Below are 71,338 nucleotides of genomic sequence, written 5' to 3' on the forward strand. Positions count from 1 at the left end.
ATTATGAATGGAAACTCTGGGCCTCCCAGTGGGGCTGTGGCTAGGGAGGGTGGGGGTCTAGGATGTCTCTGAGAAAATTCAATTTCAGAAAGAATGAGGACTCTTAAAATAGACACCTTTTCAGGGGGGAGCTGGGCCTGGGGTACAGGTGACTTCAGGACAGAAGCATTCTGTGAGAGGAGTCCAGTGAGGGCTGAGATGAAGACAAGAGGCAGCCTGGTGAGCTGTAAGACCTCTGATAACCTGGCAAGCTGTGACGTCTCAGACAGCTTTCTGTGCTATGAAGCCTCAATATTCGAGCTGTATATGGGACCAGGATCAGTCCAAGGCTGCCAAGACTTATTTCAGAGACTGTCACATTCCCACAGTCAAATCAGTGAAGTATCTTAAAATCTGAAGCATGAAATCAGTCATATAACCATCATTCCCAGTTTGAAGGAAAGCAACAACAACAATAATGACTCACATTTACAAAGTGCTTTAGGAAGACGATTCAGTTAGAAAATCATAGAATATTAGATGTGGAAATAATCTCACAGTTTTATTCCAGTCCATACCTGATAGGAAATCTCCTCTACATTGTCCCCCAAAAGTGGGCAGACAGCTTCCACCTGAACATCTGCAGTGATGGAGGATTGGCTAGCTCCTAACATGAATCATTCCCTTGTTGGACAGCTCCATGTGGTCTTCATGAACCTGTGTTGGCTCTTAGTGATCACCATTTCCCTGTCGGAATGCCCATAAACCCTCCCTTTCCCAACCTGTCCTAGAATTTCCCCAGGAATTAAATTTACTTTAACCAGCCTATTGTTTGAGGAACTTACCTACTCCTTTTTTGATATTTAGGACATTTGGCCATCTCTGATCCCAAGGCAATGTCCCCATTCTTTGTGACTTTTTAAAAACCTACCAATTCAAACTGTCCTAGGATCTACTTCATCCTAACTTATTGAGGGCATCTGGCTCCTTTCTTGCCACCTTATCTTAGGGTTTAATTTCCTGTTCTCCTTTTTTTTTCCTACCCTTACCAATCTGAAAATCGTTGTCCCAAGGGGCATCATGGTGTATTAGATGGATTGGTGGATTGGGAGTCAGGGAGACCTGGGCTCTCATTCTATCTCTGACACTAGCTCTGTGACCCTAGGCAAGTCACTTTATGGGGGAGGGGATAGAGGGGGAATGAAGAGAGACAAACAGACAAACACAGACAGAGACACAGAGATAGAGACAGAGACAGAAACAGAGAGATAGACAGCCAGACAGAGACACAGAGAGAGACAGAGACACAGAGACAGAGACACAGACACACAGAGACAAAGACAGAGAAACAGAAAGAGTATTTATTAAGCATTTACTTTGTACCAGACACTGTGCTAAGAACTGAGACTACAAATCTAAACAAAAAAGATAGTCCCTACCCTCAAGGATGTTTTCCCCATTCTAATGGAGAAAGACAACATACAAAAAAGGAGTAGAAAAACTGAGGGGAATGTGGGAAAAGGGTATCTGCCTGGGGGCAAGGCTACCAGGAGGAGTTGGAGAAGTCTGGAGCTGTGTGACCTGTGTGGGTGGGGTTTCTGTGGGGTGGTGACAGCACCACATGTAGCCAATATCTTTCCTAGGCTTAATTTGTAAAGATAATAGCTCAGTGATTCAGTGGTGTCTGACTCTTCAGGACCCCATGAACTATACTGTCCATGAGGTTTTGTTGGCAGAGATACTGGAGTGATTTGCCATTTCCTTTTCCAGTGGATTAAGGCAAACAGAGGTTAAGTCACTTGCCCAGGGTCACACAGCTAGTGAGTGTCTAAAGCTGGATTTGCACTCAGGTCTCTCCTGACTACAGGCCTAGAGCTCTATCCACTGAGCCACCTAGCTGCCTCCTAATAATAATAGAGTCCATTTCTGTAGCAATTTAAGATTAAAAAAGCAGCAGCCTTACCAAGGGACAGGGCTCCAGCTTTAGAACCAGAGGATCTCCGTTGTAAACCTGGAACCTTGGCCAAGTTATTTTATCTTCAGTGCCTCAGTTTCCTCAGCTGGGAGATGGGAGTGGTCCCTCCAGCTTTAGGTCTATGCTCCTATGACCTAGTCGGTGCAGCTATTATTATCCGCATTTCTAGCTGAGGAAGCCCAGGGAGGTTAGGTCACTTCCACCCTGGAGCTCTCCAGCTCCTAAGTCACTAAAGTAACAGATCTGGGATCCACAGGTCTCTCCTGATTCCAAATCCAGCACCCTTATTTCCATTATGCTACCTGTGAGACAGCAAGAGGAACCCAAGTCAAGTAAGCCAGAGCCAGGTGGTGGCTGGTTCCAACAGGGAGGCTGCCCCTGCCCTGTCACCGAGAGAGAGAACAGGAATGGTCAGTGGCTCAGGGCAGGAGGTGGTTGTCCATGTCTAGAGCTCATTCTTCCTTAGGGAAAGCCAGTGGTCAGGGAAGGTCTGCAGAGAGCATGGAGGTGGGAGCAGGAACAACTAGGCAGAAGAGAAGAATTGTCCTCTATCTGAGAGAGGTCAGGTTCAGGTGTCCGGAGAGTCTGGACAAACAGGAGAAATACACTGAAGCAGGCTTTTGAACCAGAGATTTGAGGGGTTCAAATCTTGATTCTCCCATTTGTCAGTGTGACTGTGAGCAAGTCCCTTTCCCATCTTTGCAAGTTTCAGTTTTCTCATTTGTGAAATGATCTTTAAAATCCCTTCGAGCTCTGAATCCTGCGATTCGATGGATTGGGGTAAAGAGGGGAGGGGTAGAACATGGGAGGAATGTGTGGACCCAGCCGAGGGGCTGCCTGGAGATGGGATCCTGAGCCCCGCAGTGGATCCCCACCTCCAGAGGCTCCAAGGCAACCCTTGCCTGGGCACAGGGAGCTGGGTGAGAGCGTGAAAAGCTGCAGGACAGCTAGCTCCCAGGTCCTCCTCAGGGACTAAGCCAGCAGGCAGGCTCTCCGTCAATGGGAGATCCTTTAAATACCTCTCAGGGCTGGGCTCTGCCTTCTCGGCAGCCTGGAGAAAAGTGACACCTCCCTATTTTGTAAACTGTTTCTCACAGCTTGTTTGTTCTGGGTTAGAGCTCCAACGGGCTCCGTATGGAAGTGTGACTCATTGTTTAATGTGTCAGCTCATTAGCAAAGCTTGTTGCTGCCTTCCATTCCTCTGCTCCCACTAATTGGAGAGCCCACTGTGGCCCCCACTCCCAGGTCGGAGCTCTGGGCACAGTCAGGGCACTGCCTGGCCCTGGCTTCCCTGCATGGCTACTGACCTCCACCCCTGCCTTGCCGGGTAAGGCTCCAAAAGGCAGGGCCCTGCCATGGCTGGACACTGCTTTTTCCCTGGGCTGTAGACTCACAGCTGTCACCCCCTAGACCCAATCAAGCTCACCCACCCGCATGGGCTCAGCGCCATGATAGTGGCCGCCAGGCTATCGCCTGCCTCAGGCATGCAAAAACTGAAGCACTCAGGAAATTCCATCCCAGAGTTGGCCATGTCATTAGGATATACCCATGTTCTTGCCTTGGGTGGAACATGAAGGATCATAGAGTTAGAGCCAGACGGGACCTCCAAGGCCATCCAGTCCAACCCCTTCCTTTAACAAATAAAGAAACTGAGACAGAGAGACAGAGACAGAGGCAGAGACAGAGAGAGAGAGACAGAGACAGACAGAGACAGACACAGAGACAGAGAGAGAGAGAGAGAATCACCCAGGTAGTAGGGGGCAGTTAGAATTTAAACTCAGGTCCTTTGATGACAAAGCCAGGGCATTCTCCATTCTGTCACCCTCCCACTCTCCTCAGGCTGTGTGGTATATACGACAAGGCACTGGAATCATGGAATTCATTGGGCTTTCAGTCCATTGGTCAGGATTGGGGAGGGAATCTCTCCCTTCCAGGGGGGAAGCCAAATGATAAGTCTGTGCTGGTAGGGTGGAAAGATGACAAGACTAGATATAGATGTCGTGGACCTCAGAATGTAGGGTTCCAGTGCTATCTCTGACATTCATTTATGTGACCTTGGGTTAAATCGTTTCCCTTCTTGAAGCCTCAGTTTCCCCATCTGTGAGGTGAGGATAATTACTTGTGCCTGATTCTATCACGATATAGTCCATTCCCAAACATAGGGTGAGATAGCTCATCTCTTGGGCATCCTCAAGGGATAAGCTTGTCCACACTAATAAATTTCCCAGGTAACTCAGGGTTTGCCCCTTCTAACATCCACTCATGTCTTCATGCATTCATTCCAAGAACACTGATGCAATCTCACAACATGCAAGACCCAGGGATCAGCACTAGGGATACTAAGATGGACAAAATGTAATTCCTATCTCCAAGGAGCTCATAGTCTAGATAGAATAAGAATAATATAATTAATAATATTATTTCTATAGTTCATTATTTTTATTAGATTTGTAATTTCATTGATGTAGGGAGCTCCTGGGGAGGAATTTTCTCCACCAATGCAGGGCAGCATCTTCTCTGCAATTTGTGGTCTTGGAGAGAGTTGTCTGGGGTCACTTAAGGATTAAGTGACTTGTCCAGGGTCACACAACCAGTATGTGGCAGACATAGGCCTCGAACTAGGTCTTCCTGGCTCAGACGCTAACTCAATTCAACTATGCCGCCCTCTCTCTCTGCTTTAGTTTCCTAAACACTCACAAGCCTCCAACCACCCTGTGAGGTAGGCAGTGCAAATATTATCATACCCATTTCATAAATGGGGAAACTAAGTCCAAGGGAATTAGCAATTTCCAAAGTACTTACTATGTCTCAGATACTATGCCAAGTACTTTTTACAAATATGATCTTCTTTGATCCTCACAACAACCCTGTGAGGCAGGTCTGTGATTATCTTCATTTTACAGTTGAGGAAACTGAGGCAAAATCAGGTTAAAGTAACTTGTCCATGGTCACATAGCTAGTATCTGAGGCCAGCTATGAACCTAGGTCTTCCTGACTCCAGGCCCAGCTACTTGAAAAGTGACTTGTCCAAGGTAACACAGCTCTTAAGTGTCACCACTGGGACTCAAACCCAGGTCATTTGACTCTTAAGTACAAGGCTCTTTCTACTATATCACACTGCCTCATGAGATAGAGACAGGTAACCACAACACAAATTAGAACATGAGAAGCACAGAAAGGTTATCCACTGCTACAAGATCAGCTGGAAAAGAAAGGTCACTCATTCTGGAAGAGTCATGGAAGGGAGGTGGCTGTTACAGAAATTAGGGAGATGTGGAAGTGGAGCTGTAGAAGGGAGGAAAGCTTGATGTAGTGGATAGAGGACTGGACTTTGGGTCCAGAGAGTCCAGAGAGACTTGAGTTCAAATCTCATCTCAGATGCTAACTAGCTATGTGACCTTAGGCAAGTTATTTAACCTCATAGCCTCAGTTTCTCCAACAGTAAAATGGGAAAAATAATAACATCTACTTCTTGGGGGTTGTTGAGAATGAAAAAATATATGTAGTGAGCTTTACAAAGGTTAAAGCACTATATAACTGTTAGCTATTATTGTCAATAAATGTCAGTTAAGTACTTATTATGTTCCACGTTGGGCAGTAGATAAGCGTGCCAGGCCAGGAGTCAGGAAGATTCAACTTTCTGAATTCAAATCTGGCCTCAAATGCTTACTAGCTGTGTGACCCTGAGCAAGTCACTTAACCTTGTTTTGACTCAGTTTCCTCATCTGTAAAATAAACTGGAGAAGGAAATGGCAAACCACTCCCAGTGCCTTTGCCAAGAAAATCCCAAATGGGGTCATGAAAAGTCAGCTATGACTGAAATGACTCAAAAACAACAACAACATATTCTATATACTGTACTGTTCTGGGGATACTGAAAGATGCAAAAGCATAATCCCTACCTTCGCAGAGCTCACATTTTGATGGGGAGGGCAAACTACAAATATCTATGTGTCCACAAGATAAATACAGAGCCAATAGAAGGGAATATCAGAGGTAAGGCACTGGCTGAAGGGGCTGGGGGTGAGGGGAGATTGCAGACGGTAGACTTTGATCTGAGACTAGAAAAAAAGCCAAGAAATCCAGAAGATGAAAGTGAGGGAGAGACAGCATTCCAGACATGGAATGCTCCAGACAGTCAGTGAAAAAGCCACAGAGGTGGTAGATGGAATGTCCCCTGTCACAGGAATCCCAAGCCCATTGGAGCTCACTGGGACATTGACAAGTGTGTCCTTACCAATACCTTCTCAAGTCTTCTCCATTCTCTTGGGCATGCCTGTGGCCAAGGTTGAGGTCACTTGGCAGTCACTGGTCAGGGGACCCTAACGATGGCATTTGTGCCAGACCTTGCAGGATGCATAGAATTTCAACTGGTAGAGATGTCAGGGGAGGGCCCCTAGGATATGAGGAATGACAGCCACAAAGACAAGGAGGCAAGAAAGGGCAGAGCTTGTTCTAAAAATGGCAAATTATCCAGCCTGGTGAAATATAGTTGAGCAAATGAAAAGAAATCTCGAAAGGTATATTGGGCTCAAACCACAGAGAACTATAAACATCAGACTGGAGAATTTGAACTATATCCTATATGTAATGAGAAGCCAAAGAAAGATTTTGATCAGGGGGGTGACACTGTCCTATTAGCCTAGCTGCACAGAAAGGATAGATTAGCGAGGAGAGACTGGAAGCAGGGAAACCAGTTATGAGTCTGTTATGACAGTGCAGGCAAAGGCTATTTGAGTTGGGAGGAGGTGATAAATACAGAGATATTTTGAAGGAAAAATACAATGGTTGGTTGGATTTGGGGCTGGGGAGGATTCAATTTAATTAAATTTAATAAACATTTGTTATGTGCCAGGCACTGTGCTAAGCACTAGGGATACAAAAAGAAGCAAAAGTCCCTGCCCTCAAGGAAGTTACAATCTAATGGGAGGGGGCGGAGACAATGTGCAAACAAATGTTCACAAAGCAAGCTATATACACAGGATAAATAAAAAATAATTAATAGAGGTAAAACACTAAAATTAAAAGGGCTTGGAGAAGGCTTCTTGTAGAAGGTGGGATTTTATATGGGACTTAAAGGAAATCAGGGAAGTTAGTAGTCTGAAGGAAGCATGTTCCAGGCATGGGAGAAGTCAAACAGAATGCCTGGAGTGGAGGAAAGGGAGGGTCTTGTTCATGGAACAGTCAGGAGGCCAGTGTCTCTGGATAAGTCCAAGGACAGCTCTGGGATTCTGAGTCTTGGTGACTGGAAGGGTGATGGGGTCACTGAGTCAGGAAGCTGAGAAGATTTTGAGGAACCTGGCAAGTTCAGGTTTGAAACTGTTGAATTTTAGTTTCTGATTGAGGCAGCCAGGTGGCATACTGGATAGGGCATTGGTCCTGGCATCAGGAAGACCTGAGTTCAAATTTCACCTCAAACACCTACTAGTTGTGTAATCCTGAGAAGTCTCTTAATTGCTTTCTGCCTCAGTTTCCTCATCTGTAAAGTGAGGATAATAATAGCACCTACCTCCCAGAGTTGTTATAAGACTCCAATAACACATTATTTATGAAGTACTTGGAAAACCTTAAAGTGCTATACAAATGCAAGCCACTATTATTTAGTTGGGCATCTGGGCAATATCTAAGAAGCAGTTACAACAACAATAACTACTACTACTGCTGGTGATGCTGCTGCTGCTGCCACTACTACTACTACCACCACCACCACCACTACTACTACTACTACTACTACTACCACCACCACTCACATTTCTAAAAACACTTTAAAGTTCATAAAATATGTTCTTGAAATCTCTCTAAGAATGAGAACTGATATTTCTGTAGCACTTTAAAGCTAGCAAAGGGCCCTATGTGCCTTATTTCCTTGGAGCCTCACAATAATGGTGGGCGGCATTGTCTTTGTTGTTTCTGTTGCTGTTGTTGCTCTGGACCTGTGATTTCATCAGTACATAAGCTTATCGATTCAATTCATCTCACTAACTACTGTTATTACCTCCATTTTACAGTGAGGAAACTAAGGTTCAGAGAGGCTAAATAACTTGCCCAGTATCACACAGCAAATGACAAAGGTCTTCCTGACTTCAAGACCTGCCCATGTACCTACAACGAAGTAAGTAGTGCAAGTATTATCCCCAATTTACAGATGAGGAAATTGAAGTTCAGAGTTATTAAATAACTTGTCTCAGGTTATGGAGCTTGCAAATGAGAGAATCTGAGAGCATCAAAGTTGGAAGTTCATCTAGTCTCACCTGCTCCTTTGACAAAGGTAAAATGACTTACCCAACGTGACAAGGCTAATTAATGACAGAGCTGGGACTCAAGCCCAGGTCTCCTTACTCCCAGTTCAGTGCTCTTCATTACTCCATTCTTTATGGGAGCTAGAACAAGAACTCTCCAGTGGAAAAGAAAAATCAGGACCATGGACAGAGATTTGGGAGTCACCCACTTGGGGAGGCCATTCTAGGCTTAGAGCTAGGATTCATCTAATCTAACCCTCTCCTTTTTTCAACTGAGGCTTGGGTTGACTTGCCCAAAGTTCCATAGGCAGTAATAGCAGAGCAAGGGGTTGAGCCCTGATCTTTTTTTAAAAAAAAAAAAGATTTCATTTCCTTTATTGTTTGTTAATTTTTTAACCATCATTTTGAGTGCCAAATTTTCTTTCTCCCTCTAGCCCCTCCCCCACTCATTGAGAAGGCAAGCAATATGTTACCCATTATGCATGTTAAGCCATGCAAAACATATTTCTATATTAGCCATGTTGCAAGAGAAAAAAAAGCAATAAAAATAAATTTTTTAAAATATGTTTCAATCTGTACTCGGAATTTATCAGTTGTCTCTCTGGAGGAGAATAATATTTTTCATCATGAGTCCTTTGGAATTGTTGTGGATTATTGTATTGATCAGAGTAGCTAAGTCACAGTTGATCCAATATTGTCACAATTCTGCTGTTACTGTGTACAATGTGATTCTGGTTCTGCTCACTTCACTTTACATCAGTTCATATGTCTTCTCAGGTTTTTCTGAAACCATCCTCCTCATCATTTCTTATAGCACAATAGTATTCCATCACAATCATATACCACAACTCCAATTCTTTGTCACCACGAAAAAGCTGCTATAAATATTTTTGCACATATAGGTCCTTTTCCTTTCTCTTCAGTCTCTTTGGGATGCAGATCTAGCAATGGTATTGCTGCATCAAAGACGATACATAGTTTCATAACTCTTTTAGAATGGTTAGACCATTTTACAGCTCCACTAATGATGCATTTGTGTGCCTGCTTTTCTGCATCCCCTCCAATATTTGTCATTTTCCCTTTCAGTCATTTTAACCATTCTGATAGGTGTGAGGTGGTACCTCAGAGTTGTTTTGATTTACATTTCTCTAATCCAGGGGTAGGGAACCTTCAGCCTCGAGGCTATATGTGGCCATCTAGGTCCTCAGGTGAGGCTCTTTGACTGAATCCAAACTTCACAGAACAAATATGAAGTTTGGATTCAGTTAAAAGGCCCCACTTGAAAACCTAGAAGGCCACATGTGGCCTCAAGGTTGCAGGTTCCCTACCTCTGCTCTAATCAATAGTGATTTAGAGCATTTTTTCATATGGCTATAGATAGCTTTGATTTCTTCTTCTGAAAACTGTCTGTTCCTAACCTTTGACCATTTATCAATATAGGAATGTGAACTCTGGTCTTGAGAGCCTTTGTGGTGAAGTGAATAGAGTCAGAGTTGGGCCTGAAGGCAGGAAGACGTGATTGTGGTGCCATGGAAAGAGAGTTGGCTTCCAAGCCAGAGGACCTGTGTTTGAATCCAAGCTTTGCCACTTTGGTTACCTGTGTGACTTCAGAGTGAGTCCCTTCACCCTGGTGTGGTGGTGAGAACAGAAAAGATCTGAGCTTGAATTGTACCTCTGGCACTAACAAACATTTCACTTGTTTGGGCCTCAGTGTCCTCATCTGTAAAATGAAAGAGATTGATATGGAGATTGTCCAAGCTCCCTTTTACCCCTAGATGCTGGAGGCAGCCCAGTGGTGGAGTGGATAGAATGCTAGACCTCGAGTCAGGAAAACCTGGGCTCAAATTCAGTTTCTAAACAAACAAACAAATGAATAGATAAATAGATAAATGAATGGATAGATGGATGAATAAATAAAAAACAAATTCAGCCTCAAACACTTACTGCCTGTGTGACCCTGGGCAAGTTACTTAACATCTCAGTCTCAGTTTCCTCATTTGTAAAATAAGGACAATAATAGCACCTAAAATAAGGACAATAATAGCACCTATCTTCAAAGGTAGTTTTGAGGTTAAAATGAAATAACATTCATAAAGCACTGTGCAAACCATAAAGTGTTATATGGATGCCAGCTATCACCATTATCCATAAAAAAGCCTAAGACTTACATCCATATCCTGATCCTGACACTTATTAGCTGTGTGGCCAAAAGCAAGTCACTTCACCTCTGTAAGACACAGTTTCCTCTTCCGTAAAATGGGAGTGCTAATAATTGTCTAGGACCTACCTCAGAGGGCTGCCGTAAAACTCAGATGATATAATGGATGTAAAGTATTTCATTCACTGAAAAATGCTACATAACAGCAGTTATTTTTATTGTGACTCTAAATCCAGAGCGCTGTCCCACTATGCAGGCTTCCAGAACCACTTTGGGGAGGATGGCAAAGTAGGGAAGATATCAAAGAGCAAGAGACTGGGGATGGAGCCTGGGGAGATGACTATATTAGAGTAGGAGGAGGGAGAGGAAGGAGAGAAAGAGATAGAGAGAGGGGAGGAGAAGAGGAAAGGAGGGAAGGGGGAGAAGAGAGAAAAAGAGAAGGGAGGAGAAAGGAAAGGAGGGGAGGGTGAGAAGAAAGAAAGGAGGGGAAAAGAAAGGAGGGGGGAGAAGAGAGGAAAAGGAAAGGAGAAGAAAGGAAAGGAAGGGAGAAAGAGAAGAAGGAGGAAGGAAGGGAAAGGAAAGGGAAGGGAAGAAGAGAGGAAGGAAAAAGGAGGAGAAGGAGAGGAGAAGGGGAAGGAGGGGAGGGGAGGAAGAATGAAAGAGAGGGAAAAGAAAGGAGGGGAGAGAAAGGAGGGGAAAGGAAAAAAGGAGGAGGGGGATGGGAGGGAAGATGAAAAATCAGTTAAGAAGCCAGAAGGGGAGTATTTGGAGAGAAGAGTGTTCAGAAAGTGAGGGTGGTCTGCAGTGGCAAGCACTGCAGAGAAATGAAGGAAGATGAGACCTAAGAAGCCATTGGATTGGGATAAGGAGCTCACAGATGCCCTTGGAGAAAGCAGTGTCAGTGTGGTACTTGGCATAGGAGCCCAACTTCAGGGGGAGGGGGAAGGAGAGCCAGAGGAAGGGAAGACAGGAGGAAGGAGCAGGACAGCTAATCTAATGCAACTTGGCCCAGACTGAGGGCCTTGGAGGAGAGAAGAGTCCGAGGGTTTCTCAGCCAAGAATGGAGGAGAGAGAACAACCGATGACAATGCCAGGTGGGTGATGGGGAGAACACTTCCAGACAATCAGAGAATGTCAGTGCTGGAAAGGACCCTTAGAGGCAGTAACAATAACAATAATAATAACTCCCGTGCCTATAGTGCTCTGAGGTTTACAAAGCAGCAACCCCGGACCATAGAATGAGCAAGTATTATCAGGCTCATCTTGTAGGTGTGGAAACTGAGGCTTAGAGAGATGAAGGCAATTATGCATACTCATAGTTAAGTGTTAGAACCCAGCATGCAACCCAGAACTCAGGCCCTCTGAGTCCAGACCTCTCTCTCCTGTCATGCTGTCTCTTGATGTTAGAGGCAGAGCTCAGTCATAAAGGCCTTGCTATCCCCAAGGGCTGATGCTAGAGAGCCAGCCATCCTTGGGAATTAAAAGAGATTGGAATATGAAAGCAAATCTCTGTGTCTAGCCATGGCAGGCTGGATTCAGTAACCAAGCTGAGTGCCCATAATTTACCTATGTGACAAAATCACTACATATGTTTAGTTTTATAGCGGTTTTACATTAGCCTTGTTCTATTTAATTTAATGGTTTTAAAATGAAGGGTATACCTCCTGTAAGAAATGTGTTAAGGTTGTAAAATTCAGGAGAACTACAAATAACAAAAGGCATCTATTCATTCATTAACATATTCTTCTTAAGCACCTACTGCGTGTGGGAGATCCTTTGCTAGACAATGGGGGAGATACGATGAAACAACATTCAGTCCCTGTCCCCAAGAAGTCTACAGTTTAGTAGCAGAGGTGAGCCAAAGATGTGTAAAGTACAAATTGAATATAAGTGTATGATTAATGCCTTGAGAACAAATAAGAGAGAGAAATCATTTCTAATTGGGAGATCATGGCTTCAACACTATATGAATTGGGCCTTGAAGGACAAATAATTTGTCAACATGCAGTGATGGAAGGGGAGAGGGATTACAGGAGCAAGGAAGAGTGTGAGCAAAGGCTTGCAAATGGGAATATCCGGGGTATGTTCCATGATGGGCCAGGTTGACTTTAGCATGGAGTTTGTGATGGGGGACAGTAGGATGTGAAAGTGCAAATGTTGGTTGGAGACAGATAGCTTGAATGTCAGGATAAACAGAATGATTTTCACAGAATCTCAGAGTTGGAAGGGGCCTTCAGAGGTCTGTGCCTCCATACCTGAGCAGGCATCCCCTCTATAGCATAAAGTACTTGAACATTTGCAAAGCATTTTCTTCACTGTAACCTTGTGAGGTAGGTCCTAGTCAGGTATAACTTTACAGATGAGGAAAATGAGCTGGGAAGTCAAGTGATTTTTCCCATGGTCATATAAGTGTCTAGGGAAAGGCTTGAACCCAGATCCTTTTGACTTAAGGGGCCATCTCCAGCGGTCCTGATCTATATCTGGTCAATGGACTCAGATGACTCTGGAGGAGAAAGTGAGGCTGGTAACTTTGCACAGCCCTGCCTCACTGTAATCCAATTCACTTGCAAGTCATGGCATCGCCTCCCTGACGTCATGGTCCTCTTCAAGAATCAAGGACAAATAACAATAGCACTCCCAACAAATGGGCATCAAGACTCTACTTGAAGCTCTCCAGTGAAGGGAAACCCATCACCTACCCCAAGACAACCTATCTAAAGCATTTTCTTCCTGCAAGCTCAAATCTGGCTCTCTATAGCTCCCACTCATTGGTCATATTTCTGCCTTTTACTGCCAGTTCAAAGGAGCCTAATCCTTCTCCCACATGATGGCCCCTCACTTACGTGAATACAGCTGTTACATCCCTCATAAGTCTTTTTTTCTGGGCAAAACAGACCCAGTTCCTCCAGCCATTCCTTCTATAGCATGGTCTACAGTCCTGTTCTCATCATCCCACCCACCCTCCTCTGGTCCTCTGGACCTGCTCCAATTTGTCGATATCTTTCCTAAAATGTTATACCCAGAACTGAAACAATAGTCCAAACAATTAAGACAAAGGGGTATGGGAATTGTGACTCCTCCCTCCCCATCCCCCATGAACTCTGTGCCTCCATCTTTTTTGGCCACCATATCATACTATTAACTCAGAATAACCTTGAAGTCCACCAAAATCTCCAGATCTTTTTTTATGCAAACTGTTATCTAAATATGTCTCCTCCACCATATGCTCATGTAGCTGATTTTTTAAACCCAAGAGTAAGACTTTGTATTATTCTCTATTAAACTGAATCTTAGGGGCAGCTAGGTGGTGCAGTGGATAGAGCTCCGGCCTTGGAGTCAGGAGGATCTGAGTTCAAATCTGACCTCAGACACTTGACACTTACTAGCCGTGTGACCCTGGGCAAGTCACTTAACCCCGACTGCTTCACCAAAAAAAAAAAACAAAAAAACAAAACTTGAATCTTGCTAGGTTTGGGGCTCATCTTCCTAGCATGTTGAGATCTTTTTAGATCCTGACTCTTATCCAATAAGTTATCACTCCCGGATTTAAGATTGGAGATTAGGTCACCCACGCCTTCATTTGAAACATGAATAGAAAAAATGAACAGTAGAGGCCAAGAATAAGAACTCTAAGGCACTCCAATGGATATTTCCCTTCTGGTTGATATTGAACCATTAATGACTTTCTCATTTCTCGTTTCCCATAGTCACTAAAGGCAGCTGGGTAGCACAGTAGATAGAGCACTGGTCTTGGAATCAGGAAGACTCATCTTCATGAGTTAAATCTAGCCTCAGATACTTACTAGCACTATGAGCCTGGGCAAGCTACTTCATCTTATTTGCCTCAGTTTCCTCATCTGTAAAATGAGCTGGAGAAGGAAATGGCGAGCCACTCCAGTATCTTTGCCAAGAAAATTCTAAATTGGGTCACAGAGTCGAACACGACTAAAGTGACTGAACAAAAAAAGTTACTAACCAATTCTAAATCCATCTAACTGTACTTTCATCTGACCCACATCTTCCCATATTTTCCATGAGGATATAATGACTTTGTCAAGTGTCTTTATTTGGTCAGCAGCAAGAGACTATCTGCAAAGACAATGTCTGGAATTCTCATTCCCCCTTACCTTGGTCCCTGTTGCGAAAGGGTAGATAGGTACCAGGAGACATCAGAGTCATAGCCAGCAATTTTGGTGCCTGAGGCAAATAACATGAAATGGGCTCTCAAATCAATTTTTCAAGACAAATTCAGTTGAGTGGGATGGAGAGGAGGGACAGATGCCAAAACTCACCTGGGGGTGTGGCTACGAAGAAGAGAAAGTGTGCTGTGCCATCTGGTAGTTTCCTACTTTAAATATTCTTATTTACTGAGTACTAAGCTTTCCAGTCTATGATGCTGAAGGAATACAAGTGCACCCTCCAAATGCTGATGCCTTGGGAATAAACTCTATTGTACCACCCTAGTTATGACACTATATGGCCAACAGAGAAAAGAGATCTGACCAGTAGCCTAAGGCTAGCCTTGGTTTGGAGAAACTAATTGCAATACCAGGCAGAGGAGACATGCAGAGCAATAAGTGTACTAAATATATCACCTTCTATACAAAGCCTTTCCTGATCCCTCCCCACCAACTGCTGGTGCCCTCCCTCCCAAACTACCTTGTATTTGTTGTGCATTTGTTCTGCATATGCTTTTAGACGCCAAAATCAACTCCCTCAATAAAATGAGAAGAGGCATTGTTTCCATTGTTGGATCTGCATCCCCACTGCCTAACACAGTGCCTAGCACATAGTAGGTACTTAATAAATGCTTGTTAATTAGTTGATTAAAGAAGAGCTAAAGGGGCAATTTTCACTTTTATTCCAGAGATCATATGAGAATAGAATGGGACAGAGAGGCTAAGGAGTTATGAAAAGAACCTGGGATGGACTGAGGGGGAAGTGGGGAGACCTGCAGAGGCACTCAGCAGAGCTTAGTACATACATACACATATACATATACCTATGTACCTACACACATATGTACACACACATATTACTCTATATTATATCCTATTATAGAGGCAGCTGGTGGTGCAGTAGATAGAGCATGGGGCTTGGAGTCAGGAATATCTGAGTTCAAATCTGACTTCACACTCTTCTTAGCTGTGTGACCCTAAAATGAGGATAATAATAGCCCCTACTTCCCAGAGTTGTTATAGGGAGAAAATAAGATAATATTTGTAAACTGCTTGGCAAACCTTAAAGTACTATATAAATGCCAGCCATAGTACATGTATATATAAATATATCTATACAAACACAAAAATATTATTTTATGTAAATACATATATCTGTGTATATACATATATACACAAACATATATGGAAAGATTGGGATATATATGGAAAAATATATGCATATGTACACATATGTGTATCTCTTTCTAGATACATATGTACACACACATATGTGTGTATGTATGTGTATATATGTATATATGTATGTGCATACACATGCATACACTATATATGTGTATATGTATGTGTATTACATATACTATTATATATTATATTGTGTAATTATGTAATTATTACATATATAATAATTACATGTTATATATGTAGTATTACAACTATGATGTGGAAGTTGGTTTAGTTTTCAACCCCTGTTCTAATTGTTCTGAAAAAAGTAGAAATTAGAGCCATGTGCTTCCAAAAAAGTGAATAGATTTCATTTAGGGTAAAAAGTTCAAATAAAGAGGAAGCACTCACTCTCGAAGTTGGGACTCCCCTATGACCAGGCCTATCTGGTAGCAAGTACTAGCCTGTATCCAGCATGGTATGAAGCAAAGATCCCTGCGTTCAAATCCTGACTCCCATACTTCTTAGCGGTGTGATCCTGGGCAAGTCAATTTCTGAGCCTCAGTTTCTTCCCTTGAAAAATGAGGATAATAATGTTTTCACTACCCACCCTCACAGAGTTGTGGTGAACAGTCTTAATAAATCTTAAGTAAATCAAAGTATAGAGTAAATCTTAAGATTCTATAGAAACAAGAACCAGTTTTCATTCACTAGTCAATGAGAGAAATGGCCCACACAGAGGTTCTACCTGAGGTTGCTCATGGGATGGGAAAGTAGACCTGGAGCTTTAAGAAGATAGATGACAGTGAGATGTCATCCTGGAGTCTGATTTTGGTTATGTTGAGTTTGAAGTACCGTGGGGATGTCCAGATGGAGATGTTTAGCAGGCGGCTGGCAACGTGGGAGTGGAGCTCAGAAGAAAGGTTAAGGCTGAATAGACAGACATGGGAATTGTCTGTCCAGAGATGATTACTGAACTCACAGGAGCTGGTGACATTACCAAGTGAGGTATTGTAGAGAAAAAAGTGATGGAGCAGGACAGAGCTTTGGGGCATTCTCACAGTTAAGGGGCTTGTCATGGATGAAGATCCAAGAAAGGAGACCGAGAAGAAGCAGTCAGGTGGGCAGGAAGAGGACCAAGAGAAAGCAGGGTCATAGAGGCCAAGGGAGAAGAGTGTGTTCCCTTGGGAGACACCCACAGCTGGTTGGCATGACAGAGATGAAGATCCAGCAAAGGCAATGAAGATGTGGTCAGATATGTAGGACGAAAACCAAGAGGGGAGAGTAGATCCAGTGCGAAGGGGTGGTCAAGATTGTCAAAAGCTGCTGAGAGATGAAGAATGTCAAGAACTGAGAATAAGATTGAATTTAGTAGTTGAGATCATTGGCTGTCTCTAGTGGAGTGCCGCAAGGCTCTGCTCTCAGTCTTCTGATCAATATTTTGTTTTGGTTTTAGGGGGCTGGGGTTTTTTTTGTTCTTTATTCTATCAATCACTTGAATGAAGCCATAGATGAATGAGGGGATAATAGATTCAGAATTGAAAAGGACTTCAGATGTCAACAAGTCTAACTCCTTCATTTTACATATAGGGAAACTGAGGTCCCAGAGAAGCTAAGGGATTTGCCCAAGATCACAGAGCTAGTAAGTAGCAGAACCCAAAACCTTTGACTTAGAGTTAAGTTGGCAGGGATGGCTAACAGAACTGATATGAAAAAACCATCATGGGTTAGAAGAATGACAAGAATCTAATAAGGTCAAAATGTCATAGCTCTCAAACTGGAAGAGACCTTCGCGGCCTTCTTGTCCATTTTATAGATGAGGAAACTGAGACTCAGAGAAGTTAAGGTCTGATTAGTGTGAGATCTCCAAAGCCATCCTGGCTCAGACTTACCATAGGCCAGCCTGCCTTCTGGCCATCTTCATGCCTTGCTACTGTTCAACTACCCCTTTTCATCTACCCTACATTCCTTACCCCCTTCTCCCTTTCACCTCTAGCTTTGTAATCTAATTAATATTATATACTATTATAATATATAATAATATATAATATATTAACATAGTATATATTAGCATAATATATTAGTATGGTATATATAATAGTATAGTGTGTATATGTAATAGTAATCTAATTAACATTAATGTTTCTGAAAAATTCATGTCAATCAATTACCGTCTGGCTCCACTCACTAACCCTGACCTCCCTGCCCAAAAAACCCTTCCCTGACCACTCCTTAACACATGTTCCTCTTTCTGTTATTAGTAATAATAATAGCTAACACTGACATGGCACTTACTATGTGCCAGGCGCTATTGGTGTTACTACACTTTACAATTATCACCTCATTTGATCCTCATAGCAACCTTGGGAAGTGAGTGCTATTAGGATCTCCATTTTTACAGATGAGGAAACTGAGGCAAACAGGGGTTGTGACTTGCCCGGTGTCACACTGTTAGAAATTGTCCAAGGCTGGATTTGAACCCATCTCTTCCTAACTCAAGACCTTGAGTTCAAATCCAGCCTCAGATACTTACTAGCTATGTGACCTCGGGCAAGTCACTTAACCTGTATTTACCTCAGTTTTCCCATCTGTATAATGAGGATAATAAGGACACCAAGTCTCAGGATTGTTGTGAGGATCAAATGAGATAATATTTGTAAAACTCTTGGCAGAGTAGTTGGCACATATTAAGTGCTATATAAATGTTAGTTATCATCATCATCATTATTGTATCCACTATGCCACCAACTCCCCTAAACTTGAGGAGCTGAACATGGAAGCTTCTTGAAGGAAGGGACTGTCTCTTTGCATCACCGTCTGTTTGTTTCACTAGCACTTAGCACCATGGCTGGCACCTTCATTGTAAACACTCAGTAAGTGTTTTTTTTCATTCATTCATTCAAAGGAGGGGGGCGGGACTTGAACCCAGGTCCTGTGACTACAAAGCCAGCCTTCTTTCTTTCACTTCACAAATTTTATATTGATGTTGGGAAATATTTCCCCAAAATTCAAGCTATTCAAAGGTGGAGTGGGCTGCCTCTTCAAGGGATGGTACTCTGCTCCTTGGAGGTCCTCATGCAGAAGCCAGAAGACCACTGCTAGAGTGAGAATTTCTTTCCGAGATTGGACTGGACAGTCACTGAGGTAGGTCGCTTTCACCTCTCAGATTCTGTGACTAATTCAACCACCATTTATTTGTTAAATGCCTGTGTATGAGGTGGAGCAGCTGGGTGGCCCAGTGGATAGAGTACCGGGCTTGGAATCAGGAAGACTCATCTTCCTGAGTTCAAATCTGGTCTCAGACACTTACTAGCTATGGGACTCTGGACAAGTCACTTCACCCTGTTTACCTCAGTTTCCTCATCTATAAAATGAGCTGGAAAAAGAAATGGCAAACCACTCCAGTATCTTTGCCAAGAAAACCTCAAATGGGGTCATGAAGAGGCAGACACGACTGAAATGATTCAACAACAACAACAAATATATAAGGCACGATGTTTGGTACTGAGAATACAAAGATAAAAAACAGCATAGTCTCTGCTTTCAGGGAGCTTATGATATCGTAGGGGAAAATAACATTTACACAACTAAGTATGAGATAAGGTAGAATATGATAACAACAAAGGAAAGAACTATCCAAGATGCTCCAGGGGCATTTGAGGATAGAAAGAACCCTGAAGTGGGAGAGTCAGAGAGGATTTGATGGAGGAGCTGGCACCTGGAATGACCCTTAAAGGAAGAGAAGATGGCTAGAACTAGGGAAGTGATTGCAGTCCCACTGTCCCTTGCTTCCCTGGTCAGACCATGTCCCTAGTACTAGATTCAGTTCTGGGGCCATATTCCAAGAAGGATATTGGTAAACCAGGACAGGGCATCCAGAGGAGGGTGACTGGATGGTGAAGGCAGGACCACAGAAGCACTGTTGTCTGGAACTCGACATGATTGGCCCTGAGAAGATGACTCCAGGAAGGATATGAGAGCTGTCTTCAAGCGTCTGATGGGCTGTAACATGGAAGAAGGGTTACACGTGCTCTGCTTGGCCCCAGAGGGGAGAACTGGCAGAAATGGCAGAAGGTTGCAGACAGTGGGCAGATTTGAGCTCCGTGAAAGGCAAAATTAAAACTGGCCCAAAGTGGAATGAGCTGCCTTAGGAGGAAGTGCAGGCAATCCTCTTGCAAGCAGTCTTCAGACAGAGGGTGGCTGGCCATTGGTTGGAAACATGGTAGAGAGAACTCCTGTTCAGGAACAGGCTGGGCCAGGAGCCCTCTGAAGTGCCTTATCACTCTGAGGTTCTGTGAAGAGAAAGAGAGGAGAAGATAGTGAATTCTCCATCACCAGTCTTCAATCACAGATTCTCTGTTTGTATTTTTGCAGGGAATTCTGCTCAGGCAAGGACAAAACACCTTCTCAGTTCTCCCTTCTAAATCTGAGATACTATAACTCTGGGAATTCTCCTGGGAATCCTCTTCAGGCTCAAGCTTTTAACATTATCCTAAATCAAGACAGCATTCTCTCCTGAAGGCCAGGGACAGGGACAGGGGATGGGGCAGAGAGAACGGAGGAGGCATGAACAGGAGAAGAGGAAAGGAAAGGGGCAGAGAGAATGGAAGAGGCATGAACAGGAGAAGAGGAAAGGATAGGGGCAGAGAATGGAGTAGTAAAAACGATAAGAAGGAGCAGAAACTAGAGGACAGACATAGACACGTACATAGAGAGGGTACAGGAATAAGGCCAGGGAAGAGAAAACGGTCAGGATGGGGATACATAAACAGATGGACAGAAATAGGACTTCTGTCTAGACCCCAGGTCCATCTCTCAATGCCAAATTAAAACTGCTCTCCTTACAGTTCCCGGAATCCCAACTCACCAGGATTCTTGAGTTCTGCCCACAGAAATCCTCCACCCTAAACTTCTTTCCTGGGTGTCTGGTCCCTAAGATCAGCTGTCATGAGTTCTGTCAGGCAGCTGTCTTAAATGACTGTGCTTGACAGGTCCTGACTGACGTTCAGCAGCTAGATGGCAGAGAGAGAGAGCTTTGGAGTCAGGCCAACCTGAGTTCCAATCCTAACTCAGACATGTCCTAGCTGTGGGACCCGGGATAGTCCCTTTAACTTATATCTGCCTCAGTTTGCTCATCTACAAAATGAGGATAATGATATCTTCCATTCAGTTCAATCTCAGTAGCATGCATTAAGCTCCTACTATGTGCCGGATCCATATTAGGTGCTGAGGATACAAAAGCAAAAAAGAAAACAATCCCTTCCCTAGCTTGTATTCTTCTGGAATATGTTCATTATGATCATTCTACTTAGCTCTGAATAGCTCATTACCAGCCCCATTACACCTGAGGTTCTCAAACTCGAGAGGATTTGTTTCTCTGCCAGCACTGTGGGAACTTGAAGATCAGAAAGGAGGCATGACCTGAGGGGACAGATCCTAGGAGGTATGGGGAGGGGGAGGGGGACACAGCTCAGGATGGATGCTACTGGGACTTAGCCTGGGAGTTTGACTGTATTTGCTTTAGGCAGTAAATTGACTTCCTGCCTGTCCCAAACTTGGCCCTGGTTTCTCCCTACCCTGGACCTTTGCCTTGGACCCTGTCCTTTCCAATCTCTTGTCCCTGCCCCTGCCTTCATGTCTCTCTCTGCCCCCTTCATCTCCATGTCTGTCCCTATCCTGGTCTCTCTCTTTCTCTGCCCCTGCTCTCATCCTTGCCTCTGCTCCCAGGTGGTGTCTGGGGAACGCTCTTTGAGAAGTGGCTACAATTCAGATACAATTTAGAACAATATAATTTAGAACAATTCAGCCACATGGTCGGTGGGCCCCCAGCCCAGGAGGCTCTGCTGGGCCTGTAGCCTGAGGAAGTCCCCAAGGACAAAGGCCAGGGACTGTGCAGCACTGACTCCCAAGTCTGTAACTCTGACAGCAGCTGCTATTCTGGGAGCAGGAGGAGCCAGAAGCAGTCTGGAGGAGGGAAGGGAAGGGGGGGAGCAGAGAGATGGTCTGTGAGCCAACAAACATGTATGTGCTCGTGTGTGTGTGCCAGGCTGTGTGTATGAGGCGTGTCTGTACCAGTACTTATGTCTATGTATGTTTGTATGCCAAGGTGCAGAAAGTCACAGAGGCCAGGAGTTCCGAACCTTTCTGTGGGTTCTGAGCCCTTTGGAAGTCTGGCGAAGCCCACGGACTCCTCAGAATCATGTTTTTAAATGCAGAAAATAAAAATCAGATTACAAAGGAAACCAAAGATCAGTGAAAATAAAAATGGAATTTTTTCCCATCTAAGTTCACAAACCCACTGAAAACTGATGGACCCTCAAGATGTGAACAGATCCCAGGTTAAGAACCCCTGCTCCAGAAAAAAGGAACCCCAAAAGTCATCTAGCTAATCCAAACCTTTCCTGACCAGGAATCCTCTCTAACATCCTTGATAAGGAGTTATCTGATGCTTGTGTGTGAATACTGGTGTCTGTGTCCGTGTGTGTGTGTGTGTGCGCGCGCGCGCGCACCCGCGCTGCTGTGAATTTGTAGGCCTGTGTCAGCACATGCATATGATAGCACATGCTAATATGAGTGACTGTCAGCCTGTGTACACCCATGGTATACCTCTCACCTGGCCACATAGTCAATAAGTGTATGGCATGTCAATGACTAGCCATAGGGATGTATGGGATCCAGCATTGTGACCCAGGGTGTATGTGTAAATAAGTGTGTATAGATACACACACACACACACACACACACACACACACATATATTTGGATGGGTAATAGAATCTCAAGGCTCTGCCATGTTGGGTCCTCCTTTTCTCAGCCCCACCACCAACCTTTCTTCTCCCCTTCTCCCATACCTGAGATGTGCCATCCAAACTCAGGTGACCACAAGATCCAAGGATTGAAAATTTAGACATCACTAGTTCATACTCCTCATTTTACAAAGGAGAAAAGTGAATAGAGAGGGAAAAGGAGAAGGGAAAACTCTTGCTCAGCTAAATACCCAGCAGAACTGGGACCTATGTGTCCGGATCTAGGTGTGTACATGTGTATTTATGAGTCTTTGTGTATTGTATCTGTATTTGTAAATAGTTGTGTATCTATGCATTGTGTATGAATTAAGAATAGTTAGCATTCATACAGCACTTCAATGTTTGCAAAGCACTTCCAGTCAGTCAGCCAATAAGCATTTATTAAGTGCCTACTATGTATCAGGCACCCTGCTAAGTGCCAGAGATGCAAAAAGGGGCAAAAGACAATCCTTGCTGTCAAGGAGCTCACAATCTAATAGGGGAGATGACAAGCCAAAAAGCTGTATGGCCAAAGGCAGGGAGCTAGGGTCTGTATATTTTTATGTTGTATTCCCCCTATATTGTGTGTCTGTAGAGTGTGGGTCCGTGCACGAATGTTGGGTCGCTTTGTATGCCTGTGGGAGGAGGAGGTGGAGTGAAGAGGGGAATGAGGCCAGCAGAGGGTTACTGGCCCAGACCTGACCTGACCTTAATGAGAACCACATGGCAAAGGAGGGCGTTGGGGAGGTGGGGCTGCTGGGGGGAACTCAGGACCTTCTGGTGCAGCGCTCTGACTCAGGCAGATGCTATGTGAGCCATCCCAGTAATGGAGCCAGGCGTCCTCCTCTCCCCCTCCCTTCTCCTCTCCCAAAGGACAGGGGCAAGCAGGAGCTCTGGAGCTGCTGGGATGTGGGAGGAGAGCTCTTCACACCCCAGACTTTTCCTGGGGGACTTCCTAAGAGCTCCCCTGCACTCCATGTGCCCCACCCTCCTGCTGGGACCCCAGGAAGGAGAAGGAGGCTGAGCTCCTCTCTCCAAGCCTGGTAGTTCTTTCTCTGCCCACTTTCTCCAGGGCCTACATGGGCATTAGTCCCAGGCAACCAGGATACTAGCAACCCTGGGGTTCTCAGGGTTGGTGGAAAGAGTTCTAGAACTACTCTCTGACCCTGGGCAAGATGCTATAGTGGAAGAAGCTGGACCTGGGTTCAAATCCTGCTGCTACTTACTACCTGAGTTACCTTGAGTAAAACCCCTCATTCCTCTGGCCTCTGCTTCCTCATTTGTAGAATAAGGGAGTTAGACCAGATCAGAGGTTCTTAACCTTTTTTGAATCACAGACTTCCTTTAGCAGTCTGGTGAAACTCTACTTAGAATATTTTTAAATGTGTAATTAATGAGATTAGAAATGCCATATAATTACAAAATTCATGAAATTACAAAGGAAACCAATTATATTGAAATAAACATACAACTTTTCCCCATTGAAGTTCATAAACTCCTTGAAGTCTCTCTATCTATTGGCATTTGATGTCCCATCGCCAGAACTATGATCCTACATTCCTTGCAGTCTGACTTCTGAACTTATCTCTCAACTGAATTCCCTCTCTCTGTGCCAGTAAGATCTTGACCACTAAATCTGAGGGCTTTTTCTCAGTTCTTATCCTACTTGTCTCCTCCCAGACACTCTCCTCTGATTTCTGTGACGTGGCCTATCCTTGCTTCTCCTCTTACCCGTTTGACCCTGGCCTCAGTCTCTTCTGCTGCATCATCATGGAGTTCCCACCCAGTGAGTGTTCATGGCCCCTAAGGCTCTGTCTTGGGTCCTCTTCTCTTCTCTGTCTCTCTCTGTGGCTTTTTGTCTCTGTATCTCTGACTGTGTCTCTGTGTCTATCTCTGTGCCCCTATATCTATCCCTTTGTATCTCTGTCTCTGTATCAATCGGTTTCTCTATGTCTATGTCTTTCTGTCTGCTTCTCTGTGTCTGTCTCTATCTCTTTGTCTCTCTGTGTGTCTCTGTTGATATCTCTGCATCTATGTCTCTGCCCATGTCTGTCTTTTCTGTATCTCTGTATCTGTGTCTGTCTTTCTGTCTCTGCCTCTGTTTCTCTATGTCTGTCTCTGTGTCTTTCTGTTTCTCTGTGTCTCTGTCGGTATCTCTGTATCTGTCTCTATTTCTCTGTCTGTCTATATTTCTGTCTCTGTGTCTCAGTCTATCTGTCTTTCTGTATCTCTGTGTCTGTGTCTGTGTCTTTCTCTATCTCTCCATTTCTCTCTCTCTTTGTGTCTTTCTGTCTGTTTCTCTGTGTCTATCTGTTTCTCTGTCTATGTTTTTCTTTCTCTATCTCTCTGTTTCTCTCTGTCTCTTTTTGTCTGTCTGTCTGTCTCTGTGTCTCTTTCAGGTCTCATTAGCCGCCCTGGCTCCAATTATCTATCACTTCTATAAAGAAAATTCCCAAACCTATACATCCAACCTTTGCCTCTCTGGAGTCCCAGTCTTGCATTGCCAACTGCTTGTGGCACACCTCTACACAGGTGTCTGACTGGCAAATCAAATGTCCAAAAGCTCCTAGGTGCCCCTAACCCATCCCTCCCATTTTCCTTCCTTCATCTGTTCAGGGCTCCACTATCCTTCTAGTCAGGCTCAAAGCCTCAAAGTCATCCTTGGCTCTACCCAGTCCCTCTCCACCTCCCTCCAAGGCACTGCTCAGCCCCAAACCCCTGCCCAGCCTTGGTAGTTCTGTCTCACCAACCTCCTCTGTCTCTTTCCCCTTCCTCCCATTTCTCTATTCATGACAGTCTAGACACTCATCCTTTTCTTGCCTGAGCTACTGTCTTGTGCCTCTAATTGGTGTCTTTCTTTGCTTCCAGTCTGTCCCCTCCTCAATGTATTGCCCAATCTTCCTATGACACAAGTCTGACTATGTCACTCATAAATCTTCACTGCCTTCCTATTGCCTCTAGAATAAAATACAAACACCTCAGCCTGGCCTTTAAAACCTTCCCCAATCTGGATCCCCGTCTACCTTTTCCAGATATTTCTTGTTACTCCCCTTCACATATTTTACATTCTAGCCAAACTATACTGGCCTCCTGGCTGTTCTGTGAAATCAACATGCCATCTCCTCATTCTCAAGCCTTTGCACAGGCTGCTTCCCTATTCCTGGAATGCATTCCCTTCCCACGTCCCCACCTATTAGAATCTTATTTCCTTGGAAGCTCATCTCAGGCGCCACATCCTATCAGAGGTCCATCTTGCTCTCTCCTGTTGTTGGTATTCTTTTCATCATGATCTGTGTATAGCTAGGTGAGACAGCCAGGTGGAACCATGGACAGAGTGCTCAGCCTAGAGTCTGAGACCTGAGTTCAAATTCGACCTCAGACATGCTAGCTGTGTGGCCCTGGGCAAGTCACTTAATCTGTCTGCCTCAGTTCCCTCAATTATAAAATAGGGATAATAATAACATCTGCCTCCCAGGGCTCTTGAAGGGATCAAATGAGATAATCATTATAAAGTGCTTAGCACAGTGCCTGGCACATCGTACACAATAAATCCTTGCTCTCTTCCCTCCCTTCCCTTTCCCCTGCAAATCATAGTCTCATAGCCCAAATACAAACTTTTTGAAAGCCTTGTATTTTTGCCTTCGTATCTCCAGGGCCTAATAGCACCTTACATAGTCTTTTTGGTAGTTTTTTTTTTTAACACATAATTCCAATTATGTAGGAATTACTGCTCTAGAATTTGTTTAGAATCATTTTTTACAGGTATTTGGAGGGGTTTGGGGGAGAGCTCAAACAACTCACTGCTTTTACTCCGCCATCTTGGCTCTGCTCCCTGTAGGAATTACTAATGAGGAAACTGGCCACCACCACCACTGAATCTACTCAGCAATTATGGTCTTAAAGAGTTGTGTAGGGCACTCACAAGTGACTTGCCCAGGGTCACACAGCTAGTAAATGTCTGAGGCAGAATTTGAACCCAGGTCCTCCTGTCTCCAAGGCCAGCTCTCCAGCTATCATCATCACCATCATCACCATCAATAGTACTCTTACATGTATTATTTCTTCTAATTACATAGCCTATTGTTTCTGTAACTAACAACTTCCTTAGTTGACCACAAGCTCCTTGAAAGTAGAGAAGCATTCATAGGATCATAGGATTTAGAGCTGGAACCTTCTAGATGGGCTAATCTAACCCTCTCTTATAGTGTCTATTTTTGTACTCCCAGACTCTAGCACACAGTAGTTAAGCAAAGTGCCTAGCACATAGTAGGTGTTTAATAAATGCTTATTGGCTTGAGATAACAAGCACTTAATAAAACTTGTGAGAAATGAATTGTTATTAAATATTCTTCTTTGAGCCTCACAAACTTGTGAAGGAAACAGGGTAAGAACATTTCCCCCTATTTTGTGGATGGGAAAACTGAAACTTCAGTGGCTAAGTTAGCCAAGGTCATACAATGAGCTAGCAGACAAAGTTTAGACATAGAGGCCTGGTCCTCCTGACTCTTACATAGAGTTTGTGGCTTATTATTATCCCCATTTTACAGATGAAGAAACTGAGTTCCAATCTCTTACCATAGTGACATAACTAATGACTTGAATTCAAGTCATGTGACTCTGAGATCAGTGCTGTCCATCCACGAAGCAGTGCTGCTGTAACCTGGTGCCCCTCGCCTTGTTTGTGGGAGAGCTCCATTTGGGTGGATCCCTGGGGGACACTAGCCCCTGTGCTATGGATCTAGGGAGTGATGGTGAAGTTGGGCTAGTGATTGCCAGGTCTAAGACTTGGGGGCTGGCTGTGGGCCATGACAAATTCTTATGCTGTTTAACTTTTCCAGGAAAAGATCAAGCCTATAAATTAAAGGGGGGAGGGTAAAGGGAGGAAGGAAGGAAGGGAGGTTTCAGACCGAATATAGGCAAGAGGGCAGCAGAAAGATTTGTTCCAGCATATATAAGAAGTGCTTATCACATGATTTTTTCATTCATTCACTCACCAAATATTTACAAAGTACCCACTGTGTGCAGACTGTTTGGTTTTGTGAGAGCTATGATTTAGACAAGAAGTGGTCTCTACCTTCTTGGAGCTCCCGAGAGAATGACACAAAAGCAGTATTATACTCTATAATATTCTTATTGCAGTAAACTCTACATGAGAACCAAGAGGAAAGGTTGCTTTGGACAGGAGATAGGGATCTATAAAGATTTTTGGAGGTGACATTTGAGTATGCCTTTTAAGGATAGGTAAGAAGGCAGTGGGTAGAATTGGTAAAAGGAGAAGGCATCCCTGGCATTAGGAACAGCATGGGCAAAGGTGTGGAGGCAGAAGTGCCCAGAATGAATTGAGAAGTCAGAGATTCTTCCAGGTTTAGTTCAAGCTTAGAATGCATGTCAGCAGGGAGAGAGGAGAGTGACAGATCCTGGAGGGTCTTGAATGCCAAACAAAGCAGTCTGATTCTTATTCGGAAGCCAAAGACGATTTTCAACAGGGGTGTGACATAAGAGCAATTCAATTCCCACCTCCCGTTCAATTCTTCCTTGATAGATAGAAGTATACAGACAATCTGTAGGAGGAAGGATTAAAGCTAGATTTGTGGAAGAACTTCCCACCAGTAAATATTATTGATGGAGGCAAAGATGCTACCCTAGGAGGTAGCTAGATGCCTGGGAGCAGGAATCACTGGATTCGATGCCCGAGGTCTAATAATCCAATCTCAGTTCTTTGTCAATTTCAAGCTGTGGGCCCTTTGGTAAATTACTAGCCTCTTTATGAATCAGTTTTAAATATTCAAATAGAGCTAGGATCTCAAAGGTCAGATGTTCCTTCGGAGCATCTTATAATCATGTAATATTGGATTTAGAGCCCGAAGGAATCTCAAAGGCAACCCTCCCCCACCCACTCCCCTTTAGGGCTGAAGGTTAAGGGAGCTGCCCTAGGATCACGCTTCGAGTCCAGCACTGCTCAACCTAGGAAAAATTGTGTCCAAGTCTTCCCAACAAGTTCATCACAGGAAGTCCACCCTACTTTTGCTGAGATTTCTTTCTTGATATTTCAATGAAATGAAAGAGTCGGACTAGGTGTCTTACAAAGTTCCTTCCAGCTGTAAATTTATAATCCTATGAACTGTGGCTTGGCTGGCAGCAGAAGCTCTCACAGCCTGGTATAGCCTTGGGCACTTCTGCTGAAATAGCCACTGGAAGTTGGGGGGAGGGGCTGGGACTAGGGGAGGGTGGGCGCAATTTTGGAAACCTGGAATTTAAAGCTCTTTCCCTGGCCCCATACCTTTCCAGGCCTCCTGGAGGTGGACCGCACCGAAAGTACAGGATAAAAGAAAAGAGCCCACCCCAGCTCTACCCCCAGCCCTAAGGCCCCCTACTTCTCTTTTTGCAGCGGTCCTCACCAAGGGCCCCCCAAAGCTGGCTGCAGGGGGCCGGAGGGCGGAGCTCCGGGCATCAGGCCCCGCCCTTGGTTGCCCCGGGAAACCCTCGGTTGTAACAATGAGGGGGTGACTAGGCGAGGCTCAGGGGCCCAGGAGGGGTAGGGGTGAGTGAGGATTCTCCTGTGCCCACGAGGCGTGTCAGCCCCGCCTCCGGCCAATGGGAGCAGGCCGGGCCTTCTCCACACCCCCGCCCCGAGCGGCCGCGCGCCCCAAGTCCGCGCGCTGTCTTCCAATTTGGGGGGGGGTGGCGCTGTAAGGCTAGGGTGGCCACGTGGGGAGAAGGACACCCGGTTCAGGGAGAGCTCGGGGTCACCCCGGGCCACAAGGGCTGCCACGGTGCACGCCCCGCCCCCCCAGCCCCCACAACTCTCGGGCGTGGCTGACAGCCTCCTTTCCCAAACCCAGTCTCCAGGTACGGGTTCTCCCCGGGGCGCGCCCGCCCCTCCCCGCCCGGCCCCTCCTAGCCTGCGTCTCCAGCCCTGTGGGGCGCTGCAAACCCGGCTCCGACTCCCGAGAACGCCGCGCCCGGCGGGACCGGGGCGGGGGGGGGGAGGTGCCCGCGGCGCCGGGAGCGTGCACGCCCCCGCCCCCCCGTTCTCGGCTCCCCGCTCCCCCTTCCCTCCCCGCGCCGCGCCGGGCCCGCCCCCTCCCCAGCTCCCCCTCCCCTTCCCTTCCTTCCCCTCTTCTCCCCAGCTCCCCCCCCCCTCCCGGAGGTGCAGCCGGCGCTGAGCGCGGCAGGCGCGGGAGGAGCTGGAGCAGGAGCCGGAGCGGCGGTGGCGGCTGCCTTGGCAGCGCGCGGGGTGCAGGGGGCGGCGGCGGCCGCAGCAGCAGCAGCAGCAGTAGCAGTAGCAGCAGCAGGAGCGGCGGCTCCGGCTCCGGCTCCGGATCCGGCTCCAGCATGGTGCAGCCCGGCCCCATCCCGGGGGAGCGGAGGCGGCGCGCGGGGCCAGAGCCCGGGGAGCGGCGGCGACGGCGGCGGGAGCAGCAGCAGCAACGGCAGTGGCGGCAGCGCGAGCAGCGAGAGCAAGAGGCTCCGGCTCCAGCTCCAGTGGGCTGCAGGTGCTAGAGCGGGCCGGCCAAGGTGTGCGCCCACCTGGCCCGAGGCACCGGGCTCTGGCGTGGGGCGCAGCCACCGCCGCTCCGGGTTTCTCCATCGCCTTCCTCTTCCCTGCTACCGCCCTACCGCCTGGATCAGAGGGGGAGCTGCCCCCTAGCCCCAGACGTCCGGGAGCTGTGGAGTGCCCGGGGGAGAGTAGCCCTAGGCCAGTGCTGCCTGCGGACCCAAGCGCCCCTTGCCCTGCCCTGTGCTGCCCCGCCCCGCCGGGTGCCCGGAGCTGCGTCCAGTGACCATGGCTCTTCTCAGCCGGTGCGCCTGAACCCCAACCCCACGCGGAACCTGAACCGCGGGGACTCCCTGGGCCTCCCCGTCTTTCCTGGTGGGTGCCCCGTGGCCCGTCCCCCCACGGGGGCGCATGCCGCCCGGAGGGCTTCCCCTTCCCCCTCCCCTGTGAGCGCGCCGTCGCCACTGCTGGGTTCCCTGGTGCCACCCGTTCTGTTCCCTCCGTCGGGTGGCCGGACTCATCCGCCTAGTGCTCTCCTCTCTGCGGCCAGAATCTCTCACTCCTGTGCCCACTGCTCCGAAGCCGGAATCACCTGCCCTGTGGCCGCCGTCGGGGGCCCCCGGGCCGGGATCATGGCCGAGAAGCTACGAGGAGCGCATCAGGTGGACATCGACCCGGACTTCGAGCCGCAGAGCCGGCCGCGCTCGTGCACCTGGCCGCTACCGCAACCCGACTTTGCAGGCGGCGGGGAAGAAGAGGATGGGGCGGCCGGGCCCGGTAGTGGCGGCGGTGGCAGTGAGAGCACCGAGAACGGAGGGACTGGGGCGGGCGCTGGGGAGCGCAAGGCGGTGGTGGTGGCTGGGGCCCCGGCTCCCGGGACGGCGGCTCTACCGGTGCTGGGTGGGGACGCTGGACAGCTCCGGAAGGCTAAGACCTCTCGGCGAAACGCCTGGGGCAACCTGTCCTATGCTGACCTCATCACCAAAGCCATTGAGAGCGCCCCGGACAAGCGGCTCACACTCTCCCAGATCTATGACTGGATGGTTCGATACGTGCCCTATTTCAAGGATAAGGGTGATAGTAACAGCTCAGCTGGCTGGAAGGTGAGAGCCCCCGGAGTGCTTGGGCTACAGTAGAGAATGTCTGGGGTGGGTCTGAGGTGGAAAGGCTAGCTGACAGTGGGCACTAGCAGTCCTAGTGCCTGTGTCTGTAGGGGGAGGGGGGGATTGTACCCAGCTAGCCAGTGCATGGAGGAATGTGACTGGAGACTCAGGCTGGGGGAGGGGGGTAAGATGCTGGGTTCAGGACAAGTTCACAGCCCCCAGAGCTTATCCCCAGTTAGATCAAAGGTAGGTCCCAGGTGGCCCTTAGGTGGGTTTCCATGTCCCTTGCCTAAATGGAGGGAGGTGGCAATGGGGAGAATTTGGAACCCTACTTCCTAGTAGACCAGATAGGTCTTTATTTTTCCCTTGGCTGAGGTGAGGAAAATCGGGCACTGCCTGTTGACACCCCCCTTCTCCTCAGCCTTGTGCCTAGGAGTGTGTGTGTATGTGGATTATTGTTTTGTTTTGTTTTTGAAAGGGAGGGTTGTCTCCTTGAGGGGGGGAGGGGTAGGACCCTAGGCCTAGGTATAGGGAAAACACAGTGTTAGAGCACAGGAGTGGTACTCCCCAAATTGGGGGGGGGAGGGCAGCTTTGGGAGGAAAAGGAAGAAGAAGCTGACCCTGTAAGAAAGGGTCCCCTCCTATCTGCATGTGTGAGAGCTTTGAGTGTCCAGTTGCCTGCCAGCAGGTGGCATAGTTAACATGGGAAGCAGAGAAACTGAGGCACAGGGAAAATCAAAGGTTTACACAGAGGATTGGAGCTAACACCCCACCTCATTCCATTCTCTCTGATAGTCTTATTACCCCTGCTTCCTTTGGACTCAACGTGTTCTACTTGGGGGATTGGAAAGTGCTTACAAGTATATAGGGCTGCATCATTAAGGCTAGAAGGCCCCAAGTTTATATTGGGGAGTGTCCTCTGGGAGTTCTCAGGTCTGTGGGGAGGGGTAAGGAGCTCTTAATGCTTTTTCAGGTCTGGTCATAGGCACTTCCTTGCAGAGGCCTCAGGCCCTAATCTGTTTGGGGAGGCTAGCTTACTGGGACAGTGGCCATTGACCCTCCCCCAGACACTAGAGCATTGGTCAACTCTCTCCCTGTTCCCCCCTTAGAATCTGGCACTGGGCCACACCTTTCCCCTTGGTCATGCCACTGGTTCCTGGAGTTCAGAAAGAGGACAAGGTCATGCACAGGATTCTGGATATGCCCAGAATAAGCAGGGACAAATGCATTTGGTGATGGTGGTGGTAGTGGTGGTGGTGGTGGTGATGGTGGTATGTGTGTGTGTGTGTGTGTGTGTGTGTGTGTGTGTGTGTGTACATAATAGCTCTCATTTCTATAGTGATTTAAGGTTTGCAAATAGATTTGCCCATTATGTAGGTGAGGTATAGGCAGTGAGTATTATTATTCCCATTTTACACATGAAGAAACTAAGCCTTGGACAGTGACTTGTCCATGTTCCTACACTAAGCAGAGGAAGCAGGATGTGAACCTAGAGCCTGTATTGGCCCATACCCTATGTTGGCTCCCAAGCAAAGGCGTTCCACGTACCACTCAGTCAGCAGCTTTTGTGCTGAGGCTTGCTAGGGACCCGACCCTGAGCTACACACCTCAGGGAAGTGTAGAAGGAAAGAGCAGAGTCCCTACCTTCTGGGAGCTTACGATTCAAATGGTTGGCCAAGAATGAGCAAAGCCAAGAGAGCTAGCAAAAGAAGACGGGGTGTGCTCAGGGTGAGATGTGGGGTACAGCCCAGCTGGAGGAGCTTAGAGTAGGCTAAGGCTTTCTGTAGGAAGTGGGGTCTGGAATGATGAGACAGGGTAGAAGGATATTGCAAGCGAGGGATAGGTGTGAGCAGAGGTTGGAAAGTCTGAAAATCCAAGGCTGGCGGAGCAGAGGGTGGCCATGGTGTGGAGTTATGTGAGGCTGGAAAGGGAGCTGGGACAGACTGGGTGGAACGTGAATGCCAGACTTGAGGGGATCAGTACTCTATCCTTGTTGGAAGGGGGGAAGCTGCTGAAGGTGTTTTAGGGGGAAGTGATAGTGTCAGAGTTGGGAGGAACATCTAGTCCAATCTCTTCTTTTTGCTGAGAAGGAAATCAAGGCCCAGAGAGGAGGAAATAACCAGTCCAAGGTCATGTGGCAAGTTAATAGCAGAGCTGAGAATGGAACCCAGGTTTCCTGTCTCCCAGTCCAGGCTCTGTCCATTACCCTGAGCTATCCCCTAAAAGGGCCATAGAGGCATATAAAGCTTACCTACCTGTTCAGGGTTAAGAGCTTCCAAACTAACTACTCTATTGCATTGGCAAGGACTTGTCTGGGCTGCCCAGAGGCCTCGATTTCTTCATCTGTATAGGGAGATTGGATGGGACTTTACCCAAGGTCATAGAGGGAGCAGGGACCCCTGACTCCCAGTCTGGTCTGTAAAGCCTCAGTTTACCTTAAGCTGCTTAGAAGTGGATCTCCTTTTTCTATGCCTCAAGGAGAGAACACAGGCTTCCTCCTTCCCAGTCTTTGGAAGGAGCCCATGTGGCCCATGTTGAGAACTAGAGCCCTGGGTCACTGGACCTCACCTACCTCCATCCTTGTTGAGGGTGGAATGGGATGAGATAGAATTAATCACCCAGTGTGTGTGTTCTAGCACCTGCCAGAAAGGGAGAGCTCCCTGGGGTCAGGATGGTAAACTCCATCAGGCAGAGGAAAAGGAGGTCTCCCTAGTCAGTTGCTGATGGCTGGTTGGGTCCTGGAACAGATCCCTCATCTCTCCTCCTACTGATCTCTTTTCCCCCACTTCCATCCTTTAAAATTTTATTTTTTTTCTTCAAATATTTATAGGGCCCTTCCTGTGTTCCCGGCTTCATGCCAGGTACTGTGGGGCACATAGGAGGAACAGATTCAGTCCCTTCCCTCCAGATCTATTTGGAAAAAGAAGCTGTCCAGGTTAGAGAACCAAAGACAGTATTAGGCCAAGTCTAATCAGGTGCTGAGTATGATGAGGAGGGAAATTATTAAATTGGGGAAAGTTGCCTAGGTGAGGCAGTCCTTAGCTTGTACTCTGAAAGATGGGTAGAGCTGGCATAGGCCTCTAGCCCTCTGGGCACTCCAGAGATGGGGAGAGGGATTGGTGTAAGCAAAGGGTTGGAGGGAGGAGGCCTATTCTGGGCAAAGTAAGGTGACCAGCCAGAGTAGACTGTGCATGAAGCTAGGGACAGGGAGAGAAATCTGGAAAGGCAGCTAGTTTGGAGCCAGCATGTGAAGGGTCTTAAGTGCTCAGCACAGGAGTTGGAGAATTTGATCCGTAGGTAGTGGGAGCCACTGAGGATTCCAAGCAGGCTGGTGAATTGAGTTGCTTGTCTAACAGATATTTATTAAGCCACCTCCTGTGTCCACAGCATTGTACTATGAGCCAAAAATAATGGTTGAAAGAAGTCCTCACTTTACATGCATTATCCTCACAACAACCTTATGAGGTGGGTGCTCCAGGTAATTATCGTTATCTCCTTTTTACAGATGAAACTTGAGGTTTAGGTGAAATGATTTGTCTAGGGTCATGAGGGCAGGCAACGTTGGAGCTGGGGTGATATGGATGAGCAGCTGGTTAGGAAGATGATGAATACATATGTCAAGGATGGACTGAAGGGGAGAGATTGGAGGTGGAAATGCCAATCAGGCTGCTAGGCAGTGATGGGGTACTGAACTGGTTGGGGAAGTGATTTCCTGGAAGTTGAGAGGAGGGGACAGATGGGAGAGTAGTTGTACTGTTCTGGCCACCCCAAGACCTCTCCTTTCCTGCTTCATGCATGGCCAGCCCCAGACCTTTCTCCTAATCCTTCAGGACTATGAGATATTACATATGGAAGGCACTTTCAAGATCATTTAATCCAATCCTCTGATTTTACAGATGGGAAAAGAGAGGCCCAAAGGAAGGAAAGTGATGCTTCCAGGGTTACCCAGGCAGTAAATCGCCAAGGTGGGATTTGAATTTAGGCCCTTCCACTCTTAATCCAAAGCTCTCTTGGCATTGATTTCTTTCTTCTTGTAAAAGGGATTAAGAGGGCACAGACTCCAAAGGCCCTAGAGCTCCTGTGACCATACCAGGCATACCCAGCTCCAGTCCTCTGGGAAGCCTCCCATGGTGCATCTGACTTCTCCCCTGCCTCCTCTTCACCCCTTCCCCTTTCCTGTCCCCCTTGCATAAAATCCTCCCCTGAATCCCTGCCACACTTCTAACATACCATCACCAAGGGTAGGTTCCTCTGTATGTTATAAACTCTCTACTGTGTAGGTGGAATCTCTTCTTGGGTTGTTGTGGCACCTGTCTGGTGTATGGCCCCTACTAAGAGAGCTCCCTGAGGACAGGCCAGAAGCTGATCCATGTTTTTCCTCACCCTCCTACCTGAACACAGATCCACAAGCTCATAGGATAGAACTGGAAAGGATCATTATAGCATCATTGACTCTACTACTCCCATTGTATAGAGGAGGAAACTGAGGCCCAGAGAAGGTGAGGTAGGAATGGGGATTTACCCAGTGTCACACAGTAGTGAATTGTCATAACTGGGCTGAGAACTCAGGTTCTCTCACTCCAAATCCATCGTTCTTCCTTCCTCAGCCCAGTGAGGAGTTTCCCTACCCTGGGCCTGCTAAGGTCTTCCATTTTTGAGGGCCAGCTTCTTTCCCTAACCATCCTAGGAGAACACTGCTTCAGTCCAGGAGTTCGTCTGCAGGTGTCCTCCTTCCAACCTTTATTTTCAGTAACCTTTGGTTTCCTTTCTTTTTCCTACGGATTTTATTTCACTTGTTTAAGAACATAATTCTGAGAAACGATCCATACGTTTCACCAGATTGCCCAAGGGGTTCATTACACAAAGGGTACCCCTGCTCGGTAGCGTCATCTAATCCACTCTTACTGTTCTTTACGCCAGAGCTCCAGGAGCCCAGACTCTGACCCTTCTGGGGTCCCCCAGCCTGCTTGCCTCCTCCTTGGATTCAGAAAGGCCCACTCAGTCCTGTCCGCCACTACCTTTGCCCCTTCTACTGTTCCTCTCCTGCCTAGAGCACCCATACCCTCTGTCCCCTCCCCTCTTCAGAAGCTCTGGTGTCTTTTTCTCAGATTTATATCCAGGAATAAAGAATGACAGAAGGGAAAATACAGGAATAGGGTAAAGAAATTCTCTTCTGCTCAGGCATGAGGCTGGCTGGCTCCAGGCTCATTAATCTAGTCCACCACTGCCAGAGCCACTGAAAGGAAATGCTTCAGGCCAGAGGGGCCCCCTCTGAGAAAGCCACTGGGGAGGCTCTGCCCAGCAGGAGCTGACTGCCCAGGAGGAGCTGACTGCCCAGGGGGCTGAGATCCTCAGAAGCCCCTGCCCGGGACTCTTTCTTACTGGGCCCTGCCTACAGTAGGTATCCAGTCAATATTTGAGGAGGGAGTGAGTCTTGGTGACTCTGCCTCCCTCCCACTGCATCCTCTTCCTGATATTGAAGGCCTCTTGCTCCTTTCCCATGCCCATTGGAAGGAGGGAGGGAGGGAGGGAAGAAAAGCCTGTGTCCCCCAGGCCAGTTCCTCATGGAGCTAGGCTCAGCCCAGCCTCGGCCTGGTCCAGCCCTCTGGGTCAAGCCAGCCAGGGATTGGGAGAAATGGCCCCTGGGCAGCTGCAGGCTGTTCTGGAGAAACCCAGGACCAAGCAGATCCAAGGCCTGGGCCCCATGCCCACAGCAGGCCCCCTGGAGTGGGACAAAGGGGCCTCATGCCCACAGCCTGAGGGAATGGGCAGGGCTAGGGGGCATGGTGCCAACTTGGGGCCAGGATTCCCTTCTTCCCCAGGTGTAGCTGGGGCAGGGTGCCAGCCTGCTGGGCCAGCCGGTTTGCCAGGGCAGCTGCTCCCAGGAAAGGAGTAGCAGAATGAATTTGGAGTGGGGTGTGTGTGTGTGTGTGTGTGTGTGTGTGTGTGTGTGTGTGTGTGTGTGTGCGCGAGCGCGTGTGTTGGGTGGGGGGGGGGGAAAGTAGGGAAGCCCAGACACCCCCATCTCCATGGCTTCTCCTTGGAATGGATCCTCTTCGGGGTCAGAGAACCACGTAGAGCTTCCCAAGGGGAGGGATGGGTTCCTTGATTCCTTCCTTCCCTGACTGTGGCTTCTTCCCCAAGCCTCCTTGGGAGTTCCTTAAGGAATAAAGGACTGGGAACATGGGGCGCCGGGGAGTATGGGATTAGATGTCAGAAGGAAGGTTTAAATCTTGTCTCTGTTATATGTGTGACCTCGGGCAAATATGAGTTTGTTCTTATACATGTTGAAATGGCTAGATTTTGTGACTTGAAGTCCAGAAGAGAGCCAGGGGCCAATGTCAGCTCAGACACTTGCTAGCCAGGTAACGCCAGCTTTTTCATCCTGGAGATAATAATAAGGGTGATGTGATCACCTCCCCAGGGTACTGGGAGGCTCACTTGAGGTGCTGCTTCGTTCGCCTCCAGCTCTAGGTGAATGTGAGTTGTTATATCACTGTTATTATTATTGTTATTACAAGGTGCATTCCTGATGAGTGCAGAATACCAGCATTCTCATCCTCATGACGGGGAAATGAGGTTCAAAGGGTTGAATGACCTTTCTCATCATTCTTTGGTCTTAACCGGATCGAGGATCAGTTAGAATTTGAACCCAAGCCTCCAGATCTAGGACTTATTGTATTCGGTTTCTCCACGTTCTTTCCAGCCGGTGTCTCCATCCGCCTCTCCTCCGGTAGAGGTGGGCTGGGTGTTGGGGACTGCCTCAGTTCCTTAGAAGTGAGGGAGGGGCTGGGGGGTTGAGGGGAGGCGGGGTTGGACTCCACCTACCCACAGATATTGGATTCAGACTCTGGTGTGTATGTGGGGGTGGGGCTTGCTGGGATTCACAAGGCTGTGGGAAACTGCCAGCACAGGGTTGGTGGGGGGCAGCGCCTCCCTTCCTCTCCCCTGACTCTGAGCTGGGTTCCCTCACCTCATCCATCTGTCTGGTTCTCTCCCTCCCCCCACCCCCGAAGGCAGCGCGTGTTTCCCTGCTGGTTAGGACTCTGGAGAGCCTGGGGGTGGGGGGGAGGCTCTGAGGGCGTCCTCACATACTGTACTGAGCAGGGGCCTGGCAGCCTCCTGGGCTTGTGCCCGCCGCTCCTGGCACACGGGCTCCCACAACCACCTGCTCACACCCACCCACGCCCGGTGGCGCTCCCAGGGCCCTCCCCTCTCCCTCCCCCGGGATGCTCTTGGTGCTCACTCCCCACCCCTCGCTGTTCCCCCGGTCCCCTCAGGGGCACCTTCCTTTCTCCCTGGCTTCTACCTTGGTCTGAGAGAGCCCTGGGTGGGGAGGGGTGGGGATGGGGGCCCATAGGAGCGGAGGGAGTAGGAGTCGCTGAAGCCTATCAATACCTCTGCTTTGCCTGAGGGTGGGAGACAGACAGGCTGGAAGCCAGAGAGCCCCCCCGGGGCTGGGGTGAAAAAAGAAGGGGGGCTTCCAGGGCCCCCGCCTGCCACCTGGCGAGGTTCCAAGCGCTGGGGACGCTGGAGGGCGGGCGGCCGTGCCAGGCAGTAATTGCAGACAGACTAATTTAAAGAGACGAGACAGTTATTTTTAACTCATGCTAAGGTAATGAACCGATCTCCAAGCTGAGGGTTCAAAAGTTCAACCCCCCCAACATACACCCCCTTATCCTCTCTTTCTCAACCCACCATCTCCCTTTCCAGGGCCCTGACCCTGACCTCTCCTTTGGAGGGGGTGGAGGTGGGGTACAGGGGTGCTGATGTGGCTTCCTTCCCTAAAAAAGAGGCTGAGCCCTGGGACTGATTGCCCCATGTACCGGTCACTGTTGAGTTTTGCTCCATGGGCCAGGGGTTCTTCTCCCACCCCCAGCCTCCCAAGGCAGGAAGACCAGAAATGTGGGACACAGGACAAGCCACTGCTCCCTGCTTCCTGCCAGAGGCTAGGGGTTCCTCAGGCCTGGCAAGTCTACTCTGTGTCTTTGGGGTCCCAACAGGCTCACACACCCAAGGGCAGCCACCATGGCTGAGGGGGTAGAGGGGCAGCTTTACCCCAGAGAAGGTAGGAATCTGTCAATCTAGTGTCTAAGAGCCTTCCGGCTTTCATTATGGCCACTTTTTTCTCCTCTCACCCACCAACTCCCTAAATGTCTGCCCAGATAGAGGGACAGAGAAATCTCAGCCTTGGTTAAAAAGGGGAGGGGAGGAGTAGCTACTCACCCCCCCATGGGCTCAGACTCTCAGATCAGGGAGACCCTCAGAGGTTGTGGGATCCATCCCTGATCCAATATGCCCTCCAACCTTTCCTTGAATACTCACCACTGTACTGGACCCCAAGGTTCTCAATCTATTTTATGTCATGACCTTTTCCACACAGTCTGGTGAAGCCTGTATGGACCTCCTTCTTACAAAAAAATGTTTTTTAAAATAAAATACATAATAAAAAGGAAAAGCCATAGTGAAATAATTTTATATATTACATATATGAATATATAAAATATATTCAGTAATATATACATAAATATATCTTTAAATGCAATTTTACAGACCCCAAGTTAAGAAGCCCTGATCTAGGCCACTGAATTTTAGAGCGTCTCATCTGACCCCTTCATTTTGTAGATGAAGAAACTGGGACCCAGAGAGGGGGTAGGTCGCGTACACACACTAGTATGTGTCATAATTGGGATCTGAACCAGAGTCTCCCAACTCCTCCCTGCCTCCCACCCCTGGCTCCATTCAGGGCTCCTTCAGCCAGAGTCTAGACCATGGAGTCAGGAAGTTCTAGGCACAGTGCCTGGCATATAGTAGGTGTTTAATAAATGCTCATTGCCTTCAGTGTTGAGCCCAACCCTGCTTCCCAGTATCTTCCACTCTCTGTTCCTAGCTCTGCCCCCTAGGGTCAAGCAAAACCAATCGGACCCCTCTTTCCCATGCCAGCTCTCCAAATTCTTGATGATGCCCCCACTTAAGTTTTTTCCAGGCTAAATGCCTCCAGTTCCATCATTGTTCTAGACTCTGCCCTGCTCCCCACTCTTTGCTGGGCAGTACAAGGGCAGACGTTGAAGGATAGGGTGATGGAGGAGGAGTAGCTGTTAGTGAAGCTGGTTGAATATGTGAGTGCTTCATTTCACCCCATATGGACATGTGAGTGAATGTGTGTGAGAGAGATACTGTACACACACAGGGACCCTGAGGGAGGAGCTTAGATCAGCTCAGGGTGACCCTACTAACCACCTTTCTCTGCTGCCACCCCTGTCACAGGGCTGCCATTGTAGTCTCTCCTCCGTTTTCAGCTTCCTAGGCTCTGAATCGTTCCCCTTGGCCCCAGTTTCAACATTCATTCATTCAATCATTCATTAACTCATTTGACCACCATGTCTTAAGAAGCAAATCTGCAGAGCAGTGCTCTCCGAGGTGGAGGAGTGTAGATAAAACACAGCCCTTACCCTCAGGTAGCAAAAGAGAGAGAAAACTCTAACCCACAATATCACCTGGTAAGCATGTGGGGCTGGGGAAAGAACTCTGGATTTGGAGCCAGATTACTTGGGTTCAAATCCCCGAGCTGCCCCTTACTACTAATATGATCATGGACAATTCTTAGGTCTACTCTGGACCTAAGTTTTCTCATCTGTAAAATGAAGCCGAGTTGGACAAGATGATTTCTCAAGGCCCCTTCTGTTGCTAAGCACATGACCTAAGTAAATACATGAGAGAGGTAAAAAGCATCATTGGAGAACCAAGAAGGAAGGGTTAGCAAGGTAGAGGTAAGGGAGGAATGAGGGGTGGCATTTGGATTGGTCTGTAAAGGACAGATAGAAATCCAACTCCTAAGAAGAAAGAGGACATTCGAGGCCTGGGCAAAGGTGCTGTGGCAGGAGAGTATGGGACATGTTGGTCCCAGTCTGGCTGGAGGGGCTTAGGTATGTCTTGAAGGATAACATGAGATGAACCCAGAAAGGTAGGGTGGATCCAGGTTTTCAGAGGGTCTCGAGTGCCAGGTAAAGGGGGCCTATTTGCCCCCATCTTCTGTCCCTAGATACTTAGTGATAGAGGCCTATTTGCCACCACCTTCTCATCCCTAGATGAGATCAGGCTATAAAGTTAGGTTGGCAGTAGTTTGTGGAGGGCTTTGAATGCCAGATGGAATTTGATCTTTAATTGGTTGGTTTTAGGAAGATTTTTATCAGAAGAGTAACATGACCAGATTTTAGGCATAAATAAGATTATTCTGTCAGTGTAGGAAGGACAGGTTGAAGGGGGTGGTAGAGACTGGAGGCAGGAAGACCTGTTGGGAGGCTATTCCAATAGTCCAGGCAGGTGGTGATGGGTGCCTTGTATACGAGGGAGCAGTGGCTGTGGGTGTGGAGAGGAGGGAATGAATAATAGGAGGATGGTTCCAGAGCTGAAATCAATGCAGCTTGGTAACTGATCGTGTGTGTGAGAAATGAGGGAGAGAGGACCCAGAGGTTTTGAACACAACAGAAATGGAGGTTCTGGGTGCCATACACAGACCTGGTATGTGGGCACTGATTGGTGAGGGGTGCTTGGGGGGCACCAAGGACTTGAGCCTGGCATCTGCTTTCCCACAATACCACATAGGTACGGAGACTGCCCCCAGTACTGGACCCAAGAGGGCAGGGGGCCAGCCTTTTGGGGAACAGAGTGCTTAAAAAGGAGCCCCTCGTATCCTACCTACCTTCAGCCCCTCTGAGCTGGGGCATGGGGGCTACGGGGGGGGCCCAGCGGGACTCGGGGGCCTGGGGGGGGGGGGGGGGGGGGGGGGGGCAGGGGGGAAGGGGAGTCTTCACTCCCATTTCTTGTTGCTGAAGAAGGAGGGGCATGGGAGGAAAATCTCCCCCTGGAAAGAGCTGTATTTAGAGCCCCTCCCCCTATTCCTAGGCACCCCAGTTGCCATGGAAACCCTCCTGTTTGGGATGGGTTCAGCTGTTAATGTTCCCCCTCCCTATATGTGGAGGTGGGAGGGGGCCCAGGTGGCCTGTGTGGGAGGGGCCTCTCTCTGAGTCAGAAGCCCTGGGTTCCAGTCCCAGCTGTGCCAGAGGACTTGCTGTGTGATATTGGACAAACTCCTTATACTCTCTGGGTTTCAGTTTTCCCTTCTATAAAATGAAAGGGTCTGGATGAGATGTGGGGTAAGGTCACTTCTAGCCCTGATCGTTTCTGTTCTGTAAATCTGGTTGGAGTTTGGTACACAGGCTGGGGTTTCAGACATTCCCTCCCCATACCCACCTTCCATACACAGAAGACAAGTCTCTGGTCATTCAGGGCCCTTCTTGGAGAGACCAAGCCTTCTCCTCCTCTCTCCCATCCAGCTGCACCCACCAGATTCCTCCATTATTCACCTGCTGGAATCCCTAGAGTCAACCTCCCGAAAATACGGCTTCTCTGGGTCATTAGCCTTTGCAAAAAACCTGTAGTGTCTACTTTTTGGATTGAATCCCAACTCCTCAACCTGGCATTCGAGGCCCCCAGCCAACTTTCTCCACCTCAAAACATCTCCCTTTAGCACACAGCTAGTAAGTAGCAGAGCTGGAATTCAAACTCAATGTTCTTTTTAATGCCTGTAGCCACTCTGGATTGAGGCCTGAGTTTCATTCCTAACTGCCACTAGCTGATTTTGGGTGACCTTGGCACAGTCATTTCCTTTCCCTCCCTGGCCAACAGCTTTCTCTTCTCTAAAATGAAGACATCTGTCTAGGGTTCCTTCCAGCTCTGACATTCTCTGAATATCTTAGAGCCACGCCCTGCCCCCAGCTACTTTATTCTAACCAATTACTCACACCCTCCTAACTCACCCATTCCCACCTCCTGTTTCTTGCTCCTGTGTTCACCCCCCAATCTCATCCTTCACTCTTTTAAGACCCAGCTCAGGCTCTTACCTCCTCCAGGAAACTCTTCTCCCAGATTAACCCCACAGTCCTCAGGCCACAACATTACCTTATGTGGTGTGTGTGTGTTTCATAGTAGATTCGAGCTCGCCCTACTACAAACTCTGCTAGACCGCCCCCGTGTCTGTGCCCTTTTGGAGCAGGCTTTAATCAGACACTGACTTCTCTACCCCGAGACTGCTGTGAGAGGCCTAGCGTGCTGGACACACTTTTAATTTTCTGTTGAATTGACTCGAATGATTCAGTAAGTCTTTGACTAACAACAGCCCCTCACAAGGGTGCAGATGGCTCTTTACAGGTTGCCAAGTATCTTCTTTTCCACTTTCTCATTTGTTCATTTACTCCTTACAACAGCTCTGTGAGGCATGGAAGAATGTGTGTGTGTGTGTGTGTGTGTGTGTGTTTTAAATTACAGATGAAGGCATGGGAGTTTTGTTTTGTTGTTTGTTTTACAGGTAAAGAAACTGAGGCAGAGATGAAGGGACTTGCCCAAGGTTGCAGAGCTAGAATTTGAATTCATGTTTTCTGATTTCTAATCTAATCTAATTTCTACCTTAAACTTCCTTCTCTACCTAAACACCTGTTGTAAAGCCAGCCTTGTTCTGGACTGTGCTATAGGGGACCTAGGAGGAGACGTTGAAGTCCCCACCATCAGGAGCCTAGGAATCTCGTACACATAGTCATTTCACACATTCATGACTAATACTCTTAGGCCGGACAGAAATCTTCTGCACCCGCCCCCAGATTCTTGGTTGCAGATGTTCCCTTGGGGCCCTGAAAGGCCTCCAGCTGCCCCAATCCCTCCAAACTGTCAGCCACTCTGTAGCTGCCCTCCACCCCCATCCCCCCCCCAAAAGGGTAAAAGAGTAATGGTATCCAAAGCATTGAAAAACTGATGGGGAGGTTTTGGATAGAAACAGAAGCTCTGTTAGGAGGAGTCTGTGTGCTGAGCACCAGGGAATCTGTTGGTCCAGGGGGTTCCATAGTTCATAAAGGAGGGACTTGAAGACCTAATGTGAATTCTGGGGGTAGGCACGGAGGGGTTTCCAGAGGAGTCGGGGCTGGGGCCAGGCCTTGATGCTAGGCGGAGGGGTGAGCATATATGGGAGATCACTGCCCAGCCTGTTCAGAGCACAGGTGACCCAGACACCACTTTGTTCTTGTTTCTAGGTCTTTGGGGCCTCCCAAGGGTTCTCCATTCATTACTCTATGGCCAGCTGGCTGATGAAATAGCCTGGCCCTGGGAGGTACAGGCTGAGGGCTAGACCATGGGGGAGCAGGCCCTATCCATGGGTACCAAACAGCCCCCTCTCCCCTCTGTCTCTGCCTGTCCCTTGGGTTGAGTCTGTGTCTGACCCAGGGGCAACAGCATGGCAAGGGTGTCTCCCCTGTGTAGAAGACCAAGCAGAACTCTTGAGTTCAAAAGATGAGAGCTGTTCAGAAGTGGAATGGACTCTCGTTCCCAGGGGGAACTAAATTCCTTATCATTAGAGGCTTTCAAGTGGAGACTAGAGGAGAACTTGGGGAATATTGTAGCGAAGGGAGTATTGCAGAGGTGATTCCTGTTGATTCATTCAACAAACCTCAAGTGCCTATTGCTGTGTGCAGGGTGCCAGGTCTTGGGACAGATGCCTTTGGACTTGGAGAGTCTGTGTTCTGTGCTGTCCCTTCGAAGGCCATCTTTCCAGCCCAGGGTGCCTTTCTTCAGAAGGTGGATGTGGCTGAGAGAAAAGGAGGCTCTTAGGAAGGATTCTATATGGATATGGCAACATGGCATGGAACGAATCAGGAGTCAGAGGCCCTGGGTCCAACTCACTTCTGCCACTCTCTTAACCTTAAGCCTGTCCTGTCCCTTCTCTGGACCTCAGTTTCCTCCTCTGTAAAATGGGCTATTGGACCTTGCAATTCTGAATCCTGTGATCCTATAAGATCACAGGAGGTGGGTCTCTTGAGCAACACACTCAAATGAGGCTGGCAATGGAGCAAAGCCTTCCCACTAGCTTATAATCCACCAGGGTTATAAGGTAGGCCCCGACAGTAGGTGCATGGGCATTTGGGGAGTGGGGGGTTGGCTCGCACCAGCTGGCAGGGAGGGGGAGCCCCATCATTCCCTCCCCACCCACCCACCCACCCACCAGCTGCCTCTCTAAGTCCCTCCCTGACGACCAGGCTCCTCCAGCAGAGCTGAGGCTGCTCCCCTTGTCTGGGGCTTGCCCAGGTGGGCCCAAAGCATTTCAGAGTGGTAGGGACAGTAGTGGCCTGAGCCCTGGGACAACCCACAGATTGGAGTCTGAGCAGGGGGCATTGGTTGGAGAGGTTTCTATACTGCGCTCAGTGCTCTCTTTTCCTTCTCCTCCTTCCTCCCTCTCTTTCCCCTTCTCTTAGGGGACCTATGTCCTCAGCTGGCCTCATCCTCCAACTTGTAACCTGAGTTAGGAGGAGAGGGGGGGATCTGCTATGCAGTGTGGGTGGCACCTGCCCCTGAGCAGATGTGCCTGGGTGGGGCCAGGCAGGGTAGAGAAATTGGGGCTGATCCAAGGAAGCTGGAAGGCTGTATTCCTTTCCCCCCTCCAACCTTAGTGGTGGGGGCTTCTGATGGGCTCCTGGCCCTCCCCCTTTTCTGCTCCAGTGCTGAGTACAAGCAGCTGAAGGCCCCAGAATGCCTGCCTGGGCAGCAGGCAGACCTTGGACCCTGCCCGAGTTGCCTCCTCTTAACTCCCGCTCCCCCTACCCCTTGGCCTTGGGGGTTGTCTGCTTTCCCTGGGTGGCTGGGCCCCGGGAGAGCAGATGGTTCTCACTGGCTTTGAGCCAATGGCCCGGGCCCATAATCCACAGGAACCCAGGCCCTGTGGGGCTGGGGAGCAGCTGCCAGGCCCCACCCCAGAGCTGGCCGCATGGCAGGGGAGGGTGAGGTCACAGCAGCTGCTCTAAGGTCCAAGATCCCCAGGGGGTGAAACTGTTGGGGAGAGAGAGGGAGGAGCTGAGAGAAGAGGAGGAGAAGGGGGTGGGATAGGGCCTGGTGCTTGAGAGCCAGACCTAGTATACTTGGGCAGGCCCAGTAGGACTGACCTCCCCACTACCACCACCACCTCCCTATGGTTAAGTACCAGCAGGGACCACCACACACATTTACCCTGGAGGCACTGATATAGAGCCGGGAGGGCCCTTAGAACCCAGGATGTCAGAGCTGGGAGGGCCCTTAGACTAAGAATATCAGAGCTAGGAGGGCTCTTAGAACAGAAAATGTCAGAGCTGAGGGGGACCTCAAAGATCCTTTATCAGGGGGCTCTTAACCATTTCTGTGTCCTGGATCTTCTTGGCTCTCTGGTGAAGCCTGGGCCCCTTCTCAGAATAATGTTTTTAAACACATAAAATAAAATATATAAAATTACAAAGGAAACCAATTATATTGAATTACGGTTATCCAAATGCACATTGTTTAAAAAACAAGTCAACAGACCTTGGGGTTAAGAACCATTATTTGTAGTCTAACAACCTTGCTTATAGAGTTCCATAAAGAAGGGATTTCCCAAAGCTATGTAACTTAAGTGGCCCAGTAGCAACCAGAATCCCCAATCTCTGGCCCCCTATTCCTAAACCCTGTGTGTTTCCACTAGATCTCCTCTGAAACAAGGTCACTGTCCTGTCTGTGACCTGCAGATCTTAGCCCAAGCACCAGCTCAGCAGAATCCCTGGGCTGCCAGACTTCCTTCCACACTCCCCCCAGGTCCAGGACAAAGTTCTCTGGCCCCACCTCAGCCTCAGTGCCTTCTCTGAACTCCCTCCCCACTGGGCTCAGAAGAAGTTCTCAGACATGTGTTTCCAAAACCCTTGACCTTTCCCACAGTTTCCAAACCCCTTTTTCATTTTTCTGAGTTTCCAGAATTCTTGAGAAGCCTAGGACTGAGTGTAAACCTGTCCCAGAAGCTTCAGGGAGATGAAACTGGTGCCGGGGTCTAGGGAGTGAGCCACCTTACACACCATTCAGCTTTTTCTGGCTGTCTTCCACTTTCATTCATAATCATCCTTCTCTTTACTAGCACTCCATCGAAGCGTGCAGCAATGGAAAAGAGCCCTGAACTTGAAGGCAGAGGATATGAGCTCAAATCCCAGCTCTGCCACCTGTGTGACCTTGAGCAAGTTACTGCACCTCTCTGGCCTCAGTTTCTTCATCTGTAAGAGGAGGGGGTTGGACTAGGTGGGTTCTGAGGTCTCTTCCAGATCTTAATCCAAGATCTCCACCTTCAGCTTCTTGAGGTGCACCTGTTTGTAGTGTTGCCTAGTCTCGCGGTTTGGATCAAGTGAGAGAAGAAGATTTGTAAAGTGCTTAGCACAGTGTCCAGCACATCGTAGGCACTTAATACTTTCTTTGAGCATTTACTGAATGCGCATTCCCTATATATTCCCTGGGTCTCTGTCCAACCAGAAGCATGTAAAAGTTCCCTGGCAGAGGCAGAGAGTTATTTCAGCTGTCAATTTCAGTTGTCTATTTCCTGGTAGTTGACTTCTGCCTCTCCCCAATCTCTCTGTTGAACCTTCCTTCAGACCTAAATGCATCTCATAGGAATCTAAAACTCAGTCCTTTTTTCTAGATCTCCAAGGTCTCCTCAGACTCTGACATTTTAGGATGCTACAAACTCCTTAGGATTTGTGTCCATCTACCTGGTTTCTGGTCTGCTGCCAATTTAGGCTTCCCATAATTTCAAGTGCCCTGTTTTCAGTATGCTCCCTGCTACATTTTCTGGTGCCCATTCCCACCCCTATCCGAGAAGGCTCCCCTTGCTGCCTCATCCACCAGCCTCCAGGAATGGGGATTCCCTGAAATAGAAGTAGATCACCTTCACCCATTAAAAATAGATAAGTAGCTAACATTTATGTAGCAACTACTATGCTCCAGGTGCTGTGCTAAGCACTGTACAAACATCATTTAATTTGATCCTCATGGCCCTGTCGGTGCTATCATCATTATTATTCCCATTTTACTGATGAGGAAACTGAGGCTCAGAGTAGTGAGATTGCTTGCCCAGGCTTTCACTCCAGGCACTGTCTGAGTTGAAATTTGAACCCTGGTATTCCGACTACATGGCCGGTGCTTTAACCACTACACCACACTGCCTCAAAATAAGGTCACACAGTCAGATAAAGGGGTTGTGGTGTTGTTGGATAAGTGAGGTCATGTTGCTGGATAAATGAGGTTGGACTGTTGAACAAAAGAGCCAGCTTGGTGTGATGGAAGAGGCAAAGGACCTGGGTTTGAATCCTCTCTTAGCTACTTACTAGTCATATGACCTTGGTTTAGTTATTGTACTTCTCTGGGCATCGGTTTCCTCATCTGCCAAATGTGGTGGGAGGGGGACTGGTCTCTTCCAACTCTAACTGTAAGATCCTATCACTTTTAAGGGTAAAAGATTTTTGCTATAGAGTAAATGTGATACTGTCAAATGAATAAAGTGGTAGGACCAGGTAAAGAAGGCCCTGAATTTTATTTCCAGGGTATACTAGGCTATAATGCCATTGAAAGATAGGGCCAAAGTACAGTAGGCCTTGGCCCCTATAGCTACAAGACTTGGGTTTGGGAAACACTCGTTGGGTTCCCTCTGTTCCCTGAAAATCCACCTCCCAGAGGGAAGTCTTGCTTTTTGGTGGGGGCAGGGGAAGTCCAAGATCATCCTGACTTTGGACTTGGAGAAAAGAGTCCAGGAACCAAGGTAGCAAATACATATTCTGAGTGACAGAGGCCATAAGGATTCCAGAGCCTGAGCATATTCAAAGCCTGAGGTCCCAGGGTACCTGACCTGAACATGTCAGGGTGGAATTTGAGGCGTGAGGTGCTCATACCTGGGTCTGAGTCCTGGTCTAGGGTATCCATGAAACCCAGCAAGAGATTTTTCCTCCACCTCTGTGAACAGGCTCAGGGGAAAACTTGATTCTCCATCTTTTTTCTCTATATCTTGTCAGGGACCGTGTTCTCCCCCTACTCTTTCCCCCAACCAACCCCTCCAGTTAAGGCACAAGCCAAGGCTGTTTCTTCTTCCCCGGACCCTCCCCCTGACTCACCAGTTCCCACCACCTGAGGGCTCTGAAATCTGGGCCATCTGAGACCTCTGCCCTTCATGGTGACAGGTTGCTAGACAACAGCACCAGGGAGCCCTGCTTACAGCTGCCTGGAAGAGGCTGAGAGCCTAGAAGGCGTCCCTCCTCCTCTTTCTCCTGAAGCTTCCGGTCCTGAAGGGGGTAGGGGAATGTGATGGGAGAGGAGCCCAGGATGACTGAGGGAGAAGGAGCCCTGGGTGGGAACCTGAGAGCTCCATGCCTGAGGGGGCAGCTGGAGTTCTGGGGACCTGGCCTCAACTCTCTGGTACAACTCCTTGTACCCTGGGAACAGAGCTTTGGACAAGGAGTAAGATCTGGGTCATGATCCAAACCCTGTCATGTAACATCGAGCAGGTTTCTCCTTTCTGAGTCTCAGTTTCTCTCCCTGTAAAATGAGGGGTTTGGATGACACACCTGGGTGCATTCTGTGGCTCCTGTAGCAAATCATGGGAGAAGGCAGCTTGCACAGGGGATGCTCCCTTGAGGGATGGTGGTGAGTATGGGGAACTCCTAGGGGATCACTTGTGGGGAGTGAGGCTAAGGGTAGCCAGGTGCTGTGTTGAGGAGGGGGGAAGAGGTGGAGTGAGCAGCCCCTGGGGCCCATTGTATGGGGGAAGAGTTGCCAGGCACCAAAGCTCATCTCTGTCTCTGTCCTGGGGGAGCCCACGCCTATTGGGAGGTGTCATCCCCAAGCCAGCAGCCAGCCTGGGCAGACAAGCCAGGTCTCAACCTGCTCCCATTCCCCTGCCACCAAGTGTGTCTGGAGGGTATAATAATAATAATATAATAATTTATGTTTCCATAGCCCTTCAAGTTTTACAAAGCATTTTCTTTACAATAACCCTTTGAGGTAGGAATTATATGTATTCTTTCCCCCATTTTACAGATAAGGAAAAGAAGACCTAGAGAAGAATGATATCATATCCAAGATTACGTAATAAGCTAATGGCCTTAGGACTCTAGTCAGGGTGTCCTTGACTATAGTTTCAGTTCTTTCCATCATATCACAACTCATAGACTGTCAGAATTGGACCTTAACCCAACATTCTCAACTGACATGTGAGGAAGCCATCTCAGAGAAGTTAAGTGATTTGCCCAAGGTCGCACTAGAAGCGATGGAAACCTAGGGCTTCTGACTGTATGTCCAGATCATGAAAAGTCTTAAATCCAGAACTAAAGAATTTTAGAGTTTGTCCTGGAGACAGTGGGAGCCACTAAAGATTTTTGAGCATTGATGTGAAGAGGTCAGGTGTGGGCTCAAGGAAGACATCTTTGGCCATCATGTGCCAGATAAACAGGAGGAAGGGAAGCCGACTGAAAGACTGTTAAAGTAATCCAAGGGAGAAGTGACGAAGAGCTGCATAAGGTGGTGGCTGTGGGGACAGATGGGAGAATTGTTTTGTGGGAAGAATTTAGTGAGTGCTTGGGTATGGTGGATGCAGAAGAGGGAGGAGCCTTTGATGCCTCTGGGGATTTAAGCCTGGGTGCCTGGGATGTTGGTGGCCCTAAGGAAGTTGGGAGAAGGAGTTGCTTTTGGAAGATGATAAATTAGAAGATGATAATGGCAAACCACTCCACTATCTTTGCCAAGAAAACTCCACACAGGGTCAGGAAGAGTAGGACACAGCTGAAACTACTAAACAATGAATAGACATGTTGAATTTTAACTGTTTTGGTGGGACACCCAAGGGAAAGCATGCCACAAGAACCTGGAGATGCTGGTCTGGGATTGTGACCAAGAGGCCAAGGCAGGTGAGGGTGGAGAGGAGACAGGAATATTTGGAAGCCTTTAGAATGGGACGAAAAATGGGCCCGAATTTGGGGGACCTTCAGAAGAGAAAGCCAATGAACAAAACAGAAAGGTAGTTTTGTCACAAAAGGCAAGGGAGAGGAGGGAAGGCTCAAGATTCTAGGTAGTGAAGGATGTTGTGTGGCAGTGGGGAGGCCAGCTTGTAAGCACTTGCAGAGTGAGGGGTGAAGAAGTGGAGGCGCAGAGTGTGGCTGCTTTAGAAGGAGGGGAGGAGAGGATGGTAGCTTCAAGGGCTAGCAGGGGCAAGGGAAGGTGGTGGGCTTTTCTTTTGCCTTTTTAAAGGATTAGAAGACCTTTTTATAGGCATGGGAAAGGGAGAGATTGAAGATGTACTGAGCTGAGAACAGCAATGGCTGATGTTTTAAGGTCCTAGAGTACATGTGAATGGATAGTAATTATAGCTCACATTTATATATAATGTATGTTATTTGTTGTTCAGTCATTTCAGTTGTGTCTGACTCTTTGTGACCCCATTTGAGATTTTCTAGGCAAAGATACTGGAGTGGTTTGCCGTTTCCTTCTCCAGCTCATTTTACAGATGAGGAAACTGAGGCAAACAAGGTTAAGTGATTTGCCCAGCGTCACACAGCTAGTAAGTGTCTGAGGCCAGATTTGAATTCAGGAAGATGAGTCTTCCTGACTCTAAGCCCAGCACTCTATATACTATGCCATCTAGCTGCATATATATATATATATATATACACACACATATATATACATACACATATATACATATATATGTATGCACAGGGTTACCATAAGGAAAGCACTTTGCAAACATCAAAGGGACACATCAGTGTGAGTTGCCATGATCATTTCATCTACTTTCTTTCTCCCCCTTCCATCCAGTCTCATTTGCTGATATGAATTCTTTTAGCTATGCATTTAAAGTGTATCTGTGGATTAGAACATTGGGTTTGAAATTGGGAAAACCTGCATTTGGATCCTGACTCAGCTGGAGATCTGCATTTGATAGATGCTAGTTATATGACTCTGGGCAAGTCACATAATTTGTCTGAAGCGTTAGTTTCTTGATCTGGAAAATAGGGAGCTTTATATTACATATATATTGCCCTGCACAGTGACTTGCCCAGGGTCACCCAGCTAGTATCTTAGGCTGGATTTGAACTTGGGTGTTCTTGACTCAAAGACCAGGGCTCTATCCACTGTACCACATGTTAGTTCATTTGATCACTGGGATACATAAAGCACAAATAGAAAGGTTTGCTTCAATGGGGAGGAAGGACACCTCATCTTCCGAGACTTGGAGGAGAGAGATTGTGGGTGGTGAGTGAAAGAGAAGAAAGCAGGAATCACTTAGACCCAGATTGTGGCGGACAACCAAGATGATGAGGTGACTGGACGCTATGTCATCCAGGGATCAACTAAAGACAGTGAGAATCTTTATCTTCTCTTGGAAGAAGACTTAGGAGGAATAAGATGTCTGTCTTCCAGTATTTGAAGGGCTATCCCGGGACAGAGGAGTTAGCCACTGTGTAATCCCTGAGGACAGAATTAGAGGCACTGGGGGAAAGTTCCAGAGAAATAGATTTTGGTTCCATGTACGGATAAGTCCCTAATAATGACAATTACCCCAAAGTGGAATGGGCTGCCTAAGGAAGGTAGTGAGCTCCCCTTCACTGGGAGAATGATTTGTGTGAATTGGATTGGCAGCCTCCAAAGTCCCTCCAGACCCTGAGATTCCAAGGGACAAAGAGACAGTGTAATAGAGTGGAATGAGTCTTGGGTTCCACTCCCAAGACCTGGAGTTGACTCTTGAGTTTTTGAAATCTGAATCTTTAAGAATTTGAAAAAGATTATGGAAGAGAGGGATTAAATTTCTTCTGCTTGGCCTCAGGGGGCAGAACCAGCAGGAAGAGGTAGAAGTCTCAGGAAACTTATTGGCCATGTGACTGTGGGGCAAACCCCTTAACCTTTGTGAGCCTCAGTTTCCTCATCTGTAAAATGTCCCTTCCAGATCAAGGGGTCAATGAGTCTGTGACTTCTTCTAGGTCATCTTCCCCACAGTGGGGGAGTCTTCTCTAGGCTTCACTGGGAGAAGGGTTACTGTGAAAGTCCATGTCCTAGACCCTGGACTTTGCTGGCCACAGAAGCTTCTGCTCCCTCCCAGGGAGGGCTTGTAAAGAAAGGGCTCCGTAAACCATTCAACAGTTATGCAAAGAGGTTAAGAGATTTAGGGGTGGAGGGACCTTAAAGGTCAACAAAGCCAACCCTTTCATCTTTACAAATTAGGAAATCAAGTCCCAGATAGGGTCATGTAGTCTGAGGTGAGATTTGAACCCAGATCTTCCTAAGTTCAGATCTAGTGCTCTAGCCTCTGTACCACACTGCCTCACAGGAAAAAGTAAATATTAAGATGGTGTTTGTGGGGATCAGTAGGGCCACTGGTTCATTGCCATGAGGCAGCTAAGCTGTGTAGTGGATAGGTGTGGAGTGAGGAAGACCTAAGTTCAAATACAGCCCCAAACACTTATTAGCTCTATGACTTTGGGCAAGTCACTTAACCTTCCTCTGCCTCAGTTTTCTCAGCTGTAAAGTAGGGATAACAACAGCACCTACCTCCCAGGGTGAGGATCCAATGAGACAATATTCGTAAAGTGTTTAGCACAGTTCCTGGCACATAGTAGGTACTTGACAAATGCTTATTCCATGTGGGTTTCCCAGGTGGAGCACAGTAGGTTTGTAGGTAGCCAGGGGCGGGGGGGGGGGGGGGGGGTGCCTGGAGATGGATGTCCAGTTAGGACACGGCCAGATGTCAGGTCAAGCTTTAGGGGGTAAAGTGGGAAAGGGTTTGAAGAGGAAAGACTTGAGCTGGCCCTGAAGGCCTTGCCTGAGACTTTGTTAAGGGGAGTCTTGAAATTCCTTTGCAGGAATCTGACTCATAAGGTCTCAGAGTTAGAAGGGAGTTCTCAGGCCTGGAGTCAGAGGACTTAGGTTCCATTCTCACCTCTTGACACCATGTTACTATGTGAACTTGGACAAAGTCACTTCACTTCCATGGGCCTCAGCTTCCTCATCTGTAAAATAAGGGTTTTTGACTAGTTGAGCTCTGAGATCTACCCCTTCTAGTTCCAGATCTACAATCCTCTGATCTCAATTGGCATCTAATTTAATTCCTACCAGAAACACCCTCTACAACACCCCCAACAAGTTGTCTTTTAATCTGTTTGAATACCTCCAGTGACAAGGAACTCACTACCTTTAAAGGCAGTTCATGATCGTGGGAGAGCACACTGATTATTAAAAAGTTCTTCCTTATATTGAGCCTAAATCTGCTTCCCTGTAGCTTCCACCTGTTACTCCTGGTTCTGCCCTCTGAGGCCAAACAGAACACATCTGATTCTTCTTTCCTATGGAAGATCTTCAACTGCTTGAAGACAGATTTTGCCTTCTCCAAGCCTTCTCTTCTCCTGGTTCAATATTCCTCATTCCTTTAGCTGATCAGAGAGTTGTGCTTCCAGGACTTTCACTAGCCTGGTCATCTTTCTTGGAACAAGCCCCAACTTTTCAATGCCCTTCTAAAACATAGTGCCTGGGACCAGGCCCAGAACTCTAGCTGTGTTCTGATCGCATGTCATCTCTGGGGAATTGAGAGATCTCTGTGGGGTTGGGGGAATTGGGGTGTCTGTGGGGTTTGGCAGATCACAGCAAGGTGGAGGTGCCTCTGTAAGGCCTGAGCAATCAGTCTCTCTGGAGTCAGGAGATCTACATGGGGAATGGGGTTCTCCGTAAGGTCTGGGTGTGATGTTAGATCCCTTCGGTGGGACCCAGGCCTCTCTCTGCAGCCAAGGCCTCTTCTGGTTAGGAACCTTCTGAGCAGCCTAGGGCTGCCTTGACCCTGCCTGAAATGCCCATCAGGTATCTCCCCCCTCTCCTCTTTCCCCGTTGCTCCCCACCTCTCTGGCCCCTCCTGCAAAGGGTTAATGGCCTTCCCTACCTGCAGTTGCATTTTAAAGCTGTGAAATTAAAGCACGTAATTTATTCTCCCCACACACGAAGGAGCAATTAGTTCTAAACAGGGCTTAATCAGTCACTTCGAGATTGATTTCTGGAGCCCGGATTTGCGGGCTGCTGGCACTGTGCCAGGCAAGGAGAGGGAGGCATCGGGTGGGAGTTGGGAACCATTACATAATGTGCTGGATGGTATGTGTGTGTGGGGAGGCTGGGGAGAAGGCCCCTTATGATCTCCCACTGCCAGGACCTAGGGCAGGGACCCTAGATGGCGGGGAGGGAAGGAGAGGCTGAACCTTCTCCCTGAGGACTCCCACTCACCTTGGTCAACCCCCTCCACCCCACCTAAGAGTGGGAAGAGTCAGGTGTTTGTAGCAGGAAAGAGGGAGCTGTCCTTGGTTTCAGGTCCCTTTAGCTGGAGTCCCTTTTTTACCTCTCTTCTGGCCTCCCAGGCTCAGTCAGTCCCGCCCAACCTTACCCCACACCTCTACAGCTAGGCTTAAGGCCTCTGGGGGATCACAAGAGGCTGTGAGAACAGAACTGATCTGCTATCCCTCGACTCCTGACCTCCCCCTTAATGAAAAGTGCTCCTGCCTGGCCTCCCAGGCTCTGCACCCCACCCCCTTCCCTCCAGGAAACATAGGGAGCTGGAGAGAGGTCAGATCATCATCTCCCTGGTTCTCTCCCTCCATGATTTCAGGGAATCCCCAGGTTGCCAAGGGGGAGGGCCACTTCCCAACTCCCAAATGGAGAGCACTCCTCTCCCAAGACCTGGGACATCCCTGTGAGTATAGCAATAAGAAGAGTTCTGGCTTCCATGCCCTATATGAATTCTGGGGTCCTGGTGACTCCCGCAGGTCCAGGGATCCTGTCCTCATCCTCCCCTCTATATCCCAGCATACCCACCACCCCTCCTGCCAAGGTGAAGTCCAGGACAATATTGCCAATGAGACTTTTAGGACCAAGGTCACCTACTACCTAATTTCTCAGTTTCCTCATTTGGGTATCAGTCAACCAAGCATTTAAGAGCTTACTATGTTCCAGGCACTATGCTAAGCACTGGGGATACAGAGAAAGGCAAAAAAAACCATGAGATTGGACTAAATGACCTCCAAGTTCCCCTCTGGGTCTTAGTCTGTATGGGAGGAGGGAAATGGTGGGGGGAAGGTTGGAGGCAGAGTGCTCCTTGGTGTGCCAGCCGGTGTTGTCACACCCTGTGCCCATCCCCAAGACCCAGCCTGGAAGCCCTTTCCTTTAGGAAGATCTCTCTGGTTAGCTCTGGGACATTCCTCTGTTGTTTGTCTCCCATAACTTTGGGGAGAGGTAGCTTCTCTAAGGAACAGGAACATCCCTGCAGCCCTTGTCTACCCCTCTGTCCTCCATTTTTGGTCAAGGTGAGCCCAGTGTGGGGAAGGGAGGCTTGGTGTTCAGGCAACTGGGGGTAGGGGTGGGGAGGGAGGGATGGTCTTCTCCCTCCTGATCCCCCACTGACCAGAGCTCTTCTTTCTCACCTTCCCTTCCCTTTTCTTCCTCTCCTGATCCCCATCTTCATTTCTCTCCCTTTCTCCTACACCTAATTTCTTTCAATCTTTTTCACTAATTTTCTTCTTCCCATCTCTCCTAAATAATTCTCTCTTTCTTCCTCCCTCTCTCCATTTCTCCTCTCCATCTCTTCATCTCTCTCCCCACCTCTCCTCTCCTTTCTCCATCTCTCCCTCTCTCCCACCCTCTCTTCTCCTTTCTCCATCTCTCTCCCCACCTCTCCTCTCCTTTCTCCATCTCTCTCCTACTCTCTCCTTCCTTTTTTTCTCCTCTCCTTTCTCCCTCTCTCCCCACCTCTCCTCTTCTTTCTCCACCTCATATTTCTCTCCATCTCTCCACTCTTTACCCGCTCTTCATCTTTCTCTCCATCTCCCATCTCTCCTCTATGTCGTTTTTCTTCTTTCTCATTCTCTTGCTATCTCTCCCCCATTATCTCTCCCCACCCATTATCTCTCCCCACCTCTGTCCTCATCATTCCCTGCTTTCTTCTTCCTCCCCCCTGCAGAACTCCATTCGGCACAACCTGTCTCTGCATACCCGTTTTATCCGTGTGCAGAACGAGGGCACAGGCAAGAGTTCTTGGTGGATGCTGAACCCCGAGGGTGGCAAGACGGGCAAGACGCCCCGGCGCCGTGCCGTGTCTATGGACAATGCCAGCAAGTATCTGCGCGTCAAGGGTAAGGCCAACAAGAAGAAGCAGATTCAGGCAGTCGGGCCTGAGCGGGGGCCCCACAGCCCACCAGGAGCCCCCCCACCTGCTGCCAAGTGGTCATCCAGTCCTGTCTCCCACGGCCCTGGTCCTGGCCCAGGCCCAGCCAGCGGTGATGACTTCGAAGCCTGGGCTGACTTCAGAGGTCGACCCCCACCCCCACCCCCACCGGGGTTGGGCTCCCGCATCTCCCCACTGCTGGCGGGTGGGGGGCAGCCGGATGAGCTGGAGGATGAGGAAGCAGCCCCTTCCTCTCCACTCATGTACCCTAGCCCCTCGAGTGCCCTGTCACCAGCTCTGGGTGCCCGCTGCTCTGTGGAGCTGCCCCGCCTCACTGACCTGGCTGGGCCTCTCAGCTTACATGAGCCGGGCCTGGCCGACAGCCTCCTGGATGACCTCCGGGACAGCTATGGTCTGAGCCCCCCGCCGCCACCCGGCTTGCGGGCCCGTGTCCCCCCAGCCCACGGCTACTCCTTCAGTGCCAAGTGTGGGGGTGTGGCTGGTGGCAGCAGTGGCTTGGGGGGTTCCTACTGCGGAACTATCTACAGCCAGCCTGCCTTGGGTCCGCTGCGCCGCCTGCCCATGCAGACGATTCAAGAAAACAAGCAGGCGGCCTTCGCCCCCTTCCGGCCTGGTCCCTTGCAAGGCCTGCTGGCCTCACCAGCTGGGCCACCCCCACCGCCCCCAGCCAGGCCCCACAGATCTGGCTCCCTCCTGGGCGGGGGCCCTGGGGAGCTGGGACTCGCTGCGGCGGCGGCAGTGTATCCAGCCCATGGCCACCCCCCGCCCAGCCACAGTGCCTTAGCTCACCCCATCAGCCTTATGACGCTGCCTGGCGATGCCTGCGGTCTTGGAGGACTGGCCCACCCAGGCCATCCAGCTCCATATGGGAGTGGAGGTGGGCCGGCAGGGCCCACAGGCCTGCTGGAGGCAGCGCTGCAGGGCCCTTACACAGCAGGCACTGGGGGCCACATGCCGCTGGCCGGCCAGGACCGCTTCCCTGCTGACCTCGATCTGGACATGTTCAGCGGCAGCCTAGAGTGTGACGTTGAGTCCATCATTCTCAATGACTTCATGGACAGCGATGAGATGGACTTCAATTTTGACTCGGCTTTGCCCCCACCACCCAGTGGCTTGGCTGTGGCCGCCCTGCCCAGCGGGCCCCCACCCCCCAACCAGAGCTGGGTGCCTGGCTGAAGGAGGCCCCAGGGGGGAAGGGGGGGCTCCAGGACTCCTGCTGACTCCTTGGGATGGTTCAGGAGCCAGCCCCTCCCTCCTGGGCCCCACATCTCACCACTTGGACTGTGAGAGCTCCCGGAAGGGCCTGCCTGGGCTGGGCTAGGCTTGGGAGACTCCGTCTTGCTGCTGCCATGGGGAGGAGAGGGGCTTAACCCAGCTTCCCCAAGCTCCCCGCACATCCCTCAAGGGTCCCCTGGCTCCTCCCTGCTGCAGGGCTCCCCCCTCTCCCTAGCCCTTACATGGAACACTCGGTCTAAGCCCTAGTAGCCCAGACTCCTGGGTCCTAGAGAGCCAGACCACAAGGGGCTGCAGGGAGGAGGGACGGCCCCAGCCCTCTGCCCTCCCCCTCCCCCTTGGCCTCACCCCCAACTGGGCCTGTCTTGTGCCGCTGTGCAGTACAGTGGGGTTGTCGTGTCTGCTTTGTGTGGTGATAAGCGTTGTGTTCCCCCTTGGGTCAGGAAAGGCTGAAGAGGCCGGTGGGCTAGGGGCTGAGGGCTGAGGGCTGGGGGAAAAGAGGGGGTGGGCAGACTGGACTGGAGTGAACTCTGGAGGCTGGTGGTCCTGTGCCCCAGGGCTCCTCCCAAGTGCCCCTCAGGGAGAATCCCTACGTAGTGGGTCCCTTCCCAAGCAGCCCCCACTGCTGGCCTGGCCAGGCCCTCTGCCTGCTCATACCCAGCTCTCCCTCGGCTCGTCCTGCCAGGCCCTCCTCCAAAATTCCCCTTCCTTAAGCTCCCCCCCCAACACCAACCCTCCCCCATATTTATAAGTGTCCAGTCTGGGTCTGGGGGGGGGAGGGTGGGCGCGGTTGTTTTCCCGCGCAAATATCGTAGGCAGTGTACCGTGGCCGTGCCGTTAGCGTGTGTGTGCGTGTGCGTGTGTACCATGTAAAGGCCGTGTATAGTGCATTGTACAGCATATTTTCATGAATAAAATTGTTTTAAATATTCTCAGGGTGTGGGCTCGCTGGTATGGGGATTCTAGCATTCTTGGGGGCTAGAGAAGGAGAGTGGGGGTGGGAGTCCGGGGAGGACTAAGCCTCGGGCCTGGCCCAGCATTACCCAGCCATTTGAGTGCATGCAGAAACCTCTGGGTTCTCACAGACCTCAGCATCCTAGCCCAGGTTCCTTGTATATGTGTCTGTGTGTGTGTACGTGTACCTTTGTTGGTGGCCATGTGTGTCTGGGTACAGGATGGTGAATTGGTCTGGGTAAAGGCAAGCATTTCCACTCCTGTCATGAGAGGTTCCTGATGAGGGAGGTTTTTGGCTCTGTGGGAGGAACTCTCTCCCTGTCTTCTGCACCCTGCCCCTCCACATACCACAGATGCCCTGACCCAAGGCCTCAGTCCAGCTTGGGACTCCTGAGGACAGGGTGCTATCAGCATGCATCTGCACTGGGGGGAGGGAGAAGAAGAGAGAGAACCACTCTGCTCCCCCCCCCCCCCCTTTCCCCCGCCTCCCTCCAGGCCGAAGGCCCCTAAGGAAGGGTAAGGCTGCAAACCCCAGCAGCTCCCCCCCACCCCCGACTACACACACCAAGTACCTTCTCCCTGGAGCCTCAGCTGCATGATTTATTCATAAAAAAGCCATTATTTATGCCAAAGAGAGAAGACAGGATGGGTTGGCTTTTTAAGTGCCTATAATGCATTCTCGGGTCCTGCAGCCCAGACTCTTCCTCAAGAGGCAATTCATGCAGCGGAAAGAGCCAGGACACCTGGTCCTGCCTCTGCCACTTAGGGGGTGACCTTGGGCAAGTCACTTCCTTTCTCTGGGCCTCAGTTTCCTCCTCTGCAAAATAATAAGCATACATTTATATAGCATTTAAAGTTTTCAAAGCTCTTTACATTTGGTATCTCATTCAATATTCATAACAACCCTAGGAGGTAAGTGCTTTTATTGTCCCTATTTTACAGATGAAGAAACTGAGGCTGAAAAAACGGTTAAGTGATTTGCCTAAGAATGCAGTTAGTGAATGAACTGAGGTCTTCCTGACTCCAAGATTAACACTGTTCACTATGCCACCTAGCTGCCTGCATGAAGGGGTTCAGCTAGATAAAATCTAAGTCCCTTTTCATTCTGACATGTTCTAAGAGCCCTCCCAGCTCTGACATTCTGTGTTCTAAGCCTAGCTCTGACATTCTGTGTTCTAAGGGTCCTCCCAGCTCTAACATTCTGCTGTTCCTCTCCACAGGCCCAGAGTGAGAATACAAGCTGAGAGGTGTTTGTTGGCAGATGGGGGAATGGCTAGGGGCGGGGGGCCAGAACAAGACAGCCATTCTGGGTCCCTTCTCTTATCTGTCCATTCAAGGCCCTACTGATGCCTCTCCTTCCACCTGCTGTATCAGCCCAGTTTTCAAGGCCTGTCCTTGTCCTGGGGATCGGGACACCATGGAACTGGTGCGTCCCCTAGCATTCTGCTCTCCCTAGAAAAGGGATCCATGTTGGAGAAAGGATGAACCTTCTCCCACCTTGTGTTGGGGGTTTGCTCAAGAGATGGGAGGTTTCAGTTCACGGATTCCATTCTGCTGCCATTATTTAGCTAGGTGTAACTCAGCCACTTTCCAAGTTCAGGCCCTCCCAATGCCAGGCTCTGAACCCAGAAGCCAGCTCAGCCTCCAGCCCACTCCAGCCCAGAGCCACCATCACCCCAGAACAGAGAACTTCAGAAATATCCTTCTCTCTCCCCCGGGAAACCCTCTCTCCCCACCTGCTCCTTGGGTTCTAGCTGCAGCTTGCTTGGTACGTGGGAGGCCAGGCTCTAGTGGGGAGAGCCCAGTGCTTGGAGGAGTGGATCTGAAAATAACATGGAGTTCTCTCTGGGATTCTTGTTCCTGAAATGGGCTTTGCTAGCAGGTGGGGAAGGAGGCGTACACAGACCCTACTGCCTGAGGATGCCAAGAGACCACACTTGGCAAAATCCATCCCCCTCACCCATCCCAGACAGTCATACTTAGAGTTACACAGATATACCCCCTACACTTAGAACACCAAATGTCAGATCTAGAAAAGTTCTAGAACATAGACTGCCAGAGCAAGGAAGGATCTTAGAACATAAATATCAAAGCTAAAAAATGGAACTTGAAAAATAGAATTGCTGGGATGGAAGGGACACAGAATGTCAGAGCTGGAAGGGCCCTTAGAACACAGAATCTCAGAGCTGCGTGCGGGGCTTAGAATATAAAATGTCAGAACTGGGAGAAGTCTTGGACTAAAAGAATGATAGAGCATCAAATGAAATATCAGAGCCAAGAGAGAGATTAGAGAGCATCTTTTCCAATTGAGCTCATATTCTTCCTTCCTCTTCTATCTCTGTCTCTCTGTTTCTGTCTGTCTGTCTGTCTCTCTCACACACATACATACACGCACGCATATACGCACACACATACATGCACTTACATACACGCACACACATACATGCACACATACATGCACGCACCTACATGCACACACATACATGCACGTGCACACACATGCACATACATGCACGCACACACACACTCTACGGGCTCTTACACAGAGGCGCACTTAGGAAGTCTCATCCTCCTCACAAATTGCTCTTCCCACTCATCTCCTCTGGGTTTGAGAATCTTCTCTTATGTAAACACGAGTTTGGAGACAGAGGGAGGGCATCTGGAGGCTTCTGTACAGGTGACCTGCTCCCCCCCGCCACACTTAGGCAAGCCAGGCATCTCTGGTCCCAGCAGGCAAGGGGTTAAAGCCATTTGGTGGTAGAGCCAGAGCCATTAGGCCCAATAATTATGAAATTATCAAGGTGCTCAGGTGACTGCTAATCTCACACATACTGTTCAGCTCCCCGGCTAATGAGCTGAAGAACTCCCGGGCCTCATCCTTCTTGTTGAATGGTGCCCTGCAATTAATGAGCTTCCTGAAAGCCCAGCAGTGCGGGGGCCAGCGAGGGGCCAGGGGAGCTAGCAGGCAGCTTTTTCCTTTCTTCTACCCCACTGCTCCCTGGCCCCCAAAGCTACAGTCCCACTAGCTAGTTTTCAAGGCTGGGCCTCCCTGCGGTCTGCACAGCTGGGTGGGCCCTTAGAAGGCCAGAGATGGAGGTGAGGGGCAGGGGAGGGGGAAGGAGGAAGAGAAGGATTTAAAGGAAATAGGTAAGGAACAGATAATTGGGGCATTGGAACGTGGTGAACTTGGAGGGTAACTGGCCAGTTTCAGGGTCCACATGATGAAGACTATATCAGCCTGACCCTATAAAGCCAACCCAGAGAGAACCCTAGAGAGCGGGAGACCCCACGTGGAGAAAGGAGGATGGTGATGATGAATGATAGTCATGGGGGTGGTAAAGATGGCGGTTGCAATGCTGGCAATGGTGGTGATGGTACCCAGATCCTTGCAGGTACCAGAAAAAGACATAGCTAGGACTCCCGGGGTTCCTGGATCCAATACAGGCCTGGAGTTGGTGAGAACAAGGTATCTTTTGATGACAATTCTCCAGGGACCCTCAAATCCTAGAGCTGGTGAGGCCCCAAAGAGGGCATTTGGTCTAAGCTCCTATTTCCAGGCTAGTGGGACCTGACTGAGTGAGAAGGGGATAGCTAGTTTTCTTTCTAGGACATCTCTTCAGGGTCTCTGGTTGGAGTTAGGAATCTTGTCATCTAATCACTGACTCCACCAGAAATGACACAAAGACAAGCTAAAGGACTCTTGCCTAGGCACATTGTAGGCAGGATATGGCTTCCTTAGAAGTGGAGTCAGTGAGCACTCATGAGGTGCGATAGGAAGCCTCCTCCAACCATTCCCCAAGTATTACTTCACCAGCCCCAACTAACCATTCAGGGTCTCCCAGCATAGGGGTTGCTCCTTTGGGCTGAAATTTAACAAAAAAGGGCCAAGTGAGGAGGACCTGTGAAAATACAGAAAGGGAAGGAAAGAAACCATTAATCCCTCCTCTCCCAATATTCTACTTACACTCATTTAATTAACCCATCTTCACCCATTGGCTCAAGCTCAAGCATCAACATACTGTATTCTCTGGTTTAGACGAGATGGCAGCTGAGATCCCTCCAGTTCTCAAGCTCTGTGCTTCTATAAAGCCACCCTCACCCCTCACCCTCACCCATTAACTTATTCACACTCATTAATCCATACTCATCGATTATTAACCTTACCATTGACTCACCATCTGCTCATGCTCCATCAACCCACCCTCACCTGTAGCACATGTACATGGAATGGGAGTGCCCTAAGTCTCATGCAGAGATGAGTGTTTGCACACACTTGTGCAGAGATGCATGCATGCATGCACATCTAGGGACACAGATCCACATCCCAGGGGACACGGCAGCAGGTGAGTAGACAGGCACGGCTTGCAAAGCGGGCCTCCCCCGCCGCTGGGAGCAGATGCTGACAAGTGCTGTCTTTGAGGGGGCCTGAGGGAGGGGAAACAGGAGAGGAAGGGGATCGGTGAGGGCCCTATTGTGCTGTTGAGCCTCCCAGGGGCTGAGGGCCTCTGCTCTGAAGTGTGCAGGAGTGAGGGGTTTCCCAGCTCCACCTCCCATGCCCTCCCTGGAGAAGAAACCTTGCTATCTTGTCAGGGACTCATTAGAGCTGAGGACGAAGGACAAGAGGGGAAGTTGCCGAGCCTTTGATGCCACTCGAATGCGAGGATGTCGGCTGTCTCCCCCCCTCCTCCCTCCCCCTGCCTGCCTGCCAGCTCCGCCGCCAAGGAGCCCGGGAAGCCGCCTTTGCCAACTGGCGATAAATTTCATGAACATCATAAACGTAAGTGGTTTCTGGAGAGCAGGGCAGATTGCACATAAAAGTCCCCCTTCTGTCCCTGGAACGGGGGAGGCCTTTCTTGGCAATCGGAGCCCCACACGTCGGCTCCCAGGCTTCCAGGGCACAGGGGCTGCCAATTGCATCTCTAGGGGCCACCTCCTTCCCCTCCCCGCCAAACACACACACAGCCTTGGGGCCCTGATTCTGGGGGCCTTGGCCAGGGGCAAGGAAACTTCCAGGAAGGCTGAGACCCAGGCTGGGGTGGGAAGAGGGAACCATCCACCCTCCTCCCCCTGCAGAGCCCCAGCCAGACACACCAGGGAGCTTCTCTCTGGCAAGGGCGAGGGGAAACGGATGTGGACATCTCCAGGGGCCTAGCCACTCTTACACACTCACCCTTGTAGGACCCTGCCAAAAGGCCCTGGTTGGCTTTGCCAGGAAGACTGAAGAGCCCAGGGCTGGAGGGAGGCAGGGAGGAGTCTGATCTAGGGACAGTGCAGAAAGAGGCCCAGAAGATGCCTGCCTCTGCTCTGTCTAGCTGGATTCCTTTGGGCAACTCCAGAAGGTTTTTGGCATCATCATTCCTGACATTCCTTTATCATTTTACAAAACATTTTCCATGCATTGTCTCATTGACCACCACAGTGCTGCTGAAAGAGGCACCACACCTGTGATTAGCCCTATTTTCCAGACCAGGAAGTCAAGGATCTGAATCCATGGCCACCCAGCTAGGAAATATCAAGGGTTGGCATGTGAATATAATTGTAATAGCAAGCATTTCCGTAACACTTTAAGGTTGGTAATGCTCTTTACGAGAAAATGGTTATTTCATTTGATCCTTATAACAACACTGGGAAGTAGGTGCTATTGTTATACCTGTTTTACAGATGAAGAAACTGAGGTTAAGTGACTTGCCCAGGCTCACAGGTCTTCCCAATGCCAACTTTCTATCTACAGCACTCTATTGGTTCTTAGAGGATTCACAGCTGGAAGGAACCTCAGATGTCTTCTCATCCAACCTCTTTATTTTATAGATGAGGTAACAGGTCCAGAGAGGGGAAAGCCTCAGTTTAGATATCTCTAAAATGGGGATAATCCACCTTATACTTCCCACTCCCAGGGATGTTGTAAAGCACAAAGAAGATACTATATGTAAGGCCCTTTATGACCCAAAATGTCATGTAAATTCACCAATATAACTGTTATTAATACTGGGGAAGGGGAACAGGAAAATGGAGAGATGGCACTTCTCAGGCTGAGTCCTCCAGTCTCTTTTCCTATCAAAGTTCTGTAGGTCCAGATCAAAGGCCTATGTCTCCTGTGACCCAGCTCAGGGGGCTGCCCACCCCAGGACCCCCCAAGGCTCAGCCTCACCTCTTCTTCCTACATCTGTACCAGAGGCAAACTTCACCCCAAAGGGAAGGTCACATTCTGGTTTATAGACCAGACTGGCTTGATGAGGGACCCTGAGACATCTTAAAGCCGGGCTTGTGGAGTCAAGGCCTGACAAGAGAGAGTGGTGCCTACCCCGCACTGGCCAGGGGCCAGCCTGCCTGGGCTTCTCATCCTTCTAAAATTTTCATTTTTGTCTTTGTATCACACAGTGGCTAGAACAGTGTCTGGCATATAGCCGGTGCGTAATACATATTTGTTAACTGATTGATCAAGTCTTCTCTATAATCTCCGCAATTTCACATCTCTCCTTTCCACTCCATAGCTAACCTCAGGCCTTCATTATTTCTTGCCTATATTATTGCAATGGTTTCTTGACTGGGCTCCCTGTTTCTCCCCCCACCCTTTCCTTTCTTGGGCATACAACCAAAGACACCTTCCTAAGGCATGGTCAGCTCATGGCCCTTCCCTGCTTAAAAATCCCCAGTAGTTCAACATTATCCCCAGAATAAGATTCCAATTCCTTATCCTGGCAACCAAGGCCCATTGAAATCCATCTCCTGTCTCTCATTAGGCCTATGCTTTCCCATTGGGCACAGTTGAATATTAGGTTCTGGCTGGGCCAGTCAGGCCATTGCTCCCTTCTCTGCCCCTCCTTATACCATTCTCCCTGCCTAGAAAGCTCTCCCACTTTCTCTCCACCCATCTGATCCAGTCTGTTTGTCCAGGCCCAGCCTTCTCTGGGACGCTCTTCCTCGTCTGAGTCCTTATGGTCTATTCTTTGAGCACACACAGCCCAGCATCTTGCCTGTACAAAGTTTGGCTCTTCAATTAGACTGTAAGCTCCCTGAGGACAGGGCTTGGGTTTGTTCTCTGACTTCGCTGGACAGTACGTTCTGTGAGGTTGGGTCTGCGTGTGCTCCTCCTGTTCGATGTCTTTCCCAGACTGAGAGTTCCCTGAGGGCAGGAGCTGGGTCTGCTTCTCAATCTCCTCACCAACTGGCAGAGATTCAACGACAACAAAAAATACTGATTAATTGTTCACAATAGCAATTAGTCAATTTTTAATAATTAATCTTCTACGCAATTTCTCTGATGCCTCCTGGGGTCTCCATTCTATGCCATTCGACAAACTACACAAAGACCCCTCTCCTTCCCCCCCCCAAAAAATAGCACCAGACCTACATTTTCAGAGAGAAAGCTCTAGCAGGTCCTATCAGGCTGGAAAGGCTTTGAGAATGGGCCCAGCAAAAAGCTTCCTGTCTGTCCTCCAAGGACCAGCCTTCCTCATCACCAGGGGGCCACCAGGAGGTGGCATTTTTTTTCTCAAGCAGCTTTCTAACACTATGGATCGAGAGGCTGTAATCTACAATGGGTGGGGAAAATACCCATACAGATGAAATCACAGCCTCTTTTTGTATTGAGGTAATAATAATTAACATTATTATTATTAATGAATTATTAATTAATCAGACAGAAACAGAAAAGCACCCAAAAGATAAGACATGGTGATGGAGAGAGAGCGGAGACTAGGCACCCCAGGAAAGGACACAGCTGATCACACAGGTTGCGACAAGGAAGATGACGGTCTCATAGAGAGAAACCAGGAAGTTGCAGGGAGGGGCAAGATTGGGGAGGAAGATGATTTAATAATCCAATTTCAATGAACTTTTATTAAGCCCATGCCATGTATAAATCAAGGCATCAGACAGTGTGGTAAAAGGCAGAGGTGGCAAACACCCTAATGTGTCCAGAATCAGATTAAAATGTCACTGGCAGGGTCAGCCAGGTGGCACCATGGATAGAGCACTGGACTTGGAGTTAGGAGGACCTGAGTTCAAATCTGACCTCAGACACTGTCTGACCCTGGGCAAGCCAAGTGCCTCCCAAAAAAAATGTAATTGGGAAAATATTTAACAAATGAATAGAAATACAGCAGCACTTAGATGATGTTAATATGTGGGTTTCTAAGTTAATATGCAGCTGCAGGGATCCTTATGTTAGAGGCTTTTTCTGTTTGAGTTTGATACCATTGGTAGAGGAGATGGAAGACCAATGCCTTGAAGCCAGAAAGAAGTCCTGCCTCTGGCATACTGTGTGACCCTGGCAAGTTACTTAACCTCTCCCTGCCTCAGTTTTCTCATCTGTGACATGGGAGCAAGAATGCTGGCTATCTTACAGATGTTGTTGTAAGGATCAAAAGAGATAACTTGTGTAAAGTGCTTTGTGCTAGATATTTATATATTTATATTTATATATTTATTATTACATTTCTATATTATTATATATTGTATATAATTGCCAGCCTTCCAATTCCAATATATAATAAATTATAGTCTATATTTATATATTATATAGTATGTTATATTCTATATTTATATATTGTATGTATTTATTATTGCTAGTTAGAAGACTGTTGCATTAGTCCCGGAAACAGTAAAAGAGAGCCTAAATTAGAGTGGTAGCTGTGTCAGTGGAGAAGAGTAAACACATCTTATAGATGCTGTGGAAGTAGAAACATCAGACTTGGCACCTGAGTGGGTTCAGGTGATTTGGATATTCCCAGGTCAAGGTTCCATGAGATATACAGGTGGAGATGTCGAACAGATGTTGGTGCGGGGACAGAAGGGAGAAGAAGAGGCAGAGAGAGGCATGGACAGAGGGGCAGAAGAGCCAGGAGAGAGCCAGGAAAGCAAGGAAAAAGAGGTCAACAGTGTCAGATGCTGTGGAATGGATGAGGTCTGAGAAGAGGGCATTGGATTTACTGATGATAATAATTACCACTTAAATATCCCTCTGAAGTTTACAAAGGACTTTACATACATTAATTCATTTGATCCTCACAATTCTGTGAAGTTGGTAAGTCTAGGGACTGGATCTGTGATTTCATTGATCTAGACTGCTGGGTAGAACCAAGAACAAGAGAGAGAGGAAAGGGCCCAGATCCTGGCAAGTGCCCGGTCTGAGAAGGAAGGGAACCCCAGTGGCAGGAGCTCCTCCTGGCACCAGGTGAAAGGCAGCAAAGACAGAGTGTGGACATGGAGACAAACGGGCAAACCCAGAGAGTCAGAGACAGAAAGAAACAGAGAAGCGATGAAGAAAGGAGCAGAAAAATAAAGAAAAAGAGAAATCGTGAGAAATTGAGATAATCAGAGATAGAAACAGTCTAAAATGCAGAGAAAGAGACAGAGACAGTAAGAGACAAGAAATAGTGACAGAGATGGAGAAAGAGATGGAAATAGTATGAGATACAGAGAGATCATAAAGATAGGAACAGAAAAGAGGTGCAAAAGGAGTGAGACAGAGATAGAGACAAATTGGAGACAGAGATAAAGGAATAACAGGGAACAAAGGGGGAAAAAGAGAGAAGGGGGAGATGGAAAAGGATGGATGAAGAGGGATGCGGCAAATGTCTGAATGAGCCAGATGATAAATGAAGGACCAGGGTGCTGAGTAGATTGAATTACAGGAGGTGAGCAGAGAGCCAGCAAATAATGAAGTTGAATAGAATCTGGGAAAATATGAGGCATATACACTGGAGAGGGGGCTGAGAAGAGAGACAGCTTTAGAGGAGAAGAAAAACAGGCTCCCCACAGAGTTGGTGGCACCTCTGATACCTGTCAGACTTTTCTTACCTTAGCCAACTTCTCTGGACTTGACCTTAGCCATGGCCCTGACCTGAAGCTGAACCTTGTCTACCCAATCTTCACAATAACCCCCATCAGACTTCCGACCTGGCCTTCGTCCCAAAATGGAGCTCAAACTCTAACCCCTCAAGCCAGTGCTGGCTTCTAACTTCAGTCTCTCAACTCTGCTCGACCACCTCCTCCAGGAAGCCTCAGCACCTATATGGGGTCCTTAGCTCAGGACTGAGCCTCGATTCGAAATGTTGGCTGATAAAAGTCCAGATTAGACAGACAGAAAAACTGATCAGAGGACTCTGTGTGTGTGTGTGTGTGTGTGTGTGTGTGTGTGTGTGTGTGTGTGTGTGTGTTGGGTGTGGGAGGGACTGTCCCAGGGATGTCTCCCAGCATGTCTTTCCTCTTTCTCTCTCTCTCACCATCACAGGATGGGGGTGTGAGGAGGGGTTGGACACAAAATCCACTGGGGAGCAAATTGAGATTCCCTTTACTAAAAGTCCTCAAGCAGAGACTGGGTGACCACTTACTTGTCAGAGGGGTTGCAAGGGAGAATCCAGCTCATGTACAGATTTATATGGGATGACCTCTGAGATTCCAAGATTTTATAATCCTGTTGGGATTGGGGAAGGAGGTGCAGGGCCAGGCCCAATTGGAAGGCCAGCAAGCCTTGGCTTTATTGCCCATAGACCTCAGTCAAGAGGGAGGCGCTAGGGAAGGGGCGGAGGGGTCTGGGTGGCACTGACATTCTCCTAATTGTCTCCCTGTGTGATGAGCGGTTCCTCCTCTAGCCTGCGACAGATCAAATTAAATGTGAGCCTCACTCAGCAGCCCCTGCTCCCTGATTAGATTGGAAAATACCACATTTAAATATCTTAGCATTTGTGGGCATTAGGGACGCAAAGACACTGACTCAGAAACAGAGAGACAGGGGAAAGCAGAGAGACAGAGGCAGAGTCATCAATTGATACAGGCAGAGAGCAGAGTCACGGAGAGGGGATGATAGGGAGAGACAGAGGAAGAGGCAGAGACATCAGCTGATACTGGCATATTAAATGACTCCGAGAAAGGGAGACCTGGAAAAACAAAGAGATGGGCAGAGAGAAAAGGAGAGAGGCACAGAGAAGGAAGAAGGACACTGAGAAAGGGAAAGAGAAAGAGAGAGACAGAGACAGAGACAGAGATAAAGAGACAGACAAATAAACTGAGGGAAAGGGAGATTATTGATGGACAGAGAGAGAGACAGAAATAAAGAAACAGACAGAAACTGAGGGAAAGGGAGATTATTGTTGGACACACAGAAAGAGAGACAGAGACAGAGAGAGACAGAGACAGAGATAGAGAAAGAGACATACAGAGAGACCAAGTGAAAGGGAGATTATTGATGGAGACAGATGGTGGTGGGGGCTGAGGGAAAGGGAGATTGATGGAGACAGAGATACATACACAGAAACAGAAAAAGGGAAAGTCACAAAATGACAAAGAACCAGACAGACATAGAGACAAGGAAACTAACATAAATGATGAAAAAGGGCAAGAGAGAGAGCTGGGAAAAAACACCCAAAATAGTCAGCATGGTGTGATGGAAAGAGCACTGGACTCTGAGCAAGTCACTTCTCCCCTTTTAGCCCTTGGTTTTCCCATCTATAAAATGGGAACAATTTATTTCCTCCTTCCCAGGGCTGTTGTGCAGAGAAAATGTCATCCGTACGTACTAAATCCCTGGATTGGAAAATTAGCTGCTATCATGATTAATCATATTAGAGATGGAGGAGTGAGACCCAGAGGCGGAAAAACGTTCTTTCTCTCCACTGGGCTGTGACATTCTTGAGACCAAATTTCTGGCTCAGTCGCAGGCCCAGAGTGAAGTCAGCCTGGAACAACCCTGCCCAGAAAGAGTCCCTAAGGATTCTTGCCTCTCAGGGCCCTCCCTGAAGAGATCCCACCACGCCTGCCCCTTCAATCTTGCTTAGACTCACAGGGATGATGTGGCTTGTCCCTGGTCCATCTCCAGTCCTGAGATGGCCCGGATGTCCAGCAGCCACCCAGCCTAGCGTCAGGACAACTGCCCTGCCTCTTGCCTGGTGAGGGTGACCTGGGGACTGGAGCCTAAAGACAGCCCCAAGTCAGTCACCTCAGAGCTCCCCAGTCCAGACCCCTACTATTAATTTACTAACAACTGGAACATAGCCCCTCTCCTCCATCTCCAA

The 71,338-nt window shown here is 48.6% G+C and overlaps 1 protein-coding gene across 1 annotated transcript; it reads left to right on the plus strand.

Moving 5' to 3' along the window:
- Window positions 1-29,812: 29,812 nt before the first annotated feature.
- FOXO6 (forkhead box O6) lies at window positions 29,813-59,104 on the plus strand. The gene is made up of 3 exons (XM_027864721.1): window positions 29,813-29,973; window positions 30,526-31,078; window positions 56,913-59,104. Exons 1-3 carry the CDS (start codon window positions 29,813-29,815, stop codon window positions 58,311-58,313), a joined length of 2,115 nt encoding a protein of 704 aa, XP_027720522.1. The 3' UTR covers window positions 58,314-59,104.
- The last annotated feature ends 12,234 nt before the right edge of the window (window positions 59,105-71,338 follow it).

The sequence above is a fragment of the Vombatus ursinus genome, unplaced genomic scaffold (assembly GCF_900497805.2).
Source record: "Vombatus ursinus unplaced genomic scaffold, bare-nosed wombat genome assembly UNPS02014775.1, whole genome shotgun sequence".
Taxonomy (NCBI): Eukaryota; Metazoa; Chordata; class Mammalia; order Diprotodontia; family Vombatidae; genus Vombatus; species Vombatus ursinus.

What these genes read in the sequence shown, in the direction of transcription:
- FOXO6 (XM_027864721.1), top strand. Translation starts at nt 29,813, where the DNA reads ATGGTGCAGCCCGGCCCCATCCCGGGGGAGCGGAGGCGGCGCGCGGGG. An exon ending in CCAGCTCCAGTGGGCTGCAG is followed by an intron (nt 29,974 to 30,525) that starts GTGCTAGAGCGG and finishes CTCTGCGGCCAG; the next exon opens with AATCTCTCACTCCTGTGCCC. An exon ending in ACAGCTCAGCTGGCTGGAAG is followed by an intron (nt 31,079 to 56,912) that starts GTGAGAGCCCCC and finishes TCCCCCCTGCAG; the next exon opens with AACTCCATTCGGCACAACCT.